At 39.2% G+C, this 72,089-nt stretch overlaps 1 protein-coding gene across 1 annotated transcript; it reads right to left on the bottom strand.

Annotated features, from left to right (window-relative positions):
* Positions 1–25,393: 25,393 nt before the first annotated feature.
* Positions 25,394–70,891, bottom strand: zgc:174356 (uncharacterized protein LOC100137120 homolog). Its single transcript, XM_036593319.1, has 7 exons — positions 70,603–70,891; positions 65,538–66,267; positions 62,841–62,938; positions 55,739–55,877; positions 52,426–52,509; positions 45,274–45,430; positions 25,394–25,774 (listed from the first exon to the last, which is right to left on the bottom strand). Exons 1-7 carry the CDS (start codon positions 70,717–70,719, stop codon positions 25,723–25,725), a joined length of 1,377 nt encoding a protein of 458 aa, XP_036449212.1. The 5' UTR covers positions 70,720–70,891; the 3' UTR covers positions 25,394–25,722.
* Positions 70,892–72,089: the final 1,198 nt, after the last annotated feature.

Here is a 72,089-nt window from a genome sequence, read left to right as displayed (position 1 = left end):
CAATACAAGTTTGTCTAAGGATTGTGTTGTGAACACTTCAACCTTTCAATCTTCCTCCATCTCAAGAACAGGTGAACAAGCGTCTGTGACTGTTCCTGCATTAAATGAGTGGCATAGAGCATTTTTTTTTCTCAACAACGAGAGGAGATGCTTGTTTGTGTGGAGTGGATGGCATCAAAAGATCATTAAACCTCCTTCAACACTCCAAAAAGAGTGTTAAATACATGGCTGTATTGTTGGTATCTTCTAATTAAGCATTCAGAGCTGTTAATAGGACACAAATTAATTTTTAAAAAAGATCCTTGTCTAACTATTCAAAGGCAAGGTAGTCCAATAAATGTTGTATTCTCCTTGGCAGCCTTGGAGTCCTTTAGCATTTCTCTATAAGGAATTGAATGTAGCTCAAAGGCTTTTGTTGTGTGTCCTCAGAGCACTTTTTGAAACATATGGTACCTGATCTGGGTGACATAGTTTACTCCATACAGATGTAAAAGTGGAAGGTGTTTGGGGGACAGTAGAGGATATTAAAGCACAATATGAAAGAAATGGGACATTGTTAGTGGTCTGTCATGAAAGAATAGAGAAACTGGTTACATGGGGCTAATGGGGTTATTATAGCTTGTAAGGGCAATTCTGGAACAATAAGAGGATAATTAGAGGGGAATAAAAGAGGATAAGGAATCATAGAGGCCACTGAGGTACACTGTAAATTTTAACCCTTAGAGAGGTACTACTACATAATTACACATTGAAATACATGTGGTATCACTTGAACACTTAGAATCTCAACTTCCAACAGAACTGACCTATGCACGCTCCACCATGTATTGCACCAACTGCATTCTTTTGTAGCACCTGTTGCCTCATCGGAACAGAAAAGCTTTTTTGAAAAATCTCATTAAACTTAATGAGAATTTGTAGTGCACTTTGTTTACATGATGTTCAGTTTCCAGTTTAAAAGAGTACGCTAATATAGCTAGACTATATTATTGTAAATAATCAAAACTAGGCAGTTTGGAAATGACAAAGAATTTGTCACCATGCTAACGTTAGCTTGAATATACAACAAGGTAACAATAAGTTACATGTGAGAAATAAATAATACCAAATTTCACCCTGATTTGGTTATTGCCAGTGATTATGAAGGCTATTAAGAGTCAAAGTATTATGTAGGGGTGTAATAATGAATCAAACAAAAGTCAAAGTTTGATTCAAAATAGTGGTGTCATGTTACAGTACAGCAAAATAAGGAGTGACTGAATATGTTCACGTTAGTATTGATATGTTAATGTTTGCATCTCACACACGCACAGATTACATGCACTAGAGATGTAACAATGCACATATTTTCAGGTTAGATATGATTTTCAATTCTGAGGTCAAGATCTGCTTCAGTTTTCAATATTTTGTGTGTTAAAAGTGTCTCGACTCTACAGAGCTTGAGTAATATACCTCACAGATGTGGTTTGGCTCAAAAAATAAAGGTGCTTAAGAAGAAGTTTATCAGTGTTTGTTGTGCCACCCTCCAACGAAATAAACCCTAAAAATCACAACCTCTAGAATTTATAAGCTCTTCAGAAAAAGCTTGGTCATATAAGCATGTTGCAAGCATAACATAAGCCCCACCTCTCTCCACCAACTTCACCCTGATAGGCTGCACCCAGATGCCTAGTGTTGATCACTGACAGTGATTTCCACAAATGAAGTTTTAAATTTTGATACTTTAACTGAAATTGTTATACTGTTAGGAGCAGCTTTACTAAGAGAGGTACTTCTGACACTTTGCACTGGTGGGGTGGTCAGTTTAGCAGGTTATCTACTAAGAACTTCTATGTAAATTAACACAGATGCAATTTCATAATTAAGACAGCACTATGAAAGACTTTTTTTTGTGCAGATTTAAAGAAGAAACATTATAAAGTCAGGAGGAAAAAAAACATGCTAAGACATGGTGTGTGTGTGCTGCCATGAGTCACCTTGTAAAGCCTAGATTTAAAAGTCAGAGGTGTCAGGTCAGATTTCAGAGGAGTTTTTCAGACCACTTCATACATCTTTACGCATTAATATCACAAGCAGAAGCTCAAAAGGTCTGACGTGACGTTTAGGTCTCAGTCTCGAAATCAACATTATACTGATGAATATATGTTCATCATCAAATTCTCTTTCGATACTCTTTTAAGATGCTCGCAATCATCAGCTTCATTCACTCGGAGAAGGCCCAGAGCACAACCTACGTTACGAAATGTTCTTCCGCACATTGCATGCAATTACACATTTACACCAGAGAGGTCTCTAAACCCCCAAAGCTTACACGATGTAGCCTTAAAAATATGACCAACACAATATAACCATGTGATTGGCTCTTTTGCTTTTTTGCATGAAAGCCTGTTTCCACCAAACAGGAAAAAAGTGTTCTCAGTATTTTGACTTAGCAAGTCAGAATGATGACTAATTCAATAATTAACTATGACTTTTACTCTCTGAGAAAGTATGTGATCATTTCAACATCATGAGTAAATATGATGAAAAATTAGGACACTGATTCCTCAGAAATGTGGGGAAATTAAAGTAATTATTTTTGCCCTCTGTTTTGTAACACAGGTAAATTTTTTGGTTGGTGGGATGAGCTGAACTTGAGTTGTGTGCTGAGTTTAATTTTACTGAGTACACCCAGGTCATTTGGGAATTGCATGATTTTGAGCGTACATCAAAGAAAAGCTGTGGCATTTCTACTACAGTGCACACATAAACCCCATGCAGGAATACACCCAAAATATTAGGGAAGTTAAAGACATTGTTTTTCTAAAACTATTTGTTTTTTTTTGTTTGTTTTTTTTATTTAATTCATTTTCAAATTAAGAATAATGTGGCAGGCATTTACAAGTATTTTTATTTTCCATCAAAAATAAATAAATATGTTTGAAAAACTCTCTTTTCTTTCTGAGCACAAACAACAGCAGCCAAGTTATCACCCAGAATAAGACCAGCATTTCTCAGGCTTTAAATAATGCACAGTCAGTATTTACTGTCAGTCTTGGTGAATGGGGGTAGGTGCTTCATTATGATAATCTCCTCCCAGTATTTTGCAATTTGAGAGGGAAACCTCTATACATGCATATGCAATAAGGGAAATGTACAAAAGTGCAGCGTCCACTGCTTCGGTCTTTTTACAGGCACTGAAGTATCATTTTGCCTGTCCAGTAAATTGGGACAGCTGCTTCTTAGTGACAAAATGGAGTTTGTGATGGTGCAAAACGTTAGTAAATCTGCCCCTTATTATAATGTGTTAAACTCTGTTTCCTAACTCAGGGCCTGATGTGAATAAGATGTAATGCATGTGACCTTTTCTGAGCTGAGGAGCAGAACTCTATGGGGTGACATTTTAAGGAAACGGCTGGATACTGCTCTCTCTCTGGGGTTGGTGTCGTTCTCCAATTTTACAATGCAAGACAATTTGCTCCCACTCAGCATGAATGCACCCACACTGAAAAAGCACACACACTCATACTAATTTTTTTCATTCTTGCTCACAGCTGGATGTGCGCTACAGACTTTGAGGCTAGAACCAGCAAGAATGTTGCTCCGGAATCAAACAGGACATGAAACGATGCAAGCGGCACAAGATGGATGCTCGAGTGTGGCGCGTGGGGTGAGCGGGCTTTTCACAATTAGATCCCCTCCTTCCACGCGCACTTCCAATTAATGATAACGGCACTATCTCGAAAGCCTCCACGCTCTCAATTATAAACAGCCATAACAAAGCTTCTCGTTGGTAAATGAAACCCAGTGAAGCGTGTACAGGGCATAATTGTTACAATGTTGAAAGTCACAGTTAATTAAAGGTCACCTAAGCTGTTCCGAACGGGGCAGAATGGTGACGGATGGACGTGAATTGGACCGGCAGCCTCTGGGACAGGTTGAGGACCCAAGTGGCAGGTTCGGTCTCCGCACATGTGTCACTAAAGCTACAATTGCAGTGGGGTTAAGAGCAGGCTGAATAATTCATAGAGGGCCTTTATGTCAGATTAAAGAATTAATTCCAGTTCATACCATAAGCACATTTTAATGAGCGGCTGAAGCGCTAGAGGTGAATTGTGCTGCATTGGCCGTTGTGATGCTAGGCTTGTTTGTGCTGGCTCATCACTGACTCCTGTTTACCCACACGTGACGAGCACCTACTGCTGCTTGTCCCTTCCACACAGTGGAGGACACACACACACACACACACACACACACACACACACACACACACACACATCTTTATATATATATACACACACACAGCACACATCATCCAAAGCAGCAATGCTCATGTTAACTGATAAGACTTGGTGATAGCCTGGGCACAAGTCCTTTAGATGAACACAACTGAGGTTTATAGGCACGACTAGATAAGCTTTCATGGCTGAAATGTTTTTGATTTAATCTTGAAATCAGACTTGCAGGCTAAGGCCTTGCCCTGACAGGACATGTCAAACCCCTAAATCAGACAAAGCTGTACATATCTACTTCAGCCTGAGGAACGAGGCAAGTAAAGCACCTATTCCCCCTTTTCTATTAGGTACGCCCACTTTTTATTTTAAATATCAAAAATTGACTTTCACTGTTAATAACTGCATGAACTTTAACAAAATTATATATTTTTGGGTAATTTTAGCAATCTTCTCTAAAATACAAGTCACAAAAAGAGCAGTGAGCAAGATGCTGAGCGTCCGTAACGGCACAAAGCAAAAGAGTAGACTCAGCAGAGAGAGATAGGCAGAAACACAGACAAACATACAGAGATGGGTTATATTTAATATATATACTTGTTTTGGCAAAAAATAGTCATTGTCAGTGCATCTCTATTTTTTTCTTACATCATTTGAACACAGCAGCTGCCCTTCATATTGTGTGAACATTTCATGATGAATGGACCAACAGAAATGCTTAAAAATCACTAGGTATAAAACCTCTTAACGATAATTTATATTAAAAGTTAACCCCTTAAAACCCCAGGCTTATTACATGATTAAGGGATATTATTCAGTAATAAGGGACTACAGTGCAAATTGGTTGAGCTATTATTAGGTTATAGAAGTGTGTAATGAGCCCCGGCCCTTTAAGGGTTAAGAAAGTTTTGCCTTGTCCTGTAAAGTTACCATATTGAAGATATATGTTTTATTTTGGATGGCAATAAAATATATTTCAGCTGTTTTTATTTTGGTCTTTTTAAGTATTTTAGTCAATTTAAGTATGTTAAATAAGTAGCAAAATGAAACTAGCTAGCTATCATCTTACTAAAATTAAGATTGCTAGCTGGTTAACTCAGCTAGTAAGTGCAATATAGTTTTTCGCTAATGTCAGCTAGTGTTGGCTGGTTTGACAAAGACTTCTCATTACCAAGGAAGCAGTAGTGTAAACTTCCATGTGTGAAATGTATAAGGGTGACAATCCAAAAAAAAAAATCATACATAATAAATACGAGTGCATCAGTTCTACCCGTGGTGGAGAAGAGGAAGACCGGATCCCTTCGGGCAGAGGATTCTGTTGTGGGGGTGATGTTCACTCTTTAGACTGTGAACTGAGAGCCACATTCAACAGAGCAAAAGTGATTATAGTTTTCGTTGGCCCTTGCAACGTGTCCTCTGAGCACAGTTCCGGGTTCAGGAGAACAGGCTGCACCTTCCGAGTGGCTTCCAGGGTGGTCCTGTTAATGTTCAGACAAACCTGTAGCTCCAAAAGCTCCTCAGTCCACCACTCAATCCTCTGTAGCTCAGCTAAGACTGAACTACACTTGGCCTGTGTGTCGCCATCACTGTTGCTTTCCAAGATAAAAAAAACTGCAAACTAGGCTAACAAAATAACTTCACGAAGTAAACAAAACAACTATAATAACTCAAACAAACTAAAATCCAATGGTAATAAATAAAGTATTCTAATTTGTAACACTCTTAGTATCTACATACTGTAACAAACATATATCATTATGAAGCGTAAATATTATTGTTTGTATGGGCAATTTTGAATCTGATAGTGTTCAAAACCTATAAAATGTGGTTTGGGCCAGCCCTATATGACAACACTTTTTATTTTCAGATACAAATAGCAATATTGGAACCTTGATTGTCAGCTGATACTAATATTGATCTAACATGTTTCTATTACCATGCTTTTATATTACCTTTTTTAATATCTTTAATGTTCATTTTAAGCTGCATCTTAGCATCTATATATATATATATATATATACATATATATATATATATATATATATATATATATTATAGACTACTATTTGCTACAGCATATAACAGCACAACACCAGCTGTGGTAACTGGATACACAATAACTACTTACAAAGCGATTTGCAAATTTGCAATGCTTCTGCATTAAATATTGTGATATGACAACTTGAACATATTCATATTTATCAGGTTCTCAGTGTAATCAAAATTTTAAAAGAAAAAAAAGCCCTTTATGACTGAGCAGCTGGCAAGAAGACAAATTAGTAAGCAAGTCTAATCTTTTGTCAGTTAATTAAATAAAATATATTACTTAGGTTATGAAAAAAGATTTAGTTGCCATAAACAGGCTAGTTTGAGGAGCCCTTGATAATAAAACTAAATTTATGGCACTGTTGTTAGTCATGAAGACCTTTTAATCATGCAGCATTTCAGATGCTGTTCTGTTCCTCACTATGCTGTAATGACTAATATGCGACTTTCTACTCTGATTAAAGTTTGCCGCTATAAAAAAGAAGGATTATTAGCTAAACATAAGGAAAATTATCATAGGTCAGTAAAAATCATATCCACACAACTTTGCTCCTACACTTACACACAAAATCAGGCACCCACAGTGCTGAACATTCACTCATCACAGGTCCAACACTCCTCAGACTGATATTGTGTCACACACTAATGTTGCCTAGCTGAGCTGATCTTCCACTAACTCTGATTTCATTTGTCCCACACTGCATGCAGCAACACAGGCATCACAGCACTATTAGCCGAGGGCATCTTTGGCCCCCCTGCAACATTTTCACAAACTAATGCCCCCCCCTCCCACCCCACCCCCCGAGGAGCTCCAGTTCCACCCTCCTACTTACAGCCATCATTAAAAGTTTTCTTTGAGTTTGAGTGAACTTGAGTCACCGGCTGCGCCCTCATAAGTATTCGGCGGCTCCTCCGGCTCGGGGAGCGCGAGGCCAGCCCGGTTAAAGCGCTCTCCTCTCTTTTTCCGCATGTGAAAGCTCCTGAATGAGCTCGTGTCACCACAGCTGTGGGGTACTGTGTGTCATCAGCGAACGACTGCCTGCCTGCTAATGGCCTGTGGAAAACACATGTCTGACTGCAGACCGAGAGCGAGACACTGTGCCATGTTCACTCAGATATCACTAAAATACAAGCTTGCGCTCAAAATCGAGTACTACATGCTACACACCTATCTGTGACAATAATAAAGACTGCAGCAAGCTGTGGGTTTATGAAGTCTAGAGAGTGCAAAAATAGGATGCTTTATTTCCAACAGACCAAACAAGTATATAGTAACTGCAGCAAAGGAAACACTACAATAGAATGTGTGTAAAAACATCAATTAAATACAGTAAAGAAGGCTGAACACTAACAAGAATGCTACAGAAACAAGATACTAGTACTTTTTTTATGGAATATATTTTGATGGAAATGTGCATGATGTATAAAACTATAAGCGAACTAGAATTTCGTCTTTGTAAGTGAACAAGTCAAGACAACGTTTATTAAAGTGTTTCTGTTGTGCCTAAATGCTTTTTGTAAATTGTTTTCACAGGGGGGTTCACACTCTGTGCCTTTCAGTCCTCATTGCTCACTAGCAGCTCAACACAGAGTCACAACTGGCAAAATGGGCCCTAGAGGGTCTGCGTAAAGAGCTGATATAATTTTACTGAAAACCAAAACTCTCAGAAGATGGCAGATATTCTAAATAACAGAACATATGTGATCATTACAATTTTAGAATATATGTTTTGTGTGACAAAAAGCAAGGTGCTCACAGAATAGTAGTCATGAAAGTTTAGATTTTGTAGAGGGATTGTCACTGTAGTCTATCTGCAAAAATGTTACAGACAATGCTGTAAGTTCGCTGTTAAATATAAAGATGGAAAGCAGAAGCAAACAGTTTTTATAGCAGTACCATAGAAGAACTTCTTTTGGTTACTTAAAGCAGATGTTTGTTTTTTTTTAAAGAACCTTTTAACCCCTTTCTGCAGGACCCCATAAATTGACTCAGATATTTTGAATGATTGTGTGTGAAATGTTGTGACTCTGCGTTGAGCAAATAATAAAAACACTTTCATAATTATTGAGGTCCTTGCTCCCACACAAAGATTGCCCACATTTCCATTGAAATACATTTCATCAACATTACTGAAAAAAGCATGGCACAAAAGCTGAGGGACCTCCAAAACAGGCGAAAACTGTTTCATGGCTTCTGTGAAAAATGGGTAAAAAACATTTCATAAAATGGAAAGGAACTCTACTAGATGAAGGTTTTTCCTAGAATCATTTAAGGACCTTTATTTTTAAGCATGCAAATAACCACGCTCAATCTCAGATACAATGTGTGACTTCAAACAGACTGCAGTGTCACACCATTTCTCCACTAACACCAGCCTCATACCGAAAACTTGTTCACTGTCACAGACGAATTTCCAATGTTGGAATACTACTAAGGTTTTTGCTAGAGTGGTGGTGTGCTCCCGTCATCTCTATCATTTGGCATAAGGTGGTCAGGATAGTTGACTTAAAGGGGAACTCATTTTGCAAAATTACTTAATCATTTAATGGTTTAGATGTTAACAAGATTATTCAGAGTGGTTCAGTGTAAAATGCGCAATTCTAAAGAAATTTACAGAATTAAAATTGTTCACCATTATAGCACTAGGAACCAGACGTCTGAAGCATTTAATGGCTCTTAAAGCTACACACCGTTGAGTTATTATGCAAAATGATTATGAATGCGTTGAATACCCAAGACATTGTTTTGTAGTAGTTTTGTTATAAACTTTTGGCCTAAAAATGTATATTTACTATAAACTATAACTCCAGGATTACTTCTGTGTTTCCTCTTAAAACCACGTTCTCAACATCAATGCATGCAAGCTAACATGATTTTGTTGTTACCAGCACGTAGCTTCAGCCGTTCAACACAGCTAACGCAAGCAGCAGCTTTGTTTACAGTTTATTTTTACTGTTTTCTTACCTATTTTTGGAAGATGGCAGAGTGTGCGGAGGACTTTGAGGAGGTCTGTGTTCAAAATGTCATACAGCTAAACTGATTTGAACCAGAGTATACAAAAGAGTTGCAGTGGCTTGAAGAAGAAAGAGCCAAAAGGGAGAGAGAGAGAGAGAGAGAGAGAGAGAGAGAGAGAAAGAGAGAGAAAGAGAAAGAGAGAGAGTCCGTAAGCTAGCGGCTAATAGTGATATATGTACGGTGGCGAACAACGACTTACTTTTTTCACTCACAAACGTTTCTTACCTTGATTCCAGTTTCTGTGGTAAAAAAAACACAACAGAAGGAACAGCAGTTTTCATCAGCAGCCGGCATTTGAAGAAATCCGCTATGCGTTTTTTTCACTGGTCTTGAGCGAGTTGGTCTTCGTCTGTGAAGTTGTTCGACTTCGGCATTTGTGTGTAGCTTCAAACAATTAGCCACAATTTCAGGATTTCTGGTACTTGTAATGGCCACCGAAAAAACACAACTGTATTTTCTCCATTTATTTTTGCATCCTGGTACAGTGCAGTTCACCACCACTCTGATCAGTTAACCAGTAAGGTGCAACTGTGGTCTATCGCAGCTCCTCTCATGATTAACATTACTCACATAAGCTCTGAGTTTTGCTGACCGTGCGATGCAACACCGCCAACCCAAACAACAAAACGCGTGCAGGGCTGAGAGGTATGTGGAGGGCGCTGTAAGGAAAAAATACCATACAAAGAAAACACTTTTTTTTTAACATAGCACTATTTTACCATTAGTGTGACTTATAAAAACTTATAAGACACATGTAAGTTCACAGGTCATTTTGGAGAGCAGATAAAATGGTGATGTTTGTAGTGTAAACATAAGGACGTCTGGTTCCTAGTTCTACAATGGTGAACAATTTGACTCTTTAAATTTCTCTAGAAAGGCACATTTCACACCAAACCACTCGGAATGATTTTGTTTACATCTAAACCATTGAATGATTGAGTAATTTAGGAAAATCGGTGGAGTCGATAAAATCAATCGTGTTTTATACTATGATAAGTTTTCAGCCTTGGCCCATGCAAACAGTGCTGTGGACATTGGAAAAGGTAGTAATACAGAGCCATTTCAAAGTATTCTCTTCATGTGTTTTGTCATACAATATGCCACCCTGCCACAGCTCTATGACCACCATTGTCATTTGATGGCCATCACCTAATGAAATACTATGAATAGATAGCCATGCATGCTGCTATGACAAAAAAACTAAAAATCTATTCACAGTATTCAATCATAGATATCTTGGTAGCAAACAATTGGTGATAGCTGGTGATTATGACTAAATAACAATCTTGGACAGTCAGCTGTGGCATTGAGCCATATTATATGGCAGAACACATCATGAGAATACTGTGAGTTACTGAACTAGCTGTCATAACTCACCTCCAATTTCTTTTGTAGGACAGACAGACCTTGCTGTCCCAGTTCACTCAACCAGGGTCGTGTCCACATTCTGCAGTGTCTTATCTTTTTCTTTTTGGCTGTTTTTTTTAGAACAAACCACTGCACACACAAGGGCAGCTGTGAAGAAAAGCTGCTTCTATTTCTCATCAACAGTTTCTCTTCTTGTAAATTTCCACCAGGTGCATGATGAGAAATAATCTCAAAAGGAATCTAGTGACGCGGCAAGATCCTCAGTCTTTGCAAAATCTTATTCTGTGACTCAAAACTCTTTGACTAATGACACTTTAGATGTCTTTAGATGTGAGAGGTTGTCAGGCTTTAGTCTGTTAAACATCTTTTCAGAGCCTTTTCAAAGTCTTCTAGCGTATGCTTAGCGTAAGATTCTAAACTGTGCACTTCTGATGAAGATGCTGTGAGATGATGTGCTCTTGAATTCTGAGGCATATCATGTAAAAATATATATTTTAGTAAATGCTTGATAAGTTTCTGACATAAACAAATACTCACATTTAAACGCTGCTTCATCCGCATCCATTATCTTCTTAAAATTGACTGTCTCAGAAGCCACACTCCCGGATTCAGACCAGATAGCACTGCATCCAAGCACTTTTCATCTGATATTTGAATGAATACTTTAGATTTGGACATCTTTCTGCTGTACTTGTTCGTCTTATTATTCACACTAGAAGTATAGGATTTCTGACTCCTACTGCATTGCAGCCTTTTTTCCTCTTAATCTTCTTTTCATTTTTCAACAGAGAGGCTTCTTGCCAGGTAACTCTCTTGTCTTCAGACTCTCGCTGCCCTCCAAACAGGCAGAAAGTGCGGTTTGGATCCTCTCTTCTGAGGAAAGCCTAATTATGTCGTTTGGTCGTCTGACAAGTTCGCTTGAGGCGGAGGCTGGGAGATGCTTTGGGACAGATCAGAGGGGTGCTCCCAGCGGAGAACACGGGCGAGGGCGGTCAGTGAGCCTTCATGCTGCCAGCTAAGCATGCCAAGAAGGCCGTGCGTTGTGCTATCACTGAACAGCGCATTTCATCTGTTGAAATGGTTCGATTCATTCAAGCTGCATCTTTGTTAGCGTTCTAATAAACATGACAGAATAGAACAATATAATTACCTTGGTTATCATGAAATTCAATAGACTTCACATGTGAAGCTCTTTAGGATGTCGCTAAGAACATGGATTCGTTCCAGCTTTTAGCAAACAGGCTCTTCTTTTTAGGTAAACACTTTGATTGGCAGGTTAATGGCATACTATAACACGATTAAGAGCTCCATCTGTTAGTAAGCTGGCCATGGTCATTGCTGTTTTTTCTCCCAAAAAATTCTCAGAGGGGAAAAATGTAGTCACTTTAAAGGCAGTTGCTGGCCAGCTGTCATTCATTTTTTTTCACAGACATAAAAAGCCTTGGCTGAGATGTTCAAAATAGTTTCCCTCCATCAAATGATGTCCTACTTTGATATTGGATTATTTTCCTAGATTGCTTGTTTCTGAAGTCCTTGGTTGCTGCGTTTATTCAATATGGTGTCTTCAGAGCATTGAAAGTCGGTGGCATAGAGCGATTCTGCAAATCTCGTAGATCCCTTGGGGAGATTTATTCATCCTCTATTAGAGGACATGTGATCTGAAGGAGTGAATACAGCAAGGCACCACCAGACACCCATGCCCCAAGCAGTCATCGCAGTTTCAATCCCATTTATCAACTGCAGGAGCCTGAGGACCGCACAGTGAGAGCCATATTTCCAGCTTTAGCGCTCATAAGCCACAAACGGCGTTAGTGTTGCTTACCGTCCCCCTCCTACAGTAGCATCCTAAGTGAATCTCATCCCGTGGTGCTGCCTTGAGCACCTGCTAAGAAGCTGTGATATCCACCATCACCTCCCTCCCCACCACAAGCAGCTGGAACATCAAACCGCTGCCATGCGACATCCCTATAACTGGGTCACTTTATACCCGTCAGAGGCGGCCCTGTCACAGGCTCCCAGGGCATCCGTGGAAGAAGCAGCATATTGCAGCTCTCCACACTCTCTCTGAAGAGCCTTCAGGGCAGCTTACATCCAAACTCCTGAAAGTTCCCCCTCCCCGCCTCAGTTGTAAAAAAAACAGCTGGAATTTTAGTGGCTGTCTATTTTTGTGCCTACAGCCAGGTTCACACTGGTTATTTGCATTTTATTTATGGATGTAAGCACTTCTGAAAAGTGTTTAATCATCCAATTAATTATTCATTTAACACTTACGTGGACAAATTTCATGTACATTACAAGTAAAACGCTTTTTCTTTAACAGGAGTGTCAGAAAGGACCTACAGAAGAAAGAAAGATGGAGAGAGAGAGAAAGAATTTTTCAAAATCATTTATCTGGGCAGTAAGTGTGTTAATGCTGGTATAAACACCATAGACCTTTAAAGTAAGTGCAAACAAACATTAATGCACTAAAAAAGAAACAAAGCAATAAAACAGCAGTGTCCAAAACAGGTGTTTAAAAATTAAAAGATACATAGAAAATGGAGCTCATAACAACAGTGAACTGGTAGACCACCAAACCTGTCACCATCAGATAAATAGTGCTTAACACTTTCATCCTTGAGAGAGGAGAAAATCAATCTCCACTCTTGCTTCGAATCTGGAGCCCTGCTGGTGACATCCTGTATAAATAAAAATAATGTGTGGCCACGACTTAGTAAGGCATGGGAATGAGATCCTAAAGCATGGCCACGACTTAGTAAGGCGTGGGAACAAGATAATTAAGTTGTGCCGTGGGAACGAGATCATACCTTGCTAGTTCGTGACCACGGATTAGAATCTCATGCCCATGCCTTACTAATCGTGGCCATGACTTAATCTTCCTGTTCCCACACCTAACTAAGTCGTGGCCACGCATTATTTTTATTTATACAGAAAGTCACCAGCGAGGCTCCGTAGATCTGAAAAAAATCCACAGGCGTTACTGTCCATCCTTCCACTGTGAGAAGACAACTCAACAGTATGAGTCTGAAAGGATGTGTAGCTGACAAGAAGCTGTTACAGGGAAAAAGAAATATACAAAAAAGAAGAAAGTTTGCAAATCAAAAAGAGAAGCTGCTGTTGTTTTGTCAGAACAGAACTGACCACCTCAGAGTCCAGAGCTCAACATCGCAGAATGTTACTCGGCCCATAAGAAACAGAAAACGCAACCAACTTTTAAGACTGAACTTTGAAAGTGTGGAAAAATATCCCTGCAGACTTTTTTGAAAAACAAAAGTAATGGAAACTGTGATAAAGGCAAAGGTTGGTAATACTAAATACTAAGTAAAGTGGCAGTATTTGGTTGTTTTAGAGACAGAGTTGTTCGTTTAAAGAAGATTATTGTTGTTATTATGCTTTGGCATAATATTGAACTATACACACAAACACACACACACACACACACACACACACATATATATATATAAAGAGAGAGAGAGAAAATAGGAGAGAAAGAGATGAGATTATTTTTGAGGGTTGGTATAGAAGCAATACAACTGCTCTGGAATGATAACCCTGTGGATGTATCACATCATCAATCATGTGTCACTGTAGCTCCATGCCTCTCCTTATAGCACACTGCAGCCTACACATTTTGCCTTTTCATTTCATTGTCAGCAATGAAAAGCATATAGCATCTAAAATTATGCTCCAGTCCTGCTTTATTGGCATAATATTTCATACACATGAATAACTTCATGCAGATCAGCCTGTTTCGGGGTGGCGTGATTGATAATATGATTTACAGGGAAGAGAGAGTGCTTTTAAATAAACACTGCTGGTAGCTTTTCATAATGTCCCAAAACTGTGTCTTCGGAGCCTCTTCCGAGTGCAAGGTCTCTGCATGAATTCATCTCAGCTGTCACATTAGTGCAATGCGTTTTTGCAAAAAGGATTCGTCCTATACCAGAGCAAAGTGCACTTGGTAAAAAAAAGTGATGTCTTGCTGACATTACTGAGGTCAGATGTGGCCACTCCTTTAAGTAGAGTTGGTTAAAGTCGAGCAGCGGGGCTATCCTTCCTCCAGCGGCCGGGTTCAGAACACATTAAAGTCAGCCCTAAGACAATAAACCGCCGCCGCTGACGGGGGAGGCTCGTTAAAATTCTATGAGAAAGAGCGCCGTAATGGGCCGTGCGGCCTCGCTATCAGGAAGTTCTTTTTCATGTTACCTCACAGAGCACAAGTACCCCAGCACGCTTTGATGTTCATCTACAGCACTTTAATCCTTGCTCTTCTGAAGATGCACCCCACCCTCCCATCTGTGTCTCACGTCTCTCTGTAACCCAACCTCTCCCATGGAAATTGGTACAAATCATAATATGTAACATTTCCTGAGGATTCTTGTTCTTTTTGATACTCCTGCCACGCTTCACCATAAACACCTACGTTGGTTCAGTGTCAGATGGAATCTGTGATATAGTTTTTTTCCCATTTCGTTCATTTCTCTGAAGCATTTGCACTACTTACAATTCATTAGCGGCATATGCTGATTCATGCTGATGATTCATTAGTGGCACATGTTTCTCAGCGTGGACAGGAGACATCCAAAGCATCAAAGATGTGAAATTAATGTTCTGTGGTTTTTTCTCTTTGAGGCACTATGGTATTAATCCCGCAGGATCAAATTAGAGTGGCCCTTCTTTTAAAAATAAAGCTATTAGAAGACATCAAAGTCCCAGACACCATTGCAAAATTTCACAAGGCATGACTTGGAGAGTCACTCAAAGAACATGCCGCTGTACAGCTATTGAGAAAATGAATCTCAGTGTCTATATCATCGGAAGGACCGAGAGGCTGTCCAGGACACCAGCCAGGCTGTTCCTGCTGAGCTACTTTCAGTTCCTATAATGAAAATGGACTATTCTTATGATCAGAATAGAGGAATCCCAGCAGGTTTCAATTCACCTCAAATTCGGATCGTTCAGTAGGCCCCTACGCTTCTTTCAATCTGCTAATGGAAGAGATAATTAAGCAGAAGGAACTCTGAGTGTGTCTGAAGCGCTTGTGTAGATTCTTGTTGTGGTTAGAGGGCTCTCTGAAGTGGTCCTCAGCCGGGAGGTGGTATTCTCTCCATCACAGCAATATACAAAATTATTCAATAATAAGGGTGCGCAATAATAAGGGTGTTGTGAGCCATAATACCAGAGCACAAACTCATGTTCTTAGACATAAACATTCACAAACTGTCTATACTGCATCAGAAGGTGTGCATTGTAATAGGCCGTTTGGGAGCGAATACAAGCGGAATAATTCTCTTTGTGCTTCTGTTTGTGGAAGTGAATGTGGTGTAAGACATGAAAGAGAAAAAGATGTGGCTGCACCTTCACTGTGGTGTTTACAAATGCCAGCTGAAAGTGCAATTAGCCTTAATGTCAAATGTACCTAGAGAAGCATTCAAGTGGTCCCGCATTGACAATGTTGCATAGCTCCCATGGTTTGAATGTTGTCCCCATTTGGCACAGCCTCATTAATCTCACTGCCCTGTTTGATTGCCTTCCACTTGCATGAACCCAACAGTCCAAATAGCGTTTGTGTAAGTAGATGTGCAAAATAAAAAGAGAGATGCTTATCTGGAATTCACCCCTAAGGGCAGGACAGCAATTTGCTGTTGGCTGCCAATGAAATTGGGAATTGCATCAGGTAATTTAAGATAATGCAGATCTGTCCAACAGCCCAAGTGCAATATAGAGAAAACAAACAGCCAAATATATTTAATGATATATGGTGCCACTGGCCTTAGGTAAAAACCAACAGTGCTCATAATTCATCCACTGCAGTCATAATCAAAGGCCCTGGCTTGTCCCATCGCCCCACACACACACACACACCCCCTCCCCAATTCTTTCCTCGGAGTGTATATACCTCAATGTTTTATTGTAAAAGAAAACACGAGGGGGGAAAAAAGCAATTTCATGCACCAGGACACATGATGTATAAACAAAATGGATCCCGATATCCTCGTGAAAGCCATAAAACCTTCATAAGATGCTCTGCTTAACTTAATTCTTCAGGGCTGATGTGGAAGAAGCGGAGAGATTGCCGCTGAGCAGTGGCCTGTGCGAGCGCACCGCTCTTGCCACGCTTTCACAGCTCTAAATGTGAAAATGGAGCTTCAGAATGGAGGTTGCACAAAGAGCGCGAGGCACTGGCGCAGATTGCATTAGGATCTCCAGACCTGATGAGCCGAGCAGATAGATGAATGCTGAGGCGCGTATGTATCTGCGTTGCGCTGGCTGTATCTCAGTGATCTGCCTGATTGTAATAGAATGAATGTGGCATTCAGGTTGGAGGCTATGCGAGAACACATAGCGCATTAATGTGACAATGGTAGAAAAGAGAAAACGCAACATGTATGTACTGGCATATGCAAGATGCTCACTTTCTCAACATGGCCAGAGGCTGGTTGCAACTAGTTCGGCCTGTCCTATAGTTTACACTTGTGAGTTTGTGTACTGATTAGCTTCATGAAATGGGTGTCCGTGGCCGAGCAGCTGAAAAAAGACCGAAAAGATCGCTATGCGCAATGCCAAGTGATGGTTGGTGTAAAGTACACTGCTACTGGACTCTAGAGCTGTAGATGTTCTCTGGAGTGATGAATCACACTTTACTTTCTGGCGCTCCACTGGCTGAATCTCAGTTTGGTGGATGCCAGGAGAATGCTACCTACCAGAATGCATAGTACCAACAAGTTTGGTGGAGGAGGGATAATGGTCCAGGACTGAGTTTGGGTCCAGCCCATTGGTTGCAGGGAAAAGATAATGTTAATGCTACAGCATGCAAAGAAATTTTAGACAATTATATACTTCCAACTTTGTGGGCAACAATCTGTGGAAGGCCCTTTCCAGTTCCAGCACAAATTCAGGTCTATAAAGACATGGTTTGATGTGTTTGGTCTGGAGGAACTTGTGAGACTTGCACAAAGCCCTGACCTCAACTCATCTGAGCACTTTTGGAATGAAATGGAACGTCAATTGGGAGCCAGATCTCCAACATCAGTTCCTAACCTCAGAAATGCTCTTTTAACTGAATGGACACAACCTCCCACAGACTCCAAAATCATGAAATCATGTGGAATGCCTTCCCAGAAGAGTGGAGGCTGTCATAGCTACAAAGGGGGGCCAACCCCATAATAATGCCCATGGCTTTAGATGTGATGTGATGGCTGGGTGTCCACATACTTTTGGCCATATAGCATATATTAGGCTAAGTATATATTCCACAGTTTAATTTGTTGATGACATCCCTAACACATTGTTGTGGAAATATCAGGGAAGAATGCCTGCCCCACAAAGATATGATATATACCCTCACACTTGAGGACTGAACGAGTGAGTGTGTACTTTTGACAAATTTGGAAATAGTTGTGTCATATTTTGGACAGGCTGATTTACTCAGTAACATGTAACATGTAGCTTTTCTAAAGCTGGAGTTACTAATTATCCTTTAGTGTTTGATTTCATTGTGTTCTGCATATGACAGCACTTGGCCTGCTTTGCTTGTGCTCACACTTCTCACTTTCAGCCTTGCTGATAGATACTAGATGTATTAAGATGTTCCATTGCAGTTCTAGGCAGCTCAGTACTTGAGGGGTTTTATCTGATCCTTATTTACTCGACTGTTTTTGCTAGGCTTCTTTTACTTCTAGGATCATGGAGGGCTTACTCTGCCATTTGTGTGCTCCAGTTCAGCACAGTACAGACATGGTTACATTATGCAGAAGTGTGTCTGACAGCTTTAAAATACATGTGACCTGTTTAAAACTCCTTGTGCACCAAATAATCCAACCTGAAGAGCCACTTACACCCAAGTGTGAAAAATCACATACTACATGTAATGGAAAATTACATTGGAAAATGAAGGCGGAAGGCAATCAAATACATGAATAACCATGAATTGAGTCTTCAAATCAAAATTCCTTTTTTCTCCCTTTGATTCTCCAGTTATCGTAAATGACAGTGCAGCATGATGACAGTTCCATTGTAGTCTGTTTGATTGCAGAAGTAGTAGCCTCCTGAATAAGAATGAGCTGCTGAATAAATAAAGTAAATATGTATTTCTGGCATGTGCGCTGTGCTGCATCCTGTTCAACATTTACAGCCGTTTTTGGAGCACTAATGAGATTCAATTAGAGTGCAATCAATCCGTGTTGAATAAGCACTGGGCTGCTGTCTTTTTTTCATGAAAGCACTTGTTGACTACAATGCAATACTGGTGGCAACAGTCCTTGATTGGTTTTGTCCAATTTGCATGAATTACAGACACCGATCCAAGTGAGGAAACCAAATCTCATCGTAGTGTCATGTGCCAAATGAGTGTCATAAATAAGTGTTGTGATGATAACAATCTGGGCACTGACGCTTAAAGATTGTGGTTAGCCCCTGTTGCTTTGTTGGCTCTGTTACCAGCCATAATATATGACATGATGATTAGCGGTTTCCATTGGAGGACAGTACAGCTTGCTACAGTCGATATTTTTTGCTTTGCTTTTGACACAGCAAAATATTGGTTAGCCCTTTTGTTTCAGCTCGATTAACAAGCATAAAACATGACATGATGATTAGCGGTCTTCGGGATACTTCGGTTTGTTACAATAGATATTTTTGCATTGCATTTGATGCTTGAAGATTGTGGTCAGCCCCTAGTGTCTTGTTAGCTTGGTTAACAACATAAAATATGACATTGCAGGACACTAAGGTTTGTTACAGTAGATATTTTTTGCTTGGGTTTTGAGACTTAAAGGTCATGGTTAGCGCTAATAACAGTCTACCAACACTTTGTGCTGAGGGGGTGGCCAGTTTAGCAGGTTATATACTAAGAACTTCCATGCAAATTCATAATTAACATATGACTTCGTCTTTGGCTCCAGTGCTTTTTCCATAAAATCCCTTTTCCACCAGATAGGAGAAAAAAAGACTTTTTATCTATCTGTTTCAGGTCCAGATAGGTTAAATAATGATTTATGACAAAGTCAAAAAACAAAAGAGTTATTACTTGTCAAGAAAGTATTTGATTATTTCAACACATTTTTGTTTTGAGAAAATTAGGCATTATTTAAACTTTCCATTTTTAAACGTTCATTTTCGGCTGGTGGGATGAGCTGGACTTGTGCCAAGTACATTTGGAAGGCTGGTCATTGGTATGTGGGGTACATCAACGAATTGCCATAACAATTTTACCGTAGCATGCACATAAACCACAGTGCATACAGAAGCCAGAGTGCACAGGAATAACACAGTAAGCAGTAGCTGTAAGCAGCGAACATTTGCTTTTAACAATCATTTAGAAAATAAAACTTTCAAATTATTATTCAGGCTAAACTAAATAACAGTTTAATTTTTTTCTGAAAACAATTTGTTTTCATTTTTTTTTATTATCCTTAGAATAATATGGCATGTTTGGCAGGCATTTAAAAGGTTTTTTATCCATCAAAAATAAATAAATGTTTGAAAAATTCTCTCTTTTCCTTTTCTCTGAGCACGAATAATGGTAGTCGTGTTAGCCTTAGTCCATAAATAAGACAAGCTTTTGTCTGGCATTCACAGTCAGTATTTACTATGCATGTGCTTCATTATAATAACCTCCCAGTATTTTGTGCTTTGAGAGGGAAACTCCTACAGATGCATATCGTTGCTGTCCAAAGAAAAACAAGTATCTCCAAAATAGTAACTTTACAGGAGAGGACAAAAACACTCTTACCTTTCAATGTAAGTGAATGTAAGGAGGTTTTATTCAAAGTGATTTTAGAGCATCTCTGTTGGTCCATTCATCATGAAATTTTCACACAGCTGGGTTGTGTTGAAATGATAAAAGAGATACATGGTTTTTTGTGGGACAGTGACGATACTCAATGAGGCAGAAGTTAGCAGAGACCACCTCTTTGATCTTGTAAATTGAAAGTAAATTATTTTTTGTAAATTATTGCAACTGCTTTTTAACTCCAAAATGGAGACTGCAAGTGTGCAAAACATTAGTAAATCTGCCCCATAATGTTTGCTTGGTTAACAAACAAATCTGCCATGATTATTAGCAGTCAATGCTGCAGGACTCTTCAGTTTGTTTCATTAGATATCCTTGCTTTGGTACTTAAACATCACAGTTAGCTCCTGTTACCGCTTTGTTAGCTCAGTTAGGATACAGAAAATATGAAATGCATTACAGGACACTTCAGCTTGTTATAGTAGACATGTGTGATTTGCTTTTGAAGCTTTGCCACATTTGAAGTACTCTTGCGTCCTAAGTCTCTGTGTTTAAGTCCATCTATTTTCGGAAACACTAGTCAGCCGTTTGATTGAGTGCATGTCGGACATGATTGTGTCTCCCGCAAGTGAATATTGAGGTGACAGGCGCTCTCTCACTCTCGCTCTCTCTGCCACTGCCACTCTTCAAATATTTCAAAGATATGATGGTAAATGCCACACACACATATTTGATTAAATTCAGGGTTGAGGGGACACAGAATGTGAGACACTTTATGACTTTGGCATTGGCGAGAGAGTCTGAGTGGAGTGAGTGGAGTGAGTTTGACAGAATCAAGTGAGTGAATGCCTCCTCTTCTCTCCTTTTAAAGAGTGCTCTGGTCATAAACCCCCATATAACACCCAGTAATACTCTGCGCCCCTCTTTCACAAGGCTAGGATGGGCGTACGAAATCAAAGAATGAGCTATGTGTCGGGAACCACTGCGGTTCTTACTGCTAAATGCTAATTTTATTGGTCAGCAGCTGGATGGACTTTGATGCAATGAAGCTGCAAGCTGTGGAGAAAAAAAAACAGATGTCCATTCAGTCTGTTCTGCTGCTGCGTATTGATCACGGCGGTAATAAGAGGAGTCAATTGAAAAATAATGATTCTTTCTATACTGGCTAGCAGACATTTTGTGGAGGGAGGTTTCAGAATCAAATGAGTTTTGCAGCCACTTGAGAATGTATGCAGGGCTATTAGTGGCTTCTTATATTTCTCATTATAGAAGATGTCAGCATCATCTGTCGCTGGACCCCAAGGGCAAAGGGGGCAGTCTCCTGTAACACAAACAGAGAGTTTAGAGCATGCCCTGGCCTGGCTTTATGATGTGCACACCGCTCCTGGTCTGATTACATTGGCAGCAGCACCAAACGAGATGCTGAAAATGGGGCCTATTACGATTCCAGGTTTAGATTACTTTTTCAGACTTGTTTGGGCTCCGCTCTGAATGAGCGTTTACTGATATGGTCTCGATAAGGCTCGTTAGATAAGGCTCTGATCATTCGAATAAAATATTACTGCTTTTCGCTTGCACTGCAGTGATTAGATTGATCCTGCACGTGCTTGCAGAGGGTCCCCCAATTATAATTAGTGCTGTTGAGGATTGTCTTTGGTGTGTGTGTGTGTATGTTTGTGTGAATGAGCAGCAAATGTGTGTGTACGTATGTGCACCAAATATCGCTCTAATGAGTTTCTCCTTTGCTGTATCTGCGATGATGTTGGAGAGACAGGCTTTATGTGGGGTATGTGTGTGTGTTAATGAACAACAGGAGCTGCGCCCAAGCTTCCAGACTCCAGAAACAGAAGGCAGGAAAAGCACGGCTAAAGTGCAGCCACACATGTTCCCTTTTCAATCACCATCAGTGAGGTCAGTACTGGCCCCCCTCTCGCTGCAATTTTGCCTCATAAAGCCATAAAGCACAATAACTCTGACTGGCTCGCTACAGCAGGAGATGTCAATCAAAGAGGTTTTTGCCACAGAAATGCCTTCATGCTGCCTGAACACAGAATCTGCGGAGGAGGATTACATGTGGTACGTAGAATAGTAGACAATAGGTGGTTTAGGCAAATACTCACTGATTCGCAGATTCAGCTGTGCGGGTTTATAAAAAGAATCTAGAAATGTCATTTATAAGTATGACTTCGAAACTGGATTTTTTTACCTAAGAAAGTGGTGCTATTTAGATCACAAGATCAGTTATTTTATTCTACTACCAATCTGCAATGTCTGTAGTTCAATCTGATAATTATAATAAGAATTATGGAGCTAATCACTTTCCACAGTAGTCCTGTTCGAATCAATATCACAGTAATGCAATAACAAAACCAAGATGGATAGATAAAGGTCTGTAAAATAGGTACAGTCTTGTGCCGTGTTGTTATTGTTATTGAGTGTTTCTCATGATGCACATCAGTGTTCCTGGCTAAGTTTAGTTTCACAAAACCTATTCAATGCATTCTGGTTAACTCTTTTCACAACAGATTTTAATAACTTTTTCTGTTGACCCAGGTTTAGACACTCAAGCTATGATTAATCCATATGTGTGTGCACACGAAAGCATGGAAACAGGCAATTGTGTGAAAATGAAGAGAGGATTTGAGCAGAGTTGAGGAAAAAATACAACCCCATTTCCAAAAAGTTGGGATGCTGCTCAAAATGTAAATAAAAACAAAATGCAATGATGTGCAAATCATTTAAACCCTAAATTTAATTGAAAGTAGTACAAAGACAACAAATCAAATGTTGAAACTGAGAAATTTTTTTGTTTTTGAAAAATAAATGCCCATTTTGAATTTGATGCCAAGAACACCTTTCAAAAAAGTTGGGACGGGGTCATGTTTACCACTGTTTTTCATCACCTTTTCTTTTAACAACCTTCTGTAAGAGTTTCGGAACTGAGGAGACCAACTACTGTAGTTTTGAAAGTGATATGTTTTCCCATTCTCGTTTGATATAGGATTTTAGCTGCTCAACAGTTCGGGGTCTCCTTTGATGTATTTTTCATTTCATAATGCACCAAATGTTATCTGTGGGTGACAGGTCTGGACTGCAGGCAGGCCAGTTCAGCACCCAGACTCTTTTAATATGGAGCAATGCTGTTGCCAATGTGGTTTGGCATTGTCTTTCTGAAAAAGACATCGTCTGGATGGCAGCATATGTTCCCAAAACATGTATATAGCGTTCAGCATTAATGGTCTCTTCACAGATGTGGACGTCACCCATGCCATGCACACTAATGCACCCCATACCATCATGAATACTGGCTTTTGAACTGTGCACTGATAACAAGCTGAGTGGTCTTTAGCCCAGAGGACACAGTGTCCATGATTTCCAAAAAGAACTTCAAACTTTGCCTCAGTCCATTTTGAATGAGCTCGGGCCCAGAGAAGGTGGCAGCATTCCTGGATCCTGTTTATATATGGTTTCTTCTTTGCGTTTTGAAGTTTTAACTTTACAACATTTATGGATGTGGTGATGAACTGCGTTCACAGACAGTGGTTTTCAGAAGTGTTTCTGAGCCCATGCAGTGATTTCCACTACATAAAAATGTAATGTTTTTAATGCAGTGCCACCTGAGGGCCCAAACATCACAGCCTGCAAATACTGGTTTTCGGCCTTGTCCCTTGCATACAGAGATTTCTCTAGACTCTCTGAATCTTTTAATGATATTATGTACCATAGATGATGAAAAGCTAAATTTCTTTGCTATTTTACGTTGAGAAACGTTATTCTTGAAATGTTGCACTATTTGCTCATGCAGTCTTTTATAGAGTGGTGAACTCCCTATCTTTACTTCTGAAAGACTCGGTCTCTCTACTGACCAGTTGCCAATTAACCACCCGGTGTTTTTTTTTTTTAGCATTAGACGATTTTACCAGCATTTTGTTGCTCTTGTCCCAACGTTTTTGGAATGAGTTGTTGACATCAAATTCAAAATGGGCATTTATTTTTCAAAAAACAATAAAATTTCTCAGTTTCAACATTTGATTTGTTGTCTTTGTACTATTTTCAATAAAATATAGGGTTTTAACGATTTGCACATCATTTTGTTTGTATTTGCACAGCATCCCAACTTTTTTGGGAATGGGGTTGTAAATCATGCTATGTAAGAAGGAGGACCATATATTATAGCCAAAAGCACCACTGTCGCCACTACCTCTGTCGTAGTGCTTTTTGATATAATAATTACTTTATATTCTTGGTATTTCTTTCCCTCCACTGAAAGTTGAGATTTTTCATATTCCCCAGCCTTTTTTTCTTTAGTGTGATGTCATTGAAGGACTATTTTTGTTTTTTTTTGTTTTGTTTTTTTTTTAAAAAAAAGCTCAACTGAAAGGTTCTTTTGGAAACCAAAAGTGATCCTACTAAGGCATTGCTCCAAAGAACCCCTTTTTAGCATCTTCATTTTTAAAAGCACAGGGTTCATTTGCAGTCAGGGTTAATTTGCGGTCACTAATGCACAGAAGTAGGGCTGGCCTAGTTCAGCACCTTGAGCGATTACATGGTGCAATGCCACAAACTCTGTGGCTGGCTGGAGGAGCTCAATGGAGCGGTTGTGGTTTTCCTTGCACCTCTGTGTAGATCACAGCGCTTTCGTGCTCCACTGTCATTCAGGAACACCTACAGAAAGTATCTGCAGCCCAATTAATTGGGATATGATTTTAAAGGAGCTTGGCTTCCCATGATTAAATGCAATCTCCCTAATTGGAGAACGATTCCAGGGCTTCACACTGGAGGTGAAAGAAACAGGCAAGGATGGGTCCTCCGCTCTAATTGCGGAGTCTGAGAGTGGCTTATCGGAGAGAACAGTTTAAAGCTGCAATTCTCAATTACCTCTCCCCAGTATGGCACTGACCTTTCACTATTCTAATTTTATTATGGGGTTATTAATGCTTGCACTCTTCACACAATCAATCAAACCCCACTGCTCCGAAAGACTTTGGCAGAGTACTCCACACAGAAGACATTCCTCTCTATCAGTAACACTTCATTACTTTATGTTCATGTTCTTTCAAGGAATTCCATATGTGCTTCTTATATACATTACAACAAGAATGAAATGATCTATACAGTACGTGGTAATGTGAGGCAATAGGGACATAAAGTTGAGATATTAATTCAGTATGAGGCAGCTGATGTGTTAATCTAAACAGGTGAGTGCAAAAACAGATGTGCAACACATTTTATGCATCATAATATATACAGAGTGACAAATAAAAAGCAGCCATGTCATAAAATGACAGATTGTGAGTGGTCATTAAAAATCCACGTGTGTGAGACAATCTATGTGGACGAGAAGTGGTTCAGTCCTGAAGCAGCAGACGACGATGAGTGACTGGCATCTCACTGATCCACCTGAAAGAGCAGAGAGAGATGTCACTTACAGAGAGACAGAGAGACACGGAAGACGAAGACATGGGCCTCTAAACTGTTGATATGTTGAATCCCAGGTCTTTTGCCGAAGTCAAGCCTTTTACAATGTGAAAACACGCTTGAGGTGCCTTGGCAATGAAGCATGCCAGTGACGTTTGGCTAGTGTAACTGAATTTCAAGATGTACACATAAAAAATTAATTTCCCACCACAACAGCAGAGACTAGAGCATACTGTCACACTTTCTGTGTTCTCACGCACTATATGCACTAAAACAAATAAACAAACAAATAAATATCTGACATAAATGAATGGTTCCGCGAAAAATTAAATGTATAAAATGTTCAACTTACCCCAAATATAGTCGTTCAGCCAAAACATGTTTGGTGTCCAAATTTTGCTGCTTTATTTTAGCATTGGAGGTACGAGGCTAACATTGCTAACAGACACTAGACGTCAATAGACACCCAAATCTTTTCCATAAACACAGCACTTCATGCTCATGCACATCACGCAGGCACACGGAGGCTAGAATGAACTTGTAATTTCAGTTTTATTTTTGAACATATAACTTCAAAACCACCTGGATGTGGTTTGAGCAGTTTGAGAGGAGCTCCGGGAATGGGTGACTATTGGATTCCAGTGTTTGTTAGCAATGTTAGGCTCACAGCTCCAGTTTAAACTCCACTTGACTATATCTGAGGTGAAGTGAAAAATTGTGTAAATCAGATTTATTTGCAGATTTATTTTAAAGATACTTAAGAAGATAAGTGTGACAACTAACCAGTATAACAACTATGAGGAGCTCCTCTATGAGAAATTCGTCATACATTTATGTGAATTGACTATTTAAAACATTGATGCCTGACAATTTATCATAAAGCTACAATAAAACCAAGTCCTTTATGTGAAACGTGGAGTTTCATTTTCTTCACTTGAAAATCCAAGAACGCCTTTAGTTCTACTGAGTGCAATAAGGAGTCCATTTTAAAACCTTAAATAATTTACAAGGAGGTCAGAGGGCAAAGTGAAGGGCAGCTCTATTCCCCCCACACATCTCTGGCTCTGTGCTTCATAGCACTGACTGTTGCCAGCTTTCTCTGACAAAAGCTATAGTAGCCTAAAACACAGACACAGCAGCAGCTCCTATGGTAGTAGTTTCTCACAGCCCTGTAGCAGAGAGCGTAATGATATGTTTCTGAGTGCATTAACATTGACAAGAATGAGGTGGATTATAAAGATTGCCATGACTAAAAAAAGTGTTTCCTTTTTACGTGAAATCCACCATTTTCACAATGATTGGCACGTCTCTCAGCCAATCACCACCATCTTTAACCATTACTTTCTCCATAATTGGAGGCAGAACTCAAACAAATCTGCAGTGAGAATGTCAGCGGAAGTAAATTCATCAGAATGACTGGACTAACAGATGTGAAAAGATGTTACTGGGGAACTTGTTATTTATACACATGCTATCCTGTTCATCTGGATGATGCTGTTTTTATTTAAATCCTAGGCTTGAAAAAGTTTTAGATTGAATGTCATGTGAACAATATCATTCACAATGCTCAAGGTCAAAGCTATTAACTAAGCAAGCAGCTGTAAGGCAAGCAGAACTTTTTATAGGTTACTATAGGCTATGACAAAGCATGTTGAAATAAGTTGGCTAAATAAGTTAGCTGTTCTTACTGACAGCTTGCTAAGTTTGCTAAAAGACCCTATTTACAAGACCCCAAGATCTCCTCAGCATATAAAGTTGCACCAACTACTTCTTGTGCCTCTAGTTAGCTCTAGTGTTAATTTTAGCATTAGCTCATCTGAAGCTGTAGCTTATGTCACTCAGAACTTTTCCTTAAACAATCTAAAGATTTCCCTGACTGTCCCTGACTGATTCATGTAAGCATGTTTTCCAGAATCCATTTTTCTTCGCTTTAAATTATCCTACTTTCATAATTTGTGAATTTCCATGTACATGTATGTTTGTACTGATCATGTTACAAAGTGTTTTCTTGTGTTTCAAAATTTTCTTTTGTGCTACTGAACTTTTGAGTCTGTTAGCACAAGTGCTACGGATGCTACCACGCAGCCTGTGCTGAAAGACAGACGTATCAACGGTAACAAAGGGACACGTGTCATTAAAACACCAAAATGACACACTATGGTCCTCCATGCTCCTCATGGGCATGCACAAATGAGCACTGCAACCGTTGTAACTGCATAATTAGGACAGGGCTTTGGCTGTGATGTGCAGGCTTGGAGAGACAATGCGCTTACGTACAATGCAAAGACAATGTTTCTGCTTCAACACAAAATGTCCAAGAAGGACCCACCCCCCATCAGAGGCAAAGGCATAAACAGCGCAACCTCAGGTTGACATCTAATTAAAAGCAAACGACAATATGTAATTAATTGTCGCGGGGGACTCGAGTGGGCGGCTTCGTCCGTGGCTAATTGCCGTTGGCAGATAAATGTGCGGGCGTGTCAGAACGTTCAGTCCGGGGTTTGTCAGCCGCTGAGATGGGCCTTCATTTCCACCCTTAATGAGAGAGTTATCAGGCTAGGCCTCCGCCTCTGTTGTTCTTCGCCCCCACGAGTCGAGCTGAAGCTTCATTTCAGACTCATCGCCCATTCTTAATCACAGCTCCATAGCATAGTGCACCAAGCCTCAGCATCCTCACAGAGAGAGCAGGAGTGAGAGGAGATGTCTGATTCCCTCCACCAAGTTGAACGATGGATGGAGAGAGTGAGTCTGAATTGTGTTGGATGTTGGAATTATGGAAATCCATTCATAGTCTAATCATAGTTAAACAGCAGTTGCCAAATCAGACTAGCATCAGTATGCAGAAGATGCTCTCCACACAAAAGAAGTGCAAAGTTCAAGACTTGTTATTTGATAGTTTGGCAAAAAAAAATTACACAACGTTACACTTACTAGTGAATGCAGTTGACATCTTCTTTAGTTTGGAAGCTTGTACTTGATCACTTAACACTACATGACCTCACAAATGCTCTTCTGGATGAATGGGCAAAAATTCCCACAGACACTCTCGAAGATCTTTTAGAAAGCTTCCCAGAGAATAGTAAGCTGTTATAGCTGCAAAGGGGGACTAACTCCATATTAATGCCTATGGATTTGGAACGGGATGTCATAAAAGCTCCTGTAGGTGTAATGTGTAGGTGTCCCAATACTTTTTCCCATATAACGTGGCTGATTTAGTACCTTTGTGACCAAAGACCTACCAATACCAATAGAACACGACAAAGTCCTGGCAGTGTCAGAAATTTTGGTCCAAAGTCTTTACTGTGACCACAGCTATGACACGTATCTAAAAAGCAACGAACAGAGAGTGGAAAGAGAGAGAACGATGAATTAAGGTGAAAACTGCTCACAAGTTATATGTTAGTTTACATACGTTAGCCTGGCCCAGCATTCAATTCACATATACAGTGATCTGCTTTGAAATGGCAAATCCATCACCAGAAAAAAATGAGTGTATAAGCTGCAGTACAACTGATGTTGCATAGCCACAGAATTTGGCCTGTATCTGCTGCATCTTGTGCTGTGTGATATGCAATAAACTGTTGTCATTGCACAGTGTATGATTAGGAGTGCCGATCTAGGGTCAGTCCATCATCCATTTTATTGTATGCATTAGAAAGAAAAATGAAGGTAGTGCTCCAAGTGCAGTACTTTTACTCTCAAAAACACTCAGAACTTGTATGATCTCTTATCATCTATTGCTGCTGTCTCTGTTGTTCTCTCTCGCTTTCCCTACTTGCACAATGAAACATAAAGGAATCTAAACACAAGCCATTAGGCTGTCTATATCGGCTCTCTACATGTTTTTTTTGTCTTATTATGCAAATTCACCACGTACCACTCTAAGACCTATACACCTGCGCCTATCCACTCTGTTGTTTGGAGTGAGAATGAGCATAATTATTCATGATGCAAACAGAACAAGGGCTCCCCGACTAACAGAGTATCCGATGTTGTGCATATTTAATGGGAGCCATATGAAGACTCTTCTGCTGTGCATTCTAAGTGCCACACATTCATCCTGTGCCTGTGGGCAAAAGGAGCATCAAAGATTGATTTAAACAACAGTTTGCATGACAAAGTGAATTTTGGAACATCTGAATGGCTGCTCAAGATTCATGCCGCGTCCAGGCTGCTGATCATTTCGGCTGCGGTTTTCATCCATTTCTCCTAATAGCAGCTAAAAGGAAAGCCTGCATGGCACTCCATGTGTGTTCACAGAGCAAGACTGTCACTCATATTTGTGGTGCAGCCATGGAAACCAGCCCTGCGTTGCGCTCCAAGGATCTCACTACTGTACTCCCCTCCAGGCAAAAGCCAATAACTGCTCCTTCAGTAGGAATGAGAAATAAATAAACAATTAAACTAGAGAAAAATATTGACCAGCTGCCGTGTGCACTTTTTATTATTTTTTTGTGCTTGAAGCAAGGCTATAGAAAAGGCTTGGTCGAGCAGTGGATTTGTGTGGACTTAACAGGCCAAATCAATCTAGTGTCCGAATCAATGCAAGAACTTCGAGCAAATCTCCATTAGCTTGTGTTATGGGGCTGTCCAGGGCCAGCCACATGTAACTGGGACCAGCTCAACCTTCTGTTCACTATAGGATCCATTTAATGACTCTTTGTGCCCTTACCAGATAAACCAGAGCACCGCCAAACACAGTGATTAGTGCATTGTCAGGAATGGGTTCAAACATACACTCACAGAGCACTTTATTATGAACACCTACACCTACTTATTCATACAATTATCTAATCAGCCAATCATGTGGGAGCAGAGCAATGCATAAAATCATGCAGATACAGGCCAGATAAGCTTCAGATAATGCTCACGTCAACCATCAGAATAGGGAATAAATGTGATCTCAGTGATTTTGATTGTGGCATGAAAAAACATCCAGTCAGCGGCAGTTCTGCAGACAACAATGCCTCATTGATGAGAGTGGTCAGTGGAGAATGGCCAGACTACTTTGAACTAACAGAAGGGCTATGGTGACTCAGATAACCACTCTGTACACATGTTGCAAGTGGAAAAGCATCTCAGAATGCACAAAACATCAAACCTTGAAGCAAATGGGCTACAACAGCAGAAGACCACGGCAAGTTCAAACTGCAGTGAACACAGGCTTACCAAAACTGGCACTTGAAGACTGGAAAAATGTAGCCCGGTCTGAGGCACACAGAGGGTGGGGTCAGAATTTGGTGCCAAGAGCACGAATCGATGAACTTGCCTTGTGCCGACACTCCAGGCTGGTGGAGGTGGTGTAATGGTGTGGGGAATGTTTTATAGGCACATTTTGGGCCTGCTATTACCAATCATCACTTGCATGCTGCCTATCTGAGTATTGCTGCTGACCATGTGCATTCCTTCATGGCCACAATTTACCTTCTTCTAATGGCTACTTTTAGCATAATAATACACCATGTCACAGAGCAAAAATTGTCTCAAACTGGTTCCATGAACAAGGCAATGGGTTTCAGTATTCTTCAGTAGCATTCCCAGATTCAGATCTGAATCCAATAGAACAATGAACCAGAATCTCAAAGGAATATTTCCAACATCCACGCCACAAAGAACTGAGACTGTTTTGAGAGCAAAGGGAGGCCCTACCCAGTATTAGTATAGTGTTCCTAATGAAGTGCTCAGTGGATGTATTGTCTCAGTCAGATATTCTTTTCTCTCTGAAAACTTTATACAGGAATGAAATATGTTCTTAACTTAAATGTATGTTAATGTAACGAGATTTTACATTCTAAAAACATAAATATGACAAAAGGCTTCTTTGCACATGTCGGAGAACAGGGGTGCCTAATCCTGGTCCTGGTCATCTACCCCCTTGTGGATTTGCGTGGCCCTGAAACCTGGTGCATGTATTATTTCAGAGGTGGATCATTCTCAGCACTGCAGTGACACTGAAGTGGTGGTGGTGTGTTAGTTTGTGCTGCACTGGTATGAGTGGATCAGATACAGCAGTGCTGCTGGAGTTTTTAAATTTTAACTTCTTGATGAGGGATGTTTTTTCTCAGAATAAATTTACTTCAATTAAAGGTTGGATTTTTCTCATTTTTTCAATATGAAATTAAGTTAATTCATAAAAGGTGAATTTCCAATCACACTTTTTACTCACTAGCCTCAGATATCTGGTCTGGTTTACTCTTTATTACTGTAGTTTGGGGTATCATCATGCCTAGATCAAAAGAGTTTTCTGAGGCCTTCAGAAAGAATTGTGTAGATGTAGAAGAGTCTGGGAATGGGTTTGAGAAGTGTTTCCAAAATATTAGAAATCAATCCTTCCACTGTCTGGAAGATCATCTACAAGAAGAGAATATTCAAAGCTACTGCCAACTTGTCAGGCCACCCCAACAATTTGAACCCAAGAGCAGAAGGTTAAAAGAAGTCTTTAAGAACCCCAAAATTTCATCACAGGATCTGCAAGTAGCTCTTGCCACTGTTGATGCAACAGTGCATGCATCTACCATTAAAAAAAAGACTGCACAAATTTGGCCTACATGAGAGGTGCACCACGAGGAAGCTTTTGCTGTCCAAAAATAACATTAGGGCAAGACTTAAGTTTGCTAATCAATATCTAAGTAAGAAACAGGACTTCTGGAGCAATCTGCTATAGACAGATGAGTCAAGGATAGAGTTGTTTGGCCATAGTACCAGAAGCCGTGTTTGGTGAAAATCTGCCAAGAAGACTGCATTTGATACAAACAACCTCATACCGGTTGTAAAGCATGATAGTGGAAATGTTATGGTTTGGGGTTGCTTTGCTGCTTCAGGACCTGGTTAATTTGCAATCATAGAATTGACTATGAATTCTCTTTCATACCATAGAGTGATTGAGGAGAATGTGAAGCCAAAAAGTTGACGCTGAAGAAGTAGACCTTCCAACAGGATAATGATCCCAAACATACAAGCAAATCCACCAAGGAATGGCTCAAAAGGAAGGAATTCCACTGAAATTCTGTGATTTGAAACAGGCTGTACATGCAAAATATCTCCCAGTAGATGCCAGAAACTGGTAGACAGTTATAAGAAATGCCTACATGAAGTTTTTTCTCTCAAAAGGGGCAGTACCAGTTACTAAAGCCAGGGGTGTACTTCATTTTCCAAATTAATGTTCAGTAAAATGATTTGCAAAGTCAAATTTCCTTTGTTTTTTATTCTATAACATAATATTTCCTTGTAGATATTGTTTAGCTGATGATCAAATACTGATATGCCCACATACGTCAAAAAACCAAGACATTTCATGGTGTGTACTTAAATTCCATATGACTGTATAAGGTAAGAGGAGCTGATAAAATAGACAATTAGTGCAGATACAATGGGGTGTAATTAATGAAATGGCAGGTCAGTATATAAGGAAGTAATAATAATAATAATAACAATAATAATAATAATATCTTAATTTATAAAGCACTTTTCATACCAATGGCAGATCAGAGTGCTTTACAGACAGGTGATAAAGCTTAACAGTAATAGAAGAAACTATGAGTATTAATTTAAAATCATATAACACAATGACAGATCAAATTAAAAAGCTAAATCCCAAAAAAAGACACAGAATTTTAATCAAACGCTTCCTGGAATTGATTTCCAGAGTTTAGAACCATAATAACTGAACAAGGCCTCTCCATGTTTTCTGTAGTTTACAGAAGGTATTTGCAGAAGGCCAGTATCTTCAGATCTCAGATCACGTGTTGGAACATAAACAGACAGCCATTCTGTGAGGTAAGAGGGCGTTAGGTCATTTAGAGCCTTAAAAACAAGTAACAGAACTGAAATGAGTAGCATGAGTAACCTAACTACCTAGCACTTATGAGTTAGTCCTGTTAATTATATGTTAATTAATCTAAATATTGTTAAATATAACTTATTATTACTTTGTGTTCCTCCAAGTTAAGTGATCATTTATACTACTAATTATGCTACAAACTGATTAACACCAAACTAGTTTGAGATATCCTGATTTCTCTAAACTTGTTTTTGTGTTTCTTAAAATGGAAATTATACTTAAATTATCAATTACTGTTTATTCTAAATGATGCTACACGATAAACCAAACAGGAATCAGGAACAATTCTGTTTTTGATTAAACTAAAACAAGTCCTTCACACGTGCACATCTTATCCAGTGTCAGGTTTTTTAGAGATACTATTACAGCAAGTTAATAGTATGACAGACACTGTCAATATGCTTACAAGGGAAACTATCTTTGAATAAGCAACCTGTGTTTTAGGCCTAACAAGTAACAAGCCCACTTAATGAACATGAGACACTATTTTAGGAGAGTATTACACCTGTTATCTGCCAATTCCACATTTGGCTGTTATATATCTCTGTGCACATTTAGTTTTGGTCTGCTCTCCTCTCAGAGGGTGAACACTTTACTTGGAGGGACACATTAAGTAGTGATTAATGGTTAAAATGTAAAGCCAGCTCTGAAGACAGAAACGCAGCTGAATAAATGGAGGTGATGGAAAGGGTCCAGTAAAGCCCAAGGACTATACTCCTTACAGAGCTGCACAGTGGAAGAAAATGTAGCAGTAGATTAATCAACAGACAATTAAGGGGACTAATTCTTAGTGCTAGTTAGTTCTCATGTTACTTCTTTATATGCGACACACTCATCAGTTCATTAGCAGTGTAATAAGCCACAGTACACAGTTAATGAGTGATTACACTGTGAACAAATAACACACTAAACGGTCAGTTAACTATCAGTTCACAATGTAGTCAATTGCTAATTTCTATGTACATGATCAGTTACTACTGCTTAATGAATGCTTTATTAATATACAAATAATTGCCTATTAATGGCATAATTCGTTTTCAATTTGCCACCTTTAATGTTATTGTTTATGGGTCATCGCAATAATTTATTGTGTCAGATGTGAACATCATTGTGTTGGATATGAATACAAGCCAAACCGAGTCATAATGCAAAACCTTTACATTATGCAAGGGTTTTTAAAGAGGACCTATTTTGCTCATTTTCAATGTTCAGAATTTTATTTTTGGGATCTATTAGAATAGATTTACATGCTTCAATGTTCCAAAAACACATTATTTTTCTCATACTGTACATCTCTATCTCCCCTTACTGCTCTGTTAGAGCTCCTGTGTCTGTAAGCTCCCTTCCCAATGCGCTCTGATTGGTCAGCTTGCCCACTCTGTTCTGACAGATCAACTGCCAGAGTGACTCTGCTCCTACATGGTCCTGCAGTCTGCAGACAGACACTTCTGCTCCTACATGGTCTTGCAGTCTGCAGACAGACACTTCTCTCCTGAGCAGTTGTAAACACAGATGTGGCTATTTTTACAATTGGTTCTGCCATATCAGTTTGAGCTAGAATCCAATCCTGAAAGTCAGGTCAGCGTCTTCTCGACGTGGCTACGAAACTGAACAATCTCCTTCTGGCCTCCAGTAGTTGCTGTGCGTTGTGTTATGGTGGGCCAAGTTTGCCTGATTTTTTCCTGGGCATTTCCATGCACAAAAAGCTATATAACAACTGAATAAAAGAGAAAAAAAACAGAAAAGCAGAATAGGATCCCTTTAAAACCTCTAAAAAGTTATTCACTCTCACACATCTCATTAACTAATGTGGTCTTTTAGGACTGTGCTTCCCACCCCTGATCCTAGAGGTCCATTGCTCTGTACATTTTAGGGTTTTCTCTGCCCCCAAACATCTGATCTGACTAATAAGCTCATTAACAGCCCATTACTGAGCTGAAGTGGGAGTGTTAAAGCAGGGAAAACACTACAATGTGCAGGGTAGTGGGCCTCCAGGATCAGGTTTCGAAAACACTGCTTTTAGGTTCTACTGTGGCATCACTCAAAGAACCCTCTGTGGCACCTTTATTTCAAAGAAAATCACTGTATACCTTTAGTTTACTGCAAATGTATGACAAGCTATTTTGGATCATTTTTATTCTTCCATTTCACTCAATGTAAAGAGCAGCTGGTGTTTTCAAATGGTGGTTAAAAAGTTACAAACGAAAATGTGATGATAGCTGATTTAGCTGCTGTAACTCTGCATGAGGCCAACAAGACTACAGTGACTCACACACTTGTCAGTGATGCAGCAATCAGTGTAAAAAGTTGCTCTGCCGTCTGGCTCTCAAAGTCCAAGTGATCACAGACTGTAGATACAGTATTCGCCTTTTCACAGCACAGTTATTAACTTCCACAGTCTGCGCTGTGACTTCTTGAACCTGTGAATACCACCAGCGACAGTTTTATTTTTTGCTGTGGGCTGCTGCCCATTTCTCCTATGTATATCTGTACCTCATTTATGAATATGGTTATCACATACAATGTTAGCTATAGATCATATAAACAGAGGCTGAAAGAAAAGCATTTATGTCTAAGAAGAGCACCCTTGAAAATAAAGGTGCCAAAGAGGGTTCTCTGGAGTGATCACATAGAAGAACAGGTCTTGCTTCCCTAAAGGATGGATCTTTCTAAAGCACATGTGTCAGGCTCCATTCCTCGCAGGCCAAAAACACTGCAGACTTCAGCACGCTGCCTCATTAAACACATCTAATTCAGCTCATTAGCTAATTAGCAAGGCCTTCATGAACTGAAGTCAGTGTTAGATGAAGGTAAACATTAATCTCCACAGCACTTTTGGCCTGGAAGGTCCCCAGTTTCACATGCCCGTTCTAAAGAATCTCCAGGTAGAGGTTCTGTACAGGGACGCAGACAGTGGGAGCGCCGTGGGCTGCAGCACTCCCAGATTTCAGGATCATAAATAAATAAGTAAAAAAGAACTTTATAATAGTTTACGTATGCTAAAGACCTATGTGAGCTTGGTTTAGGGTGAAGTTTGTATTTTTATATTTATGTTTTATTTATAGATTTTCAGAATCTGCAGTAGCTGTGCGCTGTTTAAGTTAATGCTGCATTTTAACAATAAGCCAAACTGCTTCTCCCACCAGCTTTCCATTCCGAGGGGAGTGTTGCTAAAAAACAAGCCAGTCCAGGGGTGTTGGCTATTTCTGAGCCCTAAAGCAGCCTAAATTTTTAAACTTAAAAAATCAACTAATGTACAAGGTTTTAAAGGGCCAATATCCTACTTTTTTCATATATATGATGTGGCCTTGTGTTTGATACATGAGCTTTGTAACTTCAGCATGAATGGGCGGGGCTAAACTGCTGTAGGCTGAATATATGGATATATGTAAATGATTTTTGTGACATCATAAAAGCAGTGAATTCAAAATGGTCTGTTTTTGCAGCTCAGTTTCTATAAGTGGACTGTATGAACTGGGGAGTGAACAGTATGTGTTGAAACCTCGACAGTGTTAACATACTACAGCTCTTTTATTTAAAAAAGCGTGAGGCCCTTCAAATACATCAGTTGGTTTTTAACTATTATATCTCTGGCTCAGTGTGCGTTGGAGTCTTTAAACTCAGCATGTAGCTGTAGTGGGTGTGACACAATCAGTTATCCTGCCACATATCCACAATCAATCTGATTGGTCACCACTCATTTACATAAAAAAATGTTCCACAATAACAAGAAAGAGAGCTGAGTGAGCAGGGTGTGCGTCAGTGGTTCAGTTATATGTGTACGCTGTTGTCTCACCACATTATAGCACATTATGACATGTTCAATTTGATGTACACTTTCCAAAAAATTCAAATACAAAAAGGCATATAATTTTGCATTTTATATGCTGCTGAAAATTTCAGCACTCCTAGCTTTATTTTCTTGTGTACCCTGGTTCAATAACAATAAAGGAAAAGGCCCAATCCAAGATCCATTTAGAAGCCTGTGTTTTTACGAGTGTGATGATTGAGGCAGTTGAGAATCACAGCAAGATGCTTTGATGGATGGATTAAGCAGATTCTTAACCCTGGATTCTCCTGTGGCTCTGTAAAACTCGGCTTTGCGTTAGCCACAGCACGGAGCCAGCCTGCTCTTTGCTCTGGCTCGGCCATCATTACTTCACTTATTCTCTCTCATCCCTCATCAATATTCCAGCAGGCTGGTCTTAGCAAGACCCACAGACCTGGACAAATCACTCTCCTTGCAATTTCTCTGGTGCAGAGGCATGCTTAAGCTCACATAAATAGGCACACCAACACACATGTAACACAGACACATACACCCTCTGATTGAAAATACACCTTGTAGGCTGAGGTAAGTCCTCAGCAAGGGGCTCGGCACAAATATATAATTTAATTTCATGGACGTCAGAAAGAGCACCTATAAGTTCTGACAATTACTTCCTCTGATGGCATTTTTCATTATCTGCATGTAGACCTCAAGGCTTCTGATTACGCTAAAATGCATGTTCACGTTGATAAGCTTCAAAATTATACACACGCCTCTAGGCTGAGTGCAGCGGCGAGACGGGCAGAGTGTGAGGAGAGGGTGGTGAATTTTAGGTGTGTCCCCCATGCCTGCGAAAACGAATTGATCTCTCACTGTTTCAATTAATCCACGCTGTCTGATATGGCAGACGTCCGACAGACTTTCAGCCAGCCTCGATGCAGGTAATTTCAGCCGCCATTAGCACTCTAATTTGCTACACTCGACTCGGCTCGACTCAAACAAAATTCAAACCCTTTCAGGAAAGAGAGTGACAAAAGGGAGCATTAAGGGGTCTAATATGTCTGTAAAATTACAATATTTCATTTGCCGTCATTCCACCGTGCAAGAGGCGATTGTACACCTATCACTCCCCAGCAGTGTGCCGGCGAGGGGCCATTATGGACTATGTGCGGCTGCCGCTGCGTCGCGCAGACTTAATTGTCTTCTGACGGCAACGCGGAGGGCAGGGAGTGTGTCGGCAGGGTGTGTGTGTGTGTGTGCTCGCAAGAAGGCCCGAGCAGGCCCAGCCCCAGGGAGCAGCCCATTAGTGCCGTAATTACAGCTTGGCTACGATAACCATGCCACACTTCGCTAACCACCGCACACAGGCCTTATTGCAGGGGTGCTTTACTTAATACCTTTATTACAAAAGACAATCACTTAATTATAGAGTCTGCGAAAGAACATCAAATGTGCGTCAGAATCAATTTAGGCGCTGGTAATGGAGGCGGTAGAGCTGTTTATTGTCAACTTGACAAGTGCGTCAGTTAAGTTCCAGCAGTCAAAGGCTGCTTTCTGATAACTCCACGATTATTCATCAGATGTGGCACAATGACGTGGAAAGAATGAGTCTGACTCAGTGTGTGCAAGAAATGAACTCTGGTGATTGTGTAGTTTGAAACAATAGAAACCCATTTACCTTCTAATCATAGTTAAACTGCTGTTGCCAAATCAGGCTAGCATCAGGGCACAAGCAAAGATGCTCTCCAAACACAAAAGTGCAAAGGCTCTTTATTTATTAACTGAGTATCCTGGCATTTTTCAGCCTAATCTCTGTCTGCCACATCTGTATTGTACTGTTGATGAAGCTCACTGCATTTTTCTGCTATTAAAAAAAGAAAAGAAAGCCAAATAAAAACACTTATGATAGAAATTAATGAGCAGTTGCTTCAGAATTAGAGTATTGATCTATTTATCACCAGAAAGCAAGAAGGCCCACAGGGTGAAAAAAAGAAAAAAACTTTTTAGCTTAAAAAATTATCTTTTATTTCTGACATAGAAAACTTGGTAATTATAACCTGAACAATAGCTTACATTTCTCTGTTGCTGCCCAGTGTCCAGAAGGCAACACGCATGTTCATGTAGAATTCAATCAAACATAATAATAATAGCAATAATATTAATACTACTACTACTACTGATAATAATAATAATAATAATAATGAATTACATTACATTAAAATACATTATCGTTAATAATAAAAACAATATTGACCTAGCAGTCTAAATTCAAATGTAAATAAAAACAAAATGCAATGATGTGCAAATCATTTAAACCCTATATGTTATTGAAAATACTACAAAGACAACTGAAAAATATATGCCCATTTTGAATTTGATGCCAACAAGCCGTTCCAAAAAAGTTGGGATGGGGGCAACAAAGGGTTGGCAAAGTTGTGTAATGCTAAAAAACACCTGGTGGTTGATTGGCAACAGGTCAGTAACATGATTTGGTTTAAAAAAGCATCTCAGAGAGGCTGAGTCTTTCAGAAGTAAAGATGAGGAGGGGTTCACCACTAGACTGCACAATCAAATACTGCAACAAATCAAGAATAACGTTTCTCAGTGTAAACTTTTGCTTTTCATCTTCTACGGGACATAATAACATTAAAAGATCCAGAGAATCTAGAGAAATCTCTCTATGTAAGGAACAAGGCCAAAAACCCCGTATTTGCTGGTTGCAGGTGGCACTGCATTAAAAACAGACATGATTCTGTAGTGGAAATCACTGCATGGGCTCAGAAACACTTCTGAAAACCACTGTCTGTGAAAACAGTTTGGTGCTGCATCCACAAATGCTAAAGTTAAAACTCTAAAACACAAAGATGAAACCATATATAAACAGGATCCAAAAACAATGTCACCTTCTCTGGGCCGGAGCTCATTTAAAATGGACTGAGGGGAAGTGGAAAAGTGTCCTGTGGTCCAACAAATCCACATTTTAAATTCTAAAGACCACCCAGCCTGTTATCAGTGCACAGTTCAAAAGCCAGTATTCATGATAGTACAGGGGTGCATTAGTGCACATGGCATGGGTGACGTGCACATCTGTGAAGGTACCATTAATGCTGAATGATACATACAAGTTTTGACAACATATGCTGCCATCCAGATGACATCTTTTTCAGGGAAGGCCTTGATTATTTCAGCAAGACAATGTAAAACCACATTCTGCATGTATTACAACAGCATTGCTCCATATTAAAAGAGTCTGGGTGCTAAACTGACCTGCCTGTGGTCCAGACCTGTCACCACTGATAACATTTGGCACATTATGAAATAAAAAATATGACAAAAGAGACCTCAAACTGTTGAACAGCTGAAATATATACAAAGAAGAGTGAGAAAACATATCACTTTCAAAACTACAACAGTTGGACTCAATGCTTACAGTGTTGAAAGAAGAGGTGATGAAACACAGTGGTAAACATACCCCTGTCCCAACTTTTTTGGAACGTGTTGTTGGCATCAAATTCAAAACGCATATATTTTTCAAAAAACAACACAATTTCTCAGTTTCAACATCTGATATGTTGTCTCTGTAGTATTTTCCTTTCATGTATTTGGCTTTCATGAGTTGCATATTATTGCATTCTATTTTTATTTACATTCTGCACAGCGTCCCAACTTTTTGGAAATGGCGTTGTAAGTGAAAGTAATGTAAAGATACACTATATGGACACTATATGCGGGGCAGCTCCATATTAATGTGCACAGAATGGGATGTCCAACAAACTCATATAGGTGTGATGATAAGGTGTCCACATTCTTTTGGCTATGTAGTGTATTTCTTTGTCCCTTCTTGATATTAACATTAGGCTATATAAAAACATTCTCATTAAGTAATACTGAATGAGCAGAGCACAGCAGTGACCTATTTTTCTCATGATCTAATCTTATTTCAAACATTTTTTCTGCATTTTTTTCTGTTCGAATGCATTGTGAATATTAAGACTGCTGTAGCTGAATATTGTCAGCACAGTGATATGCAACATGAAATAAAATATTAGGACATTAGGCTAACGTAGCCTCATTTTATAGCAGAAATCAAGAGGAATGGCAGCAAATTAAAGGGACATATTTCTTACACTGGTCGCTCATGACTGGACAAGTGAAACATCAGGGGAGGCAAAAAATAGATAAAGCTGCCTTTTTAGGCCACTTAAAATGCCAGCTTTATTTTTGTCCTATTAAATCAGTGTTTCTGAGATACAAACAAAGATGACTTGGAACAAAGATGACACATTAGGACCGAAGTGGGAAGTCCTGATCCAAGTGCAGCACTCCTACTCTGAGCACTACTCTGAACATTACTCTGAAAAACCCTCACAAGTTGTATGATAAATATGGTGCAAACTTTCATCGTCACATTCTGATGGAATCTGTTGAATATGCAGCAGTTCAACATTAGGCATATTATTATTCCTCACATCGCTAGAGAAGAATTGATGTTTGCTGAAGTCATGCTTATTCCACATCCACAGGTTGAGTCATAGACCCAAGGGAATCAATTTAAAGCAATGTTGTATGGGACATATTCTGAAATAGATTTGTTAAAAATACACTGTGCTTTCATTTGGAGGAAATGCGAAAATCATTATGAAACAAAGCAAGTCAGGAACTTCTATCAGAACAGAAAATAGGGAGTACAAGGTTGAAGGGAAAAGCTCTTCAGTCATTTCTGGATGCTGATGATAAACACCATGAGTCATTTTATTTAACCCCTACATTGTTCTTTTTGGTTTAAATAACAGCATGAAAGAAATCATTATATTTTAAAAACACCATTATAAAATTGATTATCTGTTCCATTTGGAGAAATTAAAAACACTGTGTCATTCATGGAGTTATCTTTGATCGTGATGTTGCTTGGCAACCATACTTTTAAATGAACTACGTGGTGGAAGCATTGTTTATGGTTTATTTTCTGTTGAAGGTAAATACTGGCATTTGACTTTGTAGGACCGGAAAATTCAAATCCTGCTGAACATGATGTCTCCTAAAATATTCATCCAAAGTGCTTTTATAAATAATTAAATAAAAAGTGTTGATGTGTCTCCCTTCTGGTCTGTGTACTGCTAACATTTAACAAGGGTGGAGCTGCTCTCCGGTTTAGTTGCCTTCTTCATTTATGGCTTACACTGCAATACATTTCCATGGCAGGTTCTATAAAATATGTTTATCTTTTGTAATGAATGTGCAACTAGGTTAGGCTATAGTGAAAACCAGGGAACATTAGATCATATGTTTTCAGCTTAACAATTCATTAATAAGTTTTCTGTATGAAGTTGAGATAAAAATGTGAAAATAAAAAATGTAAAAATAAAATATGAGCATTTATGAATGACAAAACATGTTGATACTGAGCTGATGATCACTAAAGATATTTACACACGTGAGAAAAACAGAAATGTGGATTGATAAATGCTCTCTGCTTCTCCTTTGCGATGTTGATGTGGGAGCAGTTCAGGTTTGCCACTCTTTGTCGCAAAACATTTGACTTTAAGTTTGCAGCAGCCATAAAGCCACAAAGAAAGTCAGTTGTTAGCAGCCATGTGATAAACTGACAAACATGTTTTTTGGCAAAGAGTTTTTCTTTTAGGCTGTTTGAGAATATACAATAGGTAACATTTGGACTACGTTATCACACCATGTGATAACACTTGTGTTTTTGCACAATAACCAGTATGTGACCAAAATTTTAGGCTAGCTTTACACAGTGAAACCTTTATGCAATTTTAGTTGCTTGAAACCTATATGAAGCTAAATTGCACTTGAACTGCATAGTGTAAAGTGTCCTGCTCACTTGAAACTTAGCCACAACAGCTGCAAACGTCTCAATAGCCAATCAAAATCCTGATAGCATGCCATGTGATCACGACATACTTTCAAACAACTTATATCCCCAGATCAACAGACAAGAGAATCAAACAGAAACTGGTTTATTGCACGGTTAGAAATTAGACCCCCTACTCCACACAGAGCACATGTCTCAGTTGCCTGAGCCATGACAACAAACATTAATTTCTTGTAGCTAACATTTCTGCAACCAGCTGCTTTAAAAGCCACCCAGTGTTAACAGCTGTTTTAACTGTTGCATGTGCCACCATTTATTGTTCTAGCCTGCTGTTAATCTACATAGCTAGACAAATTTCCCCTCTCTTGACGCTCCCTAATTTTACACGAAGCTCAGATTCATTTGGGTTCCAAGGGATGAAAATTCTTAGAAGCGGAGACGGATGTGGTCAGCGATTAACTTGCACTGCTTCTAGGACAGGGTGAGTTATCATCACCTAGGCAACAACCATAATAGCTACTTAAACATACATTTTCAAAGGTATAAGATACACATAGCAGATAAACGACAGACACAGAAAAAAAAACATCAATGACAGCTTGAAGAAATATATGAAGGGTGATAATAATGCTGCAAATATGTAAATAACACCTTGTGGAAAACTATATAGTGAGAATTAACAAGCTGGTAAGTTTCTGCTAATTCTAGGGGCGTAACTGCATGTGTTGCATGCAAATTTGTTTTTGATATGCTTCATGTAACTATCAAGTTGCATGGAAATTATGTTGCAGACAAATTTCAGGACACCATGATGGGAACCAACATGTACTAGTGGAAGCTTTGTTACCAGTATGTTTATTTATTGATAATTGTGTTTTATGTGTGTATTTATTTTATCATATTGTATGTTTTACAAAAGCAATAATCCACTAAAGGCCCTGTGTTACACTGATTTTACTCTACTTTTTGTTCTGCCTTACAATACTCCTTAACTGTGGTTATCATCATGGTAAATCACAGCTTTTTGTAATTTACTGCTTATTGCTGTGATCAACTTAAATGATCCCTGAACTATAACTTGGGTGGTCCAGTCATCATTTAATCTCAATGTATGTCATTGTCATCTCTCTCTTGTTCAGAATGCTGGTGACTGAAGGAATACACAAGAGACAGATCAATATCTAATTCCACTTTGTCCCTATTACTCTACCGAGGACCATGTAACATCAGTGTCTCACATTCAATTGTTACAAAATGCACGTGGCTGTATTGGGGAGTTGATTATTGTCTCCAGTTGATGTGATCTCAATATCATTGCTTTTAATGGGTCATATAGATGAATAATACATAAAAAAATGGCCTGTTTTTCATTCTAAGACAGTATTTGCATTTGGAAACTATGAAAATATTTCACAGGAAGAGATTTAGAATGAGAGAAGATATAAAAGCAATAAAGACACATGAGGTAAACAGAAGGAAATCTTTGTTTCAAGAGATATTACCCTCCATTAAGACAAAACCATGCTTATGTGCAGCCCACGCTGGAGGAAAATGAAATTAGCTCATACAATTTCTCCTCAGCGCAATTACAGCACATTAGGAAGTGATTACACATCCAGTATGGATATTATACTGAAGTCCTTTGCATGAATCTTAAAAGATCAACATGTGTGTGCGTGTGTGGTTGTGAGTGTGGGTGGTGGGTATGTGTTTGAAGGAGAAAGAAACAGACTAATTTACAACTGTTAGCACTATAAGTGTTTGTTTTGAACATTTCCATTTGAAATGTACTTACGTCTGGCGAGAGCCCCCTAAAATCGCTGGAGTTGTAGGGCAATTATTCATAATGCTCGGGGAGCATCCGCATTAATATGAGATAATTACAGTGTCACCTCATTTGATGATGAGGGTTGCCAGGATTGTTATGCATGTCAACAAACATTAACATCTTGTTTATGAGTCAATATGCTGCTATTGCCAATGATACATCTTAATATAGCAAACATAGAATTAGTTTCAGGCACGGTGTCACTTACTGCATGAGGATGAGGACGATGATACTGAAGCCAGCCATGACGATAAAGGACATTCCAGGAAAGGTGGGCAGGGTCAGTGGGTAGAGGCCATTGAATATGACGGCAGCGATGAAGAAACATGTGGCCTCCACTGAGGCTGCGAAGGAGAACATGGCACCTGCGTAGGTAAGGTCAAGACAACAGCAGTATTACTGAGGCTACTGGCTTGGAGCACTATAAACATTTGAAATCTTACTACTGTTTTTCTATGCTATTCAAGTGAATTATGTAATTAAATAATTAACTGTATACTTATTTATGCAATGAATTACATTTACACTGAATCTACATTCTATATCAACAGGTTTAAGTCTGCACTTCCAATGTATTTACATTTGTTTGTATATGGAACGATGAGGGAAGCATATTAAAAAATATAAAGGATGTTTTTCTTCCCGTAAAACAAGACTGTATACACAAGAGTACCTTTTCCTCATATTCAACACGTGGTTTGAACACTTGGAATTTGTACTTTTACAATATTTCTACACTTTTTGAATGGGCAATGAGTAAAATTAATTACAAAAAGAAAAAACTAGAAACTGATTTAAAGCTACTATAAAATATTCTATACACACATATAACCCATATAGATAATGTGTCAGTTTAGTAAAAACTATTTTGTGCAGTCAAATTGTATTCTACTTTTACCTATATTATAGGCTATTGTAGAACATTGCATTATATGTGACTGTTTTATGAAAGCAACAACCACTTGAGCCAGTGTGTTACAGTGATTTTCACATGGTTAAGAGGGTTTAAAGCCCCAGGAAAGCAAAGCTCTTGTTTTCTTTCAAATTAGATTAATGTTGGAGTAGTTAAGATTATTAATTACTTCTCTCACAATGTAATGGGATTTTCTTTTCATTCAGTCCTTTTTGGAAATAGTAATCTGACTACTCATTAGTAACATTGGCAAACGCAACCAGACGCTCACAGCAGAGGCATGAGTTGAAAACTTTAACACCAAAAGGGGAATCCAAAATCACAATTGAGAAACAATAGCAGAAGGTCGAAAACCAGCAAACCAAAACAGAACAAACGGATGAGGCTCTAAACGAAGTCATAAACAGCAAACAGGTCATACACAAAGTAGCAGTCAGAAACACAATGGAAACGCTTGGTACGCACAGTAGAGTGACGATACTTTGTGAAGTTCCTAAGCTAAAGCCTGGGCTTATATACTAAACTAACAAACACATGTAACAAGAGTCAGGTGTGATCAATCAGAAGACTGGTGAACTCGAGTGGGGATAGGTCTGTGTGTGTCCTGAGTCACGTGATGCAGCGAGGGGTTGTGGGAAATGCAGTCCTGAGTTGCCAGGTTGGTTGTAGGCTCAGCCATGTCTGAAGTAGGTGTGACAATCTGTTACTCTCCAAAACTGATACAAATTTCTTCCAAAAGTAAAGACAGAGGGAAAACTCAGTACTTTATTTAGGAAGAAACAGCCAATCACATTAAACATCATTTAAAAGGCCTGTCACCATCTCTGACTTTGGACAAGAAACAGAAAAGTTATATAGCTATTAACAGCTAATGCTGTTTGAAACTAGCTACTAGAATCAGTCCAAAAACAGCTGCCTTGATAATGAAACCTTTATGAATTAAACAATGTCACGCATCCCTCCAGCTCAGACACAACTATGATCTCCATATCCCAAAATCCTCCGAGAGACATGGCTGAGGACTCTCCACAGAGCTCCAATCAGCGCTCACAGTCACCTGAATACTAATGTCGGTCACCTGTGCTGTTGGTCATATGATTCATTGGAGTTAGTATAAAGTCCGGGCTTTTAGCTTAGAGACTTTGCGAGGTCTTGCTTCTTTTTATGAGAGCTACTGAGCATTTTGTCTGTTTGCCTTTTGTCTGTTTACTTGCCTGGAACTCTTGACTTTGCTTTTTTGCCTTTTGCTCTTCACATTTGGTTGCCTGGTTTTGTGATGATTGTTTTTCCTTGTTTGTTAGTCTTTCTGGGTTTGACCCTTGTCTGTTCTACGACATTGAGTTTTGCCCAACAATTAATGAAGCCTCATTTTTCACTTTTTACCACATGAAGCTTACAAAGCTGTTTCTGAATGAAAATTAGGACTCTCTTCTTCAGTAAAAGGGCCTTTATCCACTTCATTTTAGCAGGATTAGATGCTTTGACAGATTGTTTCAAGAAGGCAGAGTTCACAGTACTTCCTGTCTATAACTGTAATGTGATTACAAGACTTTTAACTGTAATGCATTACACCACTTTGTTATAGGAAAAAGGAAGTGCATTACTGCAACACACCACTTTGTACCACGTTATGCCCCAACAATGCACATGAACAACTTTCCAGTCTCTAAAATGACCGGTGTATTTTGCCAGAATTTTCTTCCTTTTCAGTGTGAATTGGACAGTCCAGTTTACAGTGGCTTGACCTGCCCATACAGCTTTAACAGCATTACCCAGGGCCTCACTGTCCTATTTTGCGAAATTGAGAAAGTGAAAACTAACCTACTAAGTGAAAGTAACCCAGCCAGCATAACTACGCTAGCAAGATACCTCATCTGTCTATTGTTTGTTTGTTTGTCCATTTGTTCATTTGTAAGCTTGTTCACTCAACAGTAGTACAAGTGTATAAGACTTTCACCCTTTATAACCCCTTTAAATGGCCAGGTGGCCCGAATGTTACACACTTCTATAACCTAAGAAGAGTTCAGCCAGTTTGCATTGAAGTCCCTGTAGTTACTGAATAATAAGCCTTAGTATGTAATAAGCCTGGGATGTAATAAGCCTAGGATGTTATACCTAGAGAATGTTTTTATTAAGAGAGCAGGGTCTACACCGCTTGCATATTGCCACTGTTGAAAACCTCACATCTCCAAGATGGTAACTTTACAGGAGAAGGAATAAACATTCTTAACTTTCAATATAAGTGAATGTAAAGACATTTTATTAAAAATATTTTAGGACTATTTCTGTTGGTCTGATCATTATGAAATTTCCACATAAAGCTTCCACAAAGAGCAGCTGTCAAAACATGAAAACTGACAAAAATGGAGATGTCCCGTCTCACTCCCTGCTATTGTGTTTAGTTCAGCATGAGCAGCATAGATTGGGAGTGTTGGCTAGAAGGATATCAATCAACTGAAGCTTAGTATCATATAAACCTGGAAATATATATTCCCTGGTATTGCAACTCTGCTTTACATTGTGCTTAAAAACACCCCTTACCTGTTAAAATCATTGTAATGCATGGCCCCTCACAGCTTATTGCTTTATTACACCACGCTTTTGTTATTGCTAGTGATAACTGCTGCTTTTAAAGGTTATGTGCTCATTCAAATAAGATGCACAGGCTTGTGTTTTTCACATATGTTTTACTGCGTCGACCTGTGACCCATATTAACCCATGCTTTATCTAAAGTATAGGCTGGGTGTAGCTGTAAAATAAAGCGCAGGCTCTTGTTTATCTTCCGTCCTGAAGCAGTTGAGTAATGGCAGCGCTTGCTGGCATCTGTGCAGTGAAGTGTATGGAGTGGCGGCATGAATAATGGTTTGATCCGCATTGATAAAACATCTCCCCATGCTGTAGTGAGTGCTGGGACGGCTCTGACTAACTGGAGCAGAATGAGCTGCTGTGTGTGTGTGAGCGGCCTTTAAGTGCCTATAACACGGAATCCTTATTGATCTGAGCTGGAGCTGAAAGTGCTCCAGAACGCTAACTCTGTAGCGTTGGTGACATGTGCAGTGTGAGAGACAAGCTACAGAAAAGAAGCAGCTCATCAGAGACAGCGTTTGTGATGGAGGCTGAAAAAGGCAAGTTTTTGCAGGAGAGAAAAACTAGAGCGCCTCCATGGTCCTTCCACACAAATTCAGCACACTCACAGTGACCCAGAAAAACACAGCAGATGTGGCAAACTTTGGAAATGATCACAGAAACATGTTGTAATTTAGACTGAATCAGAGAGAATCTGTCACACGCATTCTCTTTATCAGTTTCACTGATCATTTTTGAGCTGCTACATTGTTTTTAGAGATGCTGGTGGAAGTCTCTTTGGAAAGCTGCTGTGTTCATTGTGAAAATCAATCTAATTACATGCTTGATATTCTTTATGTCCTTTATATGCTCTATAAAAACATCTGAAATAAAAACTTTAAGTTAATGTAGTGAGATTTTACTTTAAATAATGTGGGTTCATCTCTTTTGCTCCATTCATCATGTTCACACAATGTAAACAGCAGCTGGTGGTTCTGAGGTTCTGATATGACAGCGATGATTTGCCATTTTGATTAGCAGCCTTTGTCAAAGTAGATAAACATTGTTTCAGCGTTTTTTGGATAGGAAAAAGTGACAAAACTTCTTTGTTTTCAACTTTGTTTCCTCTCTGCATATCTGAAAATAACAGAATACTGTGCAAAATCCATAGACCCCTTTATTTATTTAATTTATGGTCAAAACAGCCAATAAGTTATTAATTTTTCAGCAACATGAAAGAATAAAACCAGAAAACATATATTTAACAGAAAGTTACACAGAAGCCCACACATATATGTCAGTATTTTTCAGGTTTTAGTGTGTCCTCTCTTTGCCTTTATTACAGCTTCCATTCTTTTTGGGGAACTTGCTTTCAGTTTTTCAAATAAATCTGCAGAGATATTTTTCCATACCTCCAAATTTCAATCTTAGAAGTTGGTTGAGTTTTCTGCTTCTGATGATCCAAGTAATTGCATACACATTCAGCAATGATGAGGGTGGTCGGTCCATTGTTCTGAAACCACCAGCAGCTTCTTTGGTTGATCTGTAAATGTTCTTCTTTTTTACCGATTTCCTTTTCTATGTAAAGGCTCTTCTTGTCAGCGACACATCCTTTCAGATCTGAAGCAATAGTGGAGTTTGATTTTCTCCAATCTCTCAAAGGTGAAAGCTGTAAGTACTGTTTATCTGATGGGGACAGTTTTGATTAAACTTTAGTTTTGGAAACTCATGTTTAATTCACATTTACTTTCTCCCCCCTTATGCAAGTGGATTATCTTATATCTAATCTCCTCAGAAAAATCTCATGAAGAAATGAGTAACTTGCACTTAATGGTTGTTTTGACAGGACAGAGTCAAAAAAATTCAAGGTTGTCTCTGACTTTTCCACAGTACTGTAATTGAAGCCCATGTCTCTGCTGATGTGACATTTTGCCTATATAATCACACTGCATCTGTCATTAGTATTAATACATCCCATTAAACATACAGCCACATTGGTTAGTTAGGATGTCAGTCACTTTAAAAGCCTTTTTGAGTGACATCCAACTACCAGTGGAAAGTCTTTCAACATCCAGTTCTACAGTTTGATAGTTTAAAGTGTGCTATGCTGTGTGAATCTGTCGCACATTCAGGCTTTATGTTGTAGTCACATGCTTGAAAGAATTGCTGAACTATAGAAATGGTTTAAAAACAACAATGACAAAAAACAAATCTTTAAAACCTTCATTAATTCAGTAGCTCACTTTCATCTAATTAATGAGCCTAGATGTGCCTCTCATTAAGGAGCCACGAGAAGAAAACAGAGATTAGCATCTTTCAGCAAAGTTATCAGGCAAAAACACATGCCAGACACACTACAGATTAATAATGAAAGCATGAGTCTGATCTAATTGTGATAGAGGAGGTTAAAATACTCTAAGCTAGAGAGGCCTAAGGAAAAGGAGCAGGACTATTTGCTGGCCTGGTTCCACTGAGTTAATCCTGCAGCCTTTTGCAGTCATTTAAAGAGTCATTATTCACTATAAATTATTCAGCAACTACTATGAAAGTAATATGTACGTTCTGTAGTTATCAGAGTCGAGAATTAAAGTGTGGGCCGAGAAACAGAGCTTTGCAGTTTATGAGTATACATATGTACACAAGCCCCTCCTCTTTATTTCTACACTTACAATACACTTACACTCACAAAGAATTACAATTACAGACTGTAGTTCATCTGTGGCTCTGTATACTTTGTTATACCCCTTTGCCCTGTTCTTCAATGGTCAGGACCCCCACAGGACTATCACAGAGCAGGTGTTATTTGGGTGGTGGATCATTCTCAGCACTGCAGTGACACTGACGTGGTGGTGGTGTGTTAGTGAGTTAGAGTTGTGCTGGTATGACTGGATCACCACTATAATGTATATATATATTCCCTATAATGCACCAACTTGCATGAAACCACTCAGAATGACTTTGGCCCAATCCTATTTCTTATTTTTACCCCTACCCCTTGTTTTCAAGTGTCATCTTGTCCCTTGGAACTGAGTTCCAATGGGTGCTAGTTAAAATCTTCCCCTATGAAATGGGACAACCCACAAATAAACATAACATTACTTAATTAACTGGCTACTAGCAATGCTCTGCAGCAATGCACTGCCACTCCGCAGTGAAAGGAGGGGTAAAGGAGGAGGGTGAAGTTCAGCAACCTCGTTGGTGGGCTTTAGTTAAATTTAGGGTGTCATATGCCTTCAAAGAGGGGGATGTGACAGTTATTTATTATCGCCCACCCCTTCTTTGGTGATATGAAACTGAATGGAGCAGCAGGTACATTCTGGCACTTCAGGCGTCAGTACTGCTGAACTATTTAAGGTGGAACAGGAAATTTAGCTATCTAGCTACCAAGACTTCAGCGTACTATTAGCTTTTTTCTGCTTGTTATAAAGGAAAGGACCATAATACATTGAAATAACAATAAACTAAGGTAATACCATTGTTATCCCAATTTTTAACTGAGAAAATATTCACATTTGTGGGTTTCTTTGGTCTCATGTGCAGCCATCTTGCCCGTTTTTCCATTTGGAGTGTGCCTCTGAAAAACCTTCATTTGGAGTGCCATGCAGCCCTAACACTTCATGCTACCCCTCCATCTCAAAAAAAATCAGCACACCCTACCCTTAGACGTGAACGCACAAAACAGAGGGCTAAGGGGTGAAATGGGATCAGGCCTTTGTGTGGATCTTGACAACTGAATTATGCTGAAATTTGTAAAAACTTGGTGTAATTCACTTCTGTATTCAGAATATATATTCTGTTACATCCCAACCCTGGTGATGTATGTCTCTATGTGGAATAACTGATAGTATAAAGGGTTAAATTATATAACTTTGACAGCCTACCTTGTTCATCAGGTCCCACGATGGCAGAAGACAAAGAACGAATCACAGCTTGTGTTATCCCAGCAGGAGTTGCCACTACAGCCACTTTAAAGAGAACAAAACCAAACACAAGAGTTTGAAAAACTCAGTACATTATTGTGTTATAACAGAGATGTGATGCACAGATGTACAACACAGCTATGTATGCAGTTACCGTTGCGAGGAGTGCAGCCAAGGGCTACACGTACCATAGATCCTAATGTGCAAATTGGTCAGAATTAAGATGTTCAATAATTCATGAACCTCATCCATATGCATGTGGTTCCAAAGAGTCAACCCAAGCCACTAACCCCATTTTAATGCCTACAAACGCAAAACTCAGTCATCTCAGTAAACTGTTCAAGTATGCAGAGAAGAAGCAGCTCCGCAAAATCACGGCAAGAGCGCTCGCTTATTGCCATGGTTATTTGGGATAAGGCATGCTCGTCCCCCACCCCGTCACACACACACACGCAAGCGTGCCTCAGCATCGAAATGGAGGTGGTGACTCCTGCGTGATGCCGCTGTGCCCCTCATTATCCCTGCTAACGGAAAAAGAGCAGAATGCAGATGCCTCTTCCAGCTGCTGATTATTCACCATAGCTGCCACTCATCTCCTCTTCAAAGCGCTCTAGTCTGCCATGTCTATTAGAATAACAATCTCCACAACCATTTATGCAATTAAGGGTATCAATACTGATCGGTCCCTCCTCCTCAACAATTACTCTCTGCAGGGAATAGCAGGGGGGTGTAAGTGCCACTCTTAATGGTGCCACCTCCATAGTCCAAACAAACTTTCCACCAGAAGGCTGCACTCAAGATTACAGTGGTATGCAAAAGTTTCTGCTCCACTGCTAAAAAAGCATGTTTTGTTGATTTTCGAAAAGAAAATAAGTTAACACATCCTCCACAGGGAACACATCTAAATATGGCATTTTTCTGCAAATTTTGCTGCACAATTTCTATTTATTTGCTGAATTTAAGATGCTGGGAAAAAATGAAACATAAAATATACACAGGCTACATTTTATGTTTTATTTTTCCCAGTATGTTAAATTCAGCAAGTAAACAATAATTATGCATTAAAATGTGCAGAAGTTTGTTCTCTGTGCAGGATGTTTTCACATGTTTTCACATAGAAAATCCTCACAACAAAAACCTGTCATTTGACTGGGGTGTGTAAACTTTTGCACACAACTGTATAAAGAAGTCTGGTCAGGAAGGAACATTTTGGAACAGTTTGAACAGCTAGCTGTCTTTCCAAACATGATGAAGAACGTTCCAATTGACAAAAGGTTTTAACATGCTTGTATATTGAATAATGTGTTTCTATTAGACTTGTAGATGTCTTTACCAGACAAGAAGGCTGCATGTGGGGCTCTGTTGATTTTTTTTTCCAGAATCCTTTTGGTGCTGTGCGAATCCTCAGAACACTGTTCAGCATGTTTAGGAGACTTCACTTGGGATAGAGGTGATTAGTCAAACATACAGATGTCCAAACCCATCTTGGCAGGCATGCTTACTTAATCAGGTGTTCAAATGAGGTAAGTAGTTTGGAATAAAATTATAGAATAAGAAAATGAAACATGTAGTTTATTATCTCATAAATTTTAAAGAAGATTTTAATTAAGTGTGTGTTGCAGAATTTTAGAGAATGTTAGGATACAAGCACCTCATATTAACCCCTTGCACCTTAAGCTGTTTATAATGTTATTAATCTTTGGAGTTATTATTCAACTGCTATGATTTATATGGTAATTTCTATAAGACTATATAAAAGATGTGTTGATATGTGGTCAAATTATAAGCACTTTTTAAAGGGGATGGTGAGTTCAAGCATCCCGGAGGGGTGGGAGTGTTAATGAACTATGCTTGCTTACTTACTTACTTACTTTTTTAACGATTTAAAAATTTAAAAATAACATCTCATACTCCAATTAGCCTTTTGTTAATATGAACAAAATATAAGTTCATCAGTTCATCAGACTTTGCATAAAAAGTCCCAAAACAATGTCCAAAGAGGATGTAATTGTAATGTTGTAATAATAATAATAATAATAATAATAATAATATAAAACAATAATAATAGTTATTATTATTATTAGTAGTAGTAGTAGTGGTGGTAGTAGTGGTAATAGTAGTGGTAGTAGTAGTAGTAGTTGTGATAGTAGTAGTAATAGTAGTAGTAGTAGTGGCAGTGGCAGTAGTAGTGGTAGTAGTAGTAGTAGTGGTAGTAGTAGTAATAGTAGTAGTAGTAGTAGTAGTGGCAGTGGCAGTAGTAGTGGTAGTAGTAGTAGTAGTGGTGGTAGTAGTAATAGTAGTAGTGGTAGTAGTAGTAGTAGTAGTGATAGTAGTAGTAGTAGTAGTAGTAGTAGTAGTGGCAGTAGCAGTAGTAGTGGTAGTAGTAGTAGTAGTAGTAGTGGCAGTAGCAGTAGTAGTGGTAGTAGTAGTAGTAGTGGTAGGAGTAGGCTTTACAATTACAAATAACAGCAAACTAAACATACACACACAAACATATCGCTGTTGTCGGAATAAAACCTCATATCTCCAAAATGATTAGTTTACAGGAGAAAGAAAAAACTTGGAACAATGGAACCAGTTTTTTTGGGTCATTTCTTTCAGTCCATTCATCATGAAATTTACGAACAATGTAAAGGACAACAGGCATTTTCTAATTATGTCAAAAACTGAAAAATGTAAAAAAAAATGGGGATACAAGGTTTTCTTTTGACAACAGCAATATTCACAGCTGAAAATACCCACAAAAAGTTTCACAAAAAATCTGCATCTGAACCAGAAGGAATCCACCTGTGACCACCAGTAGAGAAGGACCCTTGGATTTCTCCTAATAAGCTCCATTTGTTACACATACACCTGAACACAAAGGTAAATCACTAAACCAACTAAATGCTCAAGTACAGATCACCTGTCTTCCCAGTAGGTGCATGCGCTAAATAAATGTTAAACTTTCTGAGGTTTCGATGTTTAATTGTAAAAACTTTTCATTTTACTACAATCATTGAAAAATGCAGCTATTTGAACAGCCTATCCCTATTCTGGACATACACATATCTATCATGCAGATCTGGCACAAGACAGGCCATTAATATAGACTGCAATGTAATAATCTCACTGCATCCTTCTTCTTGACTGCTCACGTCATATGACACACTTATGTTACACATTCGACCTTGTGAAATGTCTCAGTATGATTTATTGGTATTATTGTGTGTTATGTATGTATAAAACAATGTGTCATATATTGAGCATCAGGAGAAGAGGAATGAGAACCCACCCAGGAAGACCATCCATGTGTTGGTAGAAAACGCCAGCAGGACGTAGGAGGCAGCTCTGAAAGCAGCGCTGAGTTTGGCCAAAGTCATCTCCCTGAAGCAGCGCATCAGCAGAGGGAACAGACCCAGAAGCCCAAAGCCCTAACAGAAACAAACAGGAGAAGAACCATATTAACACTAACATGCCAAAGCAAAAAAGTATTTCTGCCTTTTACTCTACTCTTCTTCTTTAGTAATGGGATTTCTCAATGCTGTTGTGGCATTTAATTGGATATATAAAGAACATGATCTGACAAACCCAAAACATTCATAGACTTTTTATTGTGTCACAACCACGAAAACATGACCAGATACCTGCTCATCCAACAATTCTTCTGAAATCAATGGTATTAATAAGGAGTTTGTCCTCTACTTTTCTCACAAAGCTTAATGCTTGATGTTGGAACACTGCTGTAAGGATTTGATTGCATTCAGCCACAAGAGCATTAATGATGTCAGCTACTGATGTTGGATGTTTAGTTCTGGATCACAAACACCACTCATCATAAAAGTACTGGATGGAGCACCACCACTCAAAGAATGTAGTTCCACTGCTCCACAGCCCCAGTGCTACGGGTCTTTACACCCCTCTAGACGAAGTTTGGCATCTGGCATGGTGACTTTAGGCTCATGTGTAGAGCATCCCATTCTATTGCCAAAGCTTTTCTATGGAGATTGTACAAGCTGTGTGTGCAGTTGGTTTCCTGTATCAGTATTCATTGGGATTTGGATAAATCAAAAATAAGGGATTAGTATCACTTTGAAACTATTGCAAAGTATCCAATAATGAACAACGCAACAAATGATATCTTGGCAATTAGAATAATTTTAAATCTGGTACAAAATATCTAATATTTCTCTTTTTGAAATTGTTGTAGGAATATATTGTTGTAAGACATTGTATAGATCTTTAGAGTTATTATATCTTGTCATTTTACATTTTATCTCTCTCTCTCTCTCTCTCTAGGTCAATCTATATATGTATATCTATCTATCTATCTACTATCTATCTATCTATCTATCTATCTATATCTATATATATATATATCTATATATATACATACATATATATATATATATATATATATATATATATATATCGCTGTTGTCACAACAAACCCTCGCATCTCCAAAATGAAAACATGCTTTACCTTTGATGTAAGTCAGTGTAATCAGAGTTTGTTCCAAGTAATTTTTGACCATTTGTGTGTAATCAAATGCTTTGTTACAGTTCGTTAAAGTACATCTGCAGAATTGCCTACACTGTGTTCCCCTGAATGCCAAAAGCCTGATCCTTTGTGTACACTGTCACTAACAGTGTCTTGAAGAATAAGAAGATGTGGTAATCATTAACAATTGGGGTTACATTGCTAACAAAATATTTTGTATAAATGATTAATGAAGCCCGCAGAGCACTTTTTCGGAGAGCAATCTTGCGCTGCCCTAAATGGTCTGCTGTTCGGCCCTTCATCAACAAGAATGCTATAAATATTTCAGGCACTTTAGATTCATTATGGCCCAAAGTTGCGAATTAATTAACCTTCGTGGGCTGCACTTGATGAAAATGTCAAAAACAATCAACACGTATTAATCTGTGCGTCTGAGTACAATGCGTCTATGAGCAATTGCGTGTGACTGAGCATATACGGACGCGAATGTGCGAGCGGTTTGGTGCGTGTCAAGGACGATGTGACCACTTTGATCCTTTTCAAGCAGACAGGTTTGATTTAATTATGCCCCCGACCAACCCCCAGCTGGCGAATGGCTGGCATCATCAGACCTCTTTGCCTCCATAAATTTGCAGCGGGAAACATAGCGGGAATGCATAAGCATTCCCTGGAAAAGGTTAACGCCGCTTGTTTTTTACTTTAATCAAGTCATTAGGGCCTGCGGTGTTTAATAATTCCTCACCAGCTCCATGCCGCCTTAATTATGAGTCAATCTCAACCCTGCAGACATTTATAAACTGCGCGAGCACCGAGCCATGAACTCACCCTTGGCCTTTTGGACCTGGGCAGGTTTTGTTGCTTCAGATCTTAACAAATAGGAGTCTGTGCATCAATGGATTTGACGGCTTCTGGTCCCTTGTGCTATGACCCTTTTAATTACATAGTACTTTCTGCATGATATCACACTTACTCAGAAATAATTTACAGCAAGTCTCTGTCTCCCATCAAGGAATAAATCATGCTTTCTTTTCCCCCCCTAAAGAAGGGCTTTGATTGGTGGTTAATTAAAGCTTTTTTGAGTGTTTGTGTATCAGGCAGCAGACCTCCAGCAGCCATCTCCAACAGACAGAGTGCATAATAGCCTCTCTTGCAATCGATGGCTCTGCCGGCCTCACAAAAGGCTGCTGAGCGATCGGAGCCCCCCATGGTGCATTGTGGGCTACCGGAGTCAACATTCTGTAAAACAGAGAGGCATCACCTCTCCGATCAGGAAGAGCCCTGCTCCTTAATGAGCAGTCTTTGTTTAAGTGTCACTCTAAGCTACAGCATTGACCCATTCACATTGACCACATCAGTGGGTAGGGTTCCCTTGACGGCCAGGAAAAACACAGGCCCCTACAGCTTCTTGTCACTTTACAAAGACAAACAGAAGCTGCTCAGTCCTTGTTATGGTGGGAAAAGAGCTTTACTTGTTCCTGACAAGTGATGTAATCAATAATGTGTTTTGAAATGTTTTGATTTCTTCAACATTGGATCTAATATCAATTATGCAAGACACTACAGCTTCTACTACCTTTTTTTAAAGGTGTTGAATTACAAATCATCTTATCAGCATATAAGACTGGTGATTATGTTAAACTGGCATCTGGCACATTGTAATTTTCAGATCAGCAAAACTGTGAACTTTGATTTGATATAACAGCCGTTCGCAATTTACAGCTACTGTATGTGAGGGGAGTTGTAAAAACCACTGGCATAAAATTGAAAACATTTCTATAGAACAAATTCTATGCATAAAGGCTGGGATATTTTATCACTCACTTTACCTGAAATTCATACTGTCACTTCACTGTCATATCAAAACCACTAATCTTACCTTTGAAAATGCCAGCTACCCACTGTGAGGACATTGTGTGAACATTTCATGACAAGTGAACCAATGCAAATAGTTCACAATTAATCTTATAACACTATTAGAAAAAAGAGTAATGTACAGGAAGGTTTTAGCACCTCAAGATACAAACAATGTAAATATACCCTCAAAGGAACAACATGGTTCTTAAGGTCCAACTGTGCACCCTAAATGTGTTTTAAAGACCTGGGATCAATGCAACTTAAAAGAAATATCACTGTAAAGAATGGTACAATGATGTTCTCCATCTAAGGGTACTGAAGGTATACACTTAAGGAGTGCCATCCCACTGACAGCGTCTGCACTCTGAAAGCTCCATTTTTTTCTGAGAGCGTACACTAAAAATTAAATCACTGTGTTGGTTTTAATCACTTTTCTCTTATTGCTGTTACTTAAAGCTGCACTGTGTACATTTTTGGGATTTGGTGTAATTACATTCAACATGCTGAAGAACATTTTGTAACGTTGGTTGCGCTTCTGAGCCCTTCCCCATCTGCATGGAAAGAGTATTTAAAGAGAAGGACATGTCTTTCGAGAATGCAAGTGAATTATCTTATATTGTTGTCATATCTTTATCTGCATAAAGTTGATTTTGAGGCCTGAACATTGAGACAGACCTACTTGTTAAGCCTGGCCTGTGAAGTTCACATGTAAAGACTGATAATATTGTCTGAAAAGTTCCTGCAAAGCCTGACCCGACACCAGTGACTTTTAAAGAGGACCTATTATGCTTTTCCAGTTTTTCTGTTCCTTTAGTGTGTTATGTGGCCTTTTTTGCATGTAAAAATGGTCTGCAAAGTTGCAAAGCCCAAAGTACACACCAGTAAGAGTAAATCTCTCCCACAGAAACCACTTTTCTCAGCTGCCTTAAGCACCTCATTGGATTTCCAGCCCTTTTCCTTTGTTACAAGATGACGCAATCTCGTAACACAATCCTTACTGCCCACAGCAGTGTTTACAGCTGCTCAAGAGAGAACGGTCTATCTGCAGACTGCAAGACAGGGGCAGAACATGTTAGAAATAAAGGTACTGTGCAGATACATTTATATACAATGTAAATGTTCCCTCAAAGGTACAACATTGGTTTTAAGGTCCAGTTGTGGACCTTAAATAAGTTTTTCCCAGGTGAAAAATGTGCATTTGTATCTTTTCATAACCTAATGTTTTAAAACAGAACAATAAAATAGAAAGCCTAGAGATGAGACGGGGTGTGTGGAGTCAATACAACTTATAAAATGTAATTTCAATAGATTATGGTACAATTATGTTCCCTGACTAAAGGTGCAGAGATGTACCCTTAAGGGTACCACCCCTGTGACAAGAAGGGCACTGCCCCAGTGACAGTTTCGTACCTTGTTTTCTGAGAGTGTATGGGTGGAACTTGTAACAGGATGTTACTACCACTTTTAACCAGGTGACCAATCAGAACAGAGTGGGCAAGCTGACCAATCAGAGCACACTGGGTAGTTTTAACGTCACAGGAGCTCTAACAGAGCATTTTAGAACAAAGCGTTTGAGTGAATGAACATGTACAGAATGAGAAAAATAATGTGTTTTTGGAACATTGAAGCATGTAAATCAATTTTAGACCCCCACAAAATTATGAACATTTAAAATGAGCATAATAGGTCCTCTTTAAATTATTATGCCAGGCTTTACAGGGTGACTCACAGCAGCACACATATCATGCATGCAATTGAGTGTAACTGAGTCAGTTGTGTTGTTAACAAGATACATATTAAATAAGTGTTTTTTGGTCAATGTAATCTGAATGAGTAAAACTCAGCATCTTTCCAATTGGCTCCTTGCACAATGTATTTGCATATTCTTGTTTTACTCACCTTCTTCACATTGTTTTTACCCAGCATACCTTCTGTTGTGTGTGCATCTTTCTTATACTCTTTGGATAAGTGCCTAGCCTCAATGCTGTTGGCTGTAAGAGTGAGTTAGCATGGACCCTGCTGCTGAGCATATTTCGGAGACAGCTGGTAGTACAGTAACAGCTAAAATAAATTATGTAAATCTGACTTAAACCCAGAATTTGTGTTGTTGGTACCAGTGTTTTTTAGTCATGACATAAACATTTAAAGGTGAATGTTAGAGTAATACCTAAAAAACAATCAGTCAAGTTAATTACAATTTACTCAGATCACTTTTGCGTGATTTACTTAAATTCATCAAATAGATATTATTCAATCAAATACCTTAAAAGATACTTCGCACAGTTCAGTGGAACCACTTGAATAATTGCAAATATATGGCAATATTCTTGGTTTTGCCTGGTATTAGTTCTACAGTGCTGTCAATATTCAGTGCATTTTGTGTTTTGTGAAAAACAAAAAATCTAACAATAGGAAAGTACCAGAGATTTGGTATTGAACCCCAATGTTTATCACTTTTGAATAGACTGAGCAGAATGAAGTGCAGCGCATTTTCCTAGCCCTTGATGACACTCAGCACTTTCAGAAATATGGAATGGTGCTGTTATGGGTTCTGCATATTTTCATTTTGAGGAAAAGGTAATGCAAGATCATCTACCTCCTGGGGCTAAAATATCTATCGCCTCGCGTTAATAAATATGTTTGAAATTGTCCTCTTCATTAAAAAAAAGTGATGAATTGCATTTACTTGATTCACGTGTGTTCATCATCTCCAAAAAAAATGAATGAAATATGTTACGTCCATGCAATCAAGTGAACACAATGGTGTGAAAATAATATATGTTTTTTTGATGTGGAAATGCGGTACATATTTGAATCAAGTAAATTCAATATATCACTTTTTCACTGAATTTTAATTAAATATATGTCTTCTATAGCATGCAGAGAAGTCATTTTTAAATTTCCAGACAAAACAGTCACTTGGTACAAGTTTTTTTTCTGAATAGATTGAATATTACAAAATCCCTTTTATAAGGAAGCAGAAAGTCACTTGAAAATAAGTGAATAAAACAAACTGGAATTTAAATGATAATAAAAAGATACAGAGAAAACAGGACTACTAACAACCATGCAACACCTGGTAGCCCACCAAAATTGTCGCCTTCAGATATACAGTACTTGAAGTTTTCATCTTTGAGAGAGAGGAGAAAATCAAGCTCCACTCTTGCTTCAGCTCTGAAAAAATCCACAGGTGTTTCTGTCCATCCTTCCATCCTGTTGTAAAGGTGTGCAACTGTCAAGAAGTCTTTATTGAGAAAAAGAAACAGATAAAAAAGACAAAGAAGCTGCTGGTCTTCTCAGAACAATGGACTATCCACCCCAGACTCCAGACCTCAACATCACTGAATGTGTTTGTTATTACTTGAATTATAAGAAGCAGAAAATGCAACCAGCTTCTAAGAGTGAATTTTGAATATATGGAAAAATAATCCTGCAGATTTCTTTGAAAAACTGAAAGGAAGTGTCCTGAAAATAATGGAAGCTGTAAAAAGTGAACACTAAATACTAAAAAAGCTGTCGAGACTTCTCTCCAATTTTCTGCTAAATATCTGTTTTCTGTTTCTATTCTAATGCCAAAATATGAAAAACTTACTGACTAGTTTGACTGGAAAATAAATGAATGTACTTTTACAGTAAATGTCTTCCCTTTATACAACCAATTTTGCCAAATTTCTGAACACAACTTAAAAACGATACTTTTTTTCTGTTATACCTTATGTGATATATGCTATAAACTAGGCCACATTGGTGGTCAAACATCCCAAAGCACACTGTGACCACCCCACCCAGGTTGCATCCCTGCAGGGAAAGATGGAAAGTCTAGAACTTGCTAAGGAAATTCAATGAAAGGCATTGTCTCCTAAATTGCCTTTCGTTATTTTGGTCTTGAATTACAAAAACAGACAGAATAAAAGAGGTATACTTAAAAGGATGCCACCATGTGGACCCCCACAGGCATGTGTGGTGATCCAGGCCTTGATCAGGTTAAAGAAGACTCGAGCTATCAAAGCTAACGCAACTCTGTAGAAACAAAACCACTTACCAACAACAGCATTTTGGCAGAGTTAAACGCCCCAAACATCGCTGTGGTGAACTCTCTGGGCTTATACATCAAATAAAGCAGTAAGATAGACTGCTCCCCTGGGGAGACACAAGCACATAAAAGCACATATCATTAACTCTCTCTCTCTCTCTCTCTCTCTCTTTCTCTCTCTCCCACTCTCTCTCTCTCTCTCCCTCCCTCTCCCTCTCTCTCTGGCCTCAGGAGTACTGACACTCAAAGAGAGCATTTATAAACCTCCCTGAAAGAGCTTAGAAGTATTATCAACACAAACAGGCAGCTCAGCCAATGCACACGCATTAGCCTGTCTGATAAATCACCAGAGTCAAACTCGTCTTAGAGTCAGGAAATTAGGTCAGGTAATTACATACGGCACACAAAGAGTTCTTGAAAGGGAAATTTTAGCACTGTCTAACCATAATAAATAAGCCTGCAATCACCCAAACACATTTGAAATGACACATCTCTCTTTTTGGCACCTAATTTTATTTATAACAGCCTAACTGGATACAAGCAATGTTTGATTAATATTCTCAGGGCTCAGCCAGAGGTTGCGGAGTGCTTCCACTCCTGCTGGTTTTTGGAGTCGGCGTGTAGCACTGAGCCAAATTCAGAATTGACTTTAACTTTAAGCCAAATCTTGATACATAACCAGGATTTCATTTAATGAGGAAAAAACTGAAGATGATCTCCAAGCCATTTCCTCGTCATTGCCTGAATGAAAGCCATCTGGGTCACTAATGATCACTTCTTTTAAAGGGGAACTCCACCGACTTTTTTCAAAATTTCTTCATGAATAAATGGTTAAGTTGTCAGCAAAATCATTCAGAGTGGTTTGGCATCAAATGCTACATTCTAAAAACTCCCTCACAGAAAGTTTTTCATTAAGTGGTTATGAATACACTGCCTGATGTCTGAGACATTGTTTCACAACACTTTTACCACCATTTCCCACCATTAACATTATATATAAAAACTCAGAACACGTGTGGATTCACTGGTTGTTTCAGATAGTCAATACAATAGCTATATTTGTGTGGTAGACAGCAGGACCCCTGGTTCCTATCACCACCACTGGAAAGAAATCTAAGAAACATTTCACATCAAATTGATTTGAATGACTTAGTTTATATCTCAAGCACTGAATAATGCAGAAATCCAGAAAAATCAGTGAAATTGCCTTTTAAAATAGGCAGTATTGGGGGTTAACACATCACACTGATGCAGTTACTTTTTCCTGTATTGAAGTAGTGTAACACATTACAGTTTAAATTCCTAGATACATTATAGTTACTGACTTAATAAGAAACGAATTTCCATTGCTCATATCTTTAAGAGAACTATTTTAATTACATGCAATATATTTAAAACATAAATTTCCTTTATATTTCCTGTGCTTGTCCCTTGTATATAATTTGCTCATGTGTGTGCCACAAACCCATTTCCGAAAAATTGGGACTCTGCAAGCTGCTCAACAGCTCAGGGTTTTTTTGTCATCATTTTTGTTTCATGATGCGGCGAATGTTTTCAGTGGGTGACAGATCTCGACCGCAGCTGTGCTGTTGTAATATGTGCAGAATGTGTTTTGACAGTGTCTTGCTGAAGTAAGCAAGACCTTCCCTGAAAAAGACATCATCCGGATGGCAGCATATGTTGACTCAGCTTCTCTGGGATGCTGTTTTTATACCCAGTCATGTTACAGATCTGTTGCCAATTAACCTAATTAGTTGTGAGATGTTCCACCAGGTGTTTAATTTAGCATTGCATAACTTTACCAGTCCTTTGTTGCCCCGTCACAACTGTTTTTGAAACATGTTGCTGGAATCAAATATGTTTTTCAACATTTCAACATGTTATGTAGTCTTTGTGCTATTTTCAATTAAATATAGGGTTTAAATTGTTTGCCCATCACTGCATTCTGTGTTTATTTACATTATGCACAGCATCTCAACTTTTTTGGAAATGGGGCTGTACTTGGGTAAGCTGACTAAGTGACTTCAGTTGTGAATGTGAGCAGTATAGAAAGAGTGCCATGAGCTGCTGTGGCGTCTAACCACTTATATGAAACTAATGGCTAAAGATCCCTGACCTGAAGAAGAGAGAGGCCCAACCACACCTAAACAGATCAGAAACAACCCTGTAAGCTTTCCATTTAATTCTTAGGATTTTATTTTGACGTAGCTGTTTTTGGACCATTTCTCCTGGCTAGTTTGTAGGTTTTCAAACAGCATTAGCTGGTTAAGTATAACTGACTACTGGATACTGGCCTTTTCTTTCTAAATAAATCACTGAAAATGGTTACTGGACTTCTCATTGTATTTTCCAGTTAGCACACATTTGTTTGGGTTTTAGAGAGTAACATAGAAGTAAAGTAATGAGTAGTGAGATTACTTTACTCATTACTTTCCAGGAAGTAATGAGTAAAGTAATCCCATTACAATTTGAGAGATGTAATTAATAATTATATTGGACAAATTGCAATTGTAACTTTATTTAAAACACTCTAACTGGACATATGTTTGAATAAAAGTTAAAGTTATCTCCATGCTACTGCCTGTATGAAAGCCTCCAGAAAACTGAGGACCGCTGCTTTAAAAAAAGTCAGCAGTGCTCAGTGTTAAGTTGGCCAAACATGCCTGGCCCTGTTATTGTTGCATCAGAGATTTATGCAGCACTCACCGACAGCCATCAGGTTGTTTATGAATATGCAGAGGATGAGTAAGTGCAGCTTCAGCCTATCCTGGCCAGACCTTCTTCTGAACACTGCCTTAAATGACAGCTTGGCGTACTTCAGAATAAACAACCCAGATTGGCGGTTTTCAGAATCTGGCCCTCCGTCCTCTTTAGGAGGGAAGATCAGGGCACTGCTGACTGGTCTTGGGTCTTGCAGCCACAGAAGGATATAGAGGATGGCTAAAACAGAGCAGCAGAGGTAGGCCACAAAAGCTGCCAACAAGTTAAACTCCTGCTCTAGGAACCCGCTCAGGAGGAAGCCCACCATGCCTCCCACGAAGATCATGGCCTCAGCCACAGCCATGCGCAGCGTCCTGCTGGAGGCGGAGTCCATGGTGACGTCGGCCAGGTAGCTGAAGGAGCTGAGAAAAATGGAGACGTGGCCGCCGGTGAGGCCTAAAAGGCCGGCAGCCAACAGGCACCAGTAGACACTCATGCTCTGCACCAACACCATGGCCACCAGCACCCCACCGCTCAGAAGAGACAGTAAGAAGGGCAGTACCATCACACACCTGCGGCCGGCGTGGTCTGACCATGAGCCCAGCATCATTGCCGGGGTTATGGAGACCAAGCTGAGGATGGCTGTGTAGAGAAGCATCATATAGGAGGACCGAGACTCGACCTCCATATTGTCTTCATGGCTGCTGCAGCTGCCTCCATGTAGTTCCTGGCAGACCTTTTAATACAGGAAGAGGATGATAACCGGGATTAGAAACAAAAACAAGCAATATTTTGTGCTCAGTTAAGAAAAGGAACAAATTGCCCTTCAACGCTATGAAAAAGCCATGACATTGAGTTACATTTAAGCAAGGAATGTTTTTGCCTTGGAGATGCCTTTTTTGTACAGTGATGATAAATTGCATCTATATAATTTTGCCTTTCTGTTTATTTACAGCAAGAATTGCATTGATGTAAATATTTTATTCATGTGGAAATGACATACACATTTGAATTGAATCAATTTAATGCATCTTTTTCATTGAACTATTCCAGAGTGGAAATTTTAATTCAAAAATATGGGAAACTAGTTAACTAAATGGAAGTTCCACTGATTTTTCCATTGAAATGAAAACATAGCTAGTCATACCACTTTGATGCAACTTGGATTTCTTTACAGTGGTGCAGATAGGACCCAGGGATCACAACATCTACAACACAAATATAGCCATTTTATTTACTGTTCAAAACCACCAGTGAACCCACACGTCTTCTGAGTTTCATATGTAATGTTGATGATGGCAATATAGTGGCAAATCTGAAAAGATTTTCTTTGGGGACTAATTTTTTACCTTACAACACTTTGGGCCAAAACTTTCTCCTTCTCAAAACTGTCATATAACAAAATCTCAGGCATCAGGCAGCATATTTATAACCATTTCACATAAAAAACTTAGGCGGTAAATGCTTTGGGCATCTGGTTCCACCACTGTGAACAATTTTGACTCAGTAGGTTTCTCTAGAACAGAGCATTTCACATCAAACCACTCATAACATTGTTTACATCTTAAGTATTGAATTATGCAGGAATTTTGATAAGTCAGTGGAATTCCTCTTTAATACCATGATTATTATTTCGTTCTAATGAATTTTCACAGAAAAATGATTGTGTTAACAATAGTTGTAGCTGTCTTCCACCAGAATGAAAGGTGGTATGGTAAATACAGAGAGCAGATAGCGTCAGACAGGAAGTCTCAGCTGAAACATGCTGAAGTCCACCCTTCAAAAGCACTTGGTTTTTAAAATATTAAGCCAGATTGTTATTCATTGATCCAAATGAGATTAAATGTTTTGTTGTGCTACACAGGATTTTACTGTACTGGTAGGCTAATGCACATATGTACCCTATAACCTTAAAGCACTGTCCCACTTTACACACAAACTGTTCCACTATCAGTTAAAACAGTTAAAAAATGGTGAATAACAGTATATATATAAAACTGTATATATATAACAATATTCAAATGTGTATCACATGTCTATCAAAACACATCACAAAACATGACATGGGTTTTTTTCCCCATATACTTATCAAGATATATTTGGAACGCAGTCATTTTTATTTGCATTGTAACCAGACCCAGCCAGTGAAAGTTGCTTGCTATTGCTATGCATCAACAAAAACGGTAAATGATCAATAATTTTCTCATTGGATATGTTGGTCATAAAACCAATTGATGTCACTGATTCAAGGAAAGATGTGATAGGCCCATGTAGAGCAAGGTTCCGCCCCCTCCCCTCCTCTCCAGCCACAGTGAAAATGATATTGTTGCTAATGTTATGAAGGCATCTACAGAGCAGGAACATTAATTCCCTGCAAAACAATAAATCAGGTATTAACCAAGTGTTAGTTATACCATCTTTTTCTCTAAAATGTTTTGCATTAGCTCCCTCAACAATAGTTTGCTGTGAAAGCTCAGTTTGTTTTATACTTCACAAGTGTCTCATTTATATATTCATATACAGCTCTGCCTATATGTGACCATTTGCCTGATGTGAGGTATATATCAGCTGGTTGTGTCCAGAAGTTCCATGACAAACACCAAGAAACATCATAAGACAAGGACTCAGGACTTGGGCGTCTGGCATAAATAGCTTTTTTTCTTTTTCTTTTTTCACTTTCTTATTCAAAAACCTATTAAGTAAACAAATATTAAGATATGTCGGGTTCACAGAGGGACAGGGGGCTTTCCAAGTAAATTCTTGCTTAGGGCTTCTTATAATCTGAAGCCGGAATTTGTTCAGTAACGGAATGTGTCATCGCTACTTCTACCCAGCTCTGGAAAAATCCAATGACAAGATGTGTTAAGTATCAAACAATAGTCAGTGAATACAGCAGTGACTGATTTAGTGATATTTTAATAGTGTAGGCCTAACATGTGAACAGTGTGCTGTATCAGAAGAACGATATCAACCGTTTTTATGTCTTTGTAATCAGTTACCAAATAGCAAAATGGTTGGAATGCTGGAGCAGAGACAGAAAAATATCTTTTCTGTTCAGAACAAACCAAAATGTTCAAATCTTTTGATTTTGACCCTGAACGACAGTAAGCATTCCACAGATCCAATCACAATATGTTTTTCAGTATCAGGACACATTCTGATTGCAAGTGTGGTTACACTTGTCTTTTAAATGTCTATAAAGGCAACATCCAGATGTGGGATGCATTTGAAATGGCCCATATCCTACATTTTTCTTGTGCTTTATTTTTCCCTTGAGGTCCATGACCATTCTCCAACCTCTCGTTATCCCTTAAAACGATCAGGCTGTTTTTGTTACTGTGCCTTTAAGACTGATATAAGATAAATGAGCCCTGTTCTGATTGGTTTCAATGTATTGCGCCTCATTTAAAAAGCACTCAGAGCAGAAAAGCTGCTTAGAACTTAAATATAATTGGGCGAAACACCTGCGGGTTAAATAGGTGAATGTATGTAACTGAGTTGGTTCTTGTGACATCACAGAAACTATGAATTTGAAACAGGCTGTTTTTGCAGCATAGTGTCTGTTTTGTGAGTTCAGACCATGCCTTCAACAGGGTGGTAGTATGAGGAAAGACTGATTGAGGGAGGGGGGAGAACTCTGAGAAACTAGCCTGGAGTTCTGGGCAGCTTCTGCCTGTAGCTAGAAGGCCAGAACCCCCTCACAGCTGTAGTAGGACTGATGTAGGACTGGGGAACAGGGAGGAGATGGGGTGGTGGTGGGGATTGTGAGCACCTCGTCACAGGAACGGAAGGTAAGGATGTGAATTTATAGGGCGTTAGATTGGAAGAAGGAGGGGTTTCAGGCATGCCCCCCCCAAACTTCAGTTATAACATAACTACATATATGGACCGTATGGACTGGGTAGTTAACAGTATGTTTTAAAATGTAAAAAATGGTTACATAGCACTTCAAACTTTTTTTGAAAAGGAGTCTTTAATGCAAAGTGAAGGCAGGATACTGTGAGAGATTCAATTCTACTGTTCCCGCTTGGTGTCCTGTAGTTTTCTCAAGAAAAATATTCTCAGCCCACCCCCATATGTCATATGACTTGTCTATGTGTGTGTGCCTGAGCTCTATTGTTTGCAGTGAAATAGTTCCACAACAATAGCTATTAAGACCCTGAGAAGGGCCGCAATACCGACACAATCGAGATCATATCTCATTCAAAAAGGCCGTAAAGAATAAAACAAAACCTCAACATCAGTAAAAGATACAGTTTGAATCATTAGTAATGTACATTTGAACCTTTAAATTTTAAACAGTGCATGTGCAATAGCTGTGGTCTTTCATACAATGTATTCCCCCACATCCTAACCGCAGCACACAGTCAGAGTTCATAGGAAGGGTAGCAGAAGGAAGAGGAAAGGAAGAGGAGGATGTCTGCCATATGCTGCTCTGAGCAATGCAAGGAGACAAGAGCAGGCACTGGAAACAGCTTAACATCTCAATGAAAATGAATGCATCTTTAACACGCAGCCACAAGGACATACTGGTTCTCCGGTGGCACAAAACAAATGCAGAAAGACATTTAAATGTTTTATGCTTTTTATCCCTTAACAGGCAAGGTCAAAAGAGGAACCACACATACGACCTTAACCAACTTTTACGCTCAGCAGCTAGAGCCAGACAAATGACCACCAGCGATAATTGAATCTAGTGCACAGGGAGATTACAAAGGCTCCTTGTTTTGCTTTGGGAACGTTGTGAGTCATGGTCAGTTCAGGCTGATTAATGTCTGCTGCAGCTCTGGGTTTTGAGCACATCTCAAGCAGTGCTGTAGCACTCCAAAGCAGCCGAGGTTGCGTTTAGCCTGCTCAGCTTCAGGCACCTCCATCTTCTGTTGTAGAACTGCACCCCGCTGACCTGTTTTTCGGGAGACAGAGCAGAACACTGTTCCCCAGGAATTGCCTTGATTAATCTGTCTCTCTCCCTCTCTTTTTCTCTCTTCCCCATTCCTTCCCCCTTTCCTTGAAGTTGTTGCAGGATAGGGACAGCCCAAGGCAACTGATGCAAGGTTTTTAGCTTGCCTACCTTGTCAATGACCAGCTGTTGATATGCTGGCAGCATGATGAAGGTGCTGGTCATGTAGAAGAAAATCACCGGCTCCACTGTAATAATTCTCCTGGACTTCTCCAGCCATTCTGGCATGTTCACCGTTCGAGCTAACAGCTGTACAAACAAGGGAGGATATGTTCTTTGTGGGGTTAAAGCAGAAGTCACTCCATTTCCAGGGTCTGAAAAGAAACCAGGGAAGTTCTGTATCTTCTCACGACACGGTGCTTAGGTGAGGTCATATAGTCACATGCAAGTCAGCCACCGAAAGCAGGAAAAGCCTTAGTCATGACCTGCTCTTATCAGCAAAACACACAGTTTATCTTCATTGGCTGGGGGACTTATTGCACCTAATGAATCACTATGAACACTCCCTGGACACATTTGCACAGACTTTTCTGTGCTACCAAAGAACCCATAAGCCATAACCAACTTTAAATACAGCAGGGTGCCTCACACCATGAGCTTCGCATTGAAATCCATACAAAACGGCAAGTAATTGCAGTCTATTCCAATTCCTGGCTGAGCAGAACAAGGTGCAGGAATGGCTGAGGCCAGTATGAATGCCTTATTACAGCCTGTCAAAGGTTTCTTTATAACCTTTCATAAAAGTGTGGTGAGGTTTAAGACTCACTAGGAGGGTTGCAGGGTCGACCTCATGATAATGACTATGTGAATCATGCCAACTCTGAATTAGCTGATAAGAGAACTGGCTGTTCCTTACAATGGCATGTTATGCAATATTCAATAGCAGAGCTCAATGATAGTGTTAACCCCACAAAAGCCAATAGTAATAAAATTACGCACGATTCTAGCTACTCCTTTCGTTAATTCATCTAACATCTTAATCGGCGATCTATAGTACAGGTAATTCTATCTAATTTTAAGAATAGTGAGAGCTTTCTATGTTAGAAAATGTGCTGTCATAAGTCCTGCTCACACAAGGAGTATCTGCAACGACTCAATAAGACATTAGCGAAAATATCACGCTAGGCTCCTCAGTGATTCATCCCATTACACCTGCAGTGCCTTGAATTCCAATTCAATAAGTGCTTGGATTATTACACTCTGCACGATGTGTGCAGAGGATGAGTTTTAATGTAAATTCCTCCTGTAGAGGAAATGAGACCTGGGGGACCCTGCATGCGAAGACTTCCGCGTCTTATGCACTGGGCAGTAAGCAGACTCTCTCCAGAGGCCTGATACCTGCTGCTTATATCGCAAATATTTACACTGAGCCAGAGGCTTAGAGTCTGATGTGTCTGTGCATTGGACTGAGTTATAACAAAGCTCAAATGTAGACGTTCCCCTTTTTGCTGACTTTTTATCGCTCTAGATTGTTTAACAATGTCCATCACAAGCCCTCATACAATTAATAGATAAACCAAGTTGTCAGTTCATTACATACAGCTACCTTGTAGCTATGCTCATCAGGCACTTTATCAGACACATCTGTCAGTTAGATG

Source organism: Colossoma macropomum, unplaced genomic scaffold (genome assembly GCF_904425465.1).
Source record: "Colossoma macropomum unplaced genomic scaffold, Colossoma_macropomum, whole genome shotgun sequence".
NCBI classification, from domain to species: domain Eukaryota; kingdom Metazoa; phylum Chordata; class Actinopteri; order Characiformes; family Serrasalmidae; genus Colossoma; species Colossoma macropomum.
Note: the sequence above shows the minus strand (reverse complement) of the source record. Positions and strands in the feature narration are given on the sequence as shown.

What these genes read in the sequence shown, in the direction of transcription:
- zgc:174356 (XM_036593319.1), bottom strand. Translation starts at nt 70,719, where the DNA reads ATGCCAGAATGGCTGGAGAAGTCCAGGAGAATTATTACAGTGGAGCCG. An exon ending in AAACAACCTGATGGCTGTCG is followed by an intron (nt 62,939 to 65,537) that starts GTGAGTGCTGCA and finishes GTGTCTCCCCAG; the next exon opens with GGGAGCAGTCTATCTTACTG. An exon ending in CACATGGATGGTCTTCCTGG is followed by an intron (nt 52,510 to 55,738) that starts GTGGGTTCTCAT and finishes TTCTCTTTAAAG; the next exon opens with TGGCTGTAGTGGCAACTCCT.